Source organism: Erpetoichthys calabaricus, chromosome 9, assembly GCF_900747795.2.
Source record: "Erpetoichthys calabaricus chromosome 9, fErpCal1.3, whole genome shotgun sequence".
Taxonomy (NCBI): domain Eukaryota; kingdom Metazoa; phylum Chordata; class Cladistia; order Polypteriformes; family Polypteridae; genus Erpetoichthys; species Erpetoichthys calabaricus.
Genome location: NC_041402.2, coordinates 47,728,491 through 47,800,579, shown reverse-complemented (window position 1 = coordinate 47,800,579; position 72,089 = coordinate 47,728,491). Strand labels below are relative to the sequence as shown.

Sequence of the window (72,089 nt, the reverse complement as noted above, 5' to 3'; positions counted from 1 at the left end):
CCGGCCTACCCTGATGGCCAGAAAGGCCACCACTGGACTCCCTCACGTCCACACTCAGCGAAATTAGAGTGGGCGATAAACCCAGGAGGACAGCTCTGGACTGTGGAAGGGAACAGGAAGGCTGAGGATGAGCGGGAACAAATGGAGAACATGCAAAGTCGACACAGGAGGCCGCACCACCAGGAAGCATAGCAGAGCCGCAGGAGGAGTAGCAAGATGAGCCTACCAATGTCCGCCTCATGCCCACCTTATAGCAGGATGTGACGGCATGAGAAGAAGGAGGAATTCATGTATGTGCAACACTGGGAGAAAGAAAAAGAGAGAAAAAATAGCAAAGGTGAAGAAAAAAACTAGGACCAGCCGAAGAATTAGTGGCAAGCTAGGCTGCTGAGGTGGCAAAGGGGCACCAATGGAGAGGGCAACTGCACAAATGAGCGATTCTCAGAGTAGGCAGTAGTACAGAAGTGGGCAGTAATATGGGTAAAGAAAGCGCACTGTGGGCCGAAATGTGGGTGAAGAAATGTGTCACCGTACCATCTCATGCCCAAGATGGAGTGCTGTTTCATGAGGGGCACACCACCTCCAAAGCTGGATTGCTTGTGTGGACACGTCTGCCCATTGGTGATCTCACTGCTTACTCTTACTAGCCGCTGGCATTTCTAGGTCACTCCTTGCCATCAAATGCAGACTCCCACATTGTTGGGGTGTCCAAATAGATTACTGTGGAGGCTCAGACACGGCTGCCCAAGGGGGCCCCCTGGTTGCTCTAAAGCTCAATGCAGTTCTCATATCCAGAGTTCAAGTAGGCTTTATTGTCACTTCAACCATATACAGTTAGTACACAGTGAAACGAAACAACGTTCCTCCAGGACCAAGGTGCTACATGCAACATAAATTTACAACATAAATTAACAGAAAAACTAAACTAGCTAACTAAGAGGCCTAGTTAGCTGGCTAGCAGAGACAAGACAGATTGACCTAACATGAATTACAACATAAATCAACAAAAACTAACTAACTATCTAAGGAAGACTTTTTTAACCAGACAGCAGACAACAAAGTGCACGTGCAGTGTGCAAACAAAAGCAACAAGTGACAGTGCGACAAAAACACAAACGTAACATAATAATAAGGTGTTGTGGTGATGAGTTGAGGTAGTGGAGAAACAGTAAACATTCCTTAGTGTAGCAGCAAAAAATTAGGAAGTAAAGAAGTTAGTGCAAAAAAGTAGTCCAGTAATGGAAATTGTGCAAAAAAAGAAAGCATTTACAGGTTGGTGTGTACGATAGTTTGGTAGTGTAGGTCAGTGTGTTTGCGCTTGTGTTGATTAGTCAGTCCAATCTCAATGTTTTGAGGTAGTTGAGTTAAGCTAAGTGATAATGTTTGTGTGTGTGTGTGTGTGTGTGTGTGTGCGTGCGTGTGTGTGTTTATCAGTCCAGTCCCTTTTTGTTGAGGAGACGGATGGCTTGTGGAAAAAAGCTGTTGCACAGTCTGGATGTGTGTGCCCGAATGCTTCGGTACCTTTTTCCAGATGGCAGGAGGGTGAAGTGTGTGTGAGAGGGGTGTGTCCGATCAGCCACAATGCTGGTGGCTTTGCGGATGCAGCGTGTGGTGTAGATGTCTTCAATAGAGGGGAGAGAGACCCCGATGATCTTCTCTGCTGTCCTCACTATCCGCTGTAGGGTCTTGCGGCCCGATATGGCACAATTCCCAAACCAGACAGTGATGCAGCCACTCAGGATGCTCTCGATAGTTCCTCTATAGAAGGTGGTCAGGATCGGTGGTGGGAGCTGGGCCTTTCTCAGTCTTCTCAGAAAGAAGAGACGCTGTTGGGCTTTCTTGTGTAGGGAGCTGGTGTTGAGGGACCAGCTGAGGTCCTTCTCCAGGTGGACGCCCAGGAATTTGGTGCTGTCGACGATCTCCACAGAGGAGCCGTTGATGCTCAGTGGAGAATGGTCGCCTCGTGTCCTCCTAAAGTCAACAACCATCTCCTTTGTCTTGTCAACATTCAGAGACAGGTTGTTGTCTTTACACCAGTCCGTTAGCCCCTGCACTTCCTCTCTGTACGCTGACTCGTCGTTCTTGCTAATGAGACCCACCACGGTCGTGTCATCAGCGAACTTAATGATGTGATTTGAACTGTGTGTTGCTACACAGTCGTGAGTCAGCAGTGTGAACAGCAGGGGACTGAGCACACAGCCTTGTGGGGCACCAGTGCTCAGTGTGGTGGTGCTGGAGGTGCAGTTCCAGATCCGTACTGACTGAGGCCTTCCGGTCAGAAAGTCCAGGATCCAGTTGCAGAGGGAGGTGCTCAGGCCCAACAGGCTCAGCTTCCCGATCAGTTGTTGGGGGATGATCGTGTTGAATGCTGAGCTGAAATCTATGTACAGCATTCGAACGTATGTGTCCTTCTTGTCCAAGTGTGTGAGGGCAAGATGGAGTGCAGTGGAGATGGCGTCGTCCGTTGAGCGGTTAGGACGGTACGCAAATTGCAGTGGGTCCAGTGAGGGGGGCAGCAGGGTCTTGATGTGTCTCATGACGAGCCGCTCGAAGCACTTCATGATGGTGGGTGTAAGTGCAACAGGACGGTAGTCATTGAGACAGGACACAGAAGACTTCTTGGGCACGGGTACGATGGTGGTGGCCTTGAAGCACGTGGGAACGACGGCGCTGCTCAGAGAGATGTTGAAGATGTCGGTAAGAACATCTGCCAGCTGTTCTGCACATTCTCTGAGCACTCTGCCTGGGATGTTGTCTGGTCCAGCAGCTTTACGTGGGTTGACTCTGCGTAGAGTTTTCCTCACATCCGCTGTAGTGAGACACAGCACCTGGTCGTTCAGAGGAGGGGTGGTCTTCCTCGCCGCCACGTCGTTCTGCCTGTCGAACCGAGCGTAGAAGTTGTTCAGCGCATCTGGGAGGGAGCCGTCACCGTCACAGGCAGGTGATGTCGTCCTGTAGTGTGTGATGGCTTGTAAGCCCTGCCACATGCGCCGTGTGTCGCCGCTGTCTATGAAGTGATTGTGGATTCTCTGGGCGTGTGCACGCTTCGCCTCTCTGATGGCCCGAGAGAGTTTGGCCCTTGCTCTTCTAAGGGCCACCTTGTCTCCCGCTTTGAAGGCAGAGTCTCGAGTCCTCAGAAGTGCACGCACTTCCGCAGTAATCCACGGTTGGGTCGTGAGATGATGTTCTTGGAGACAGTGACGTCATCGGTGCACTTACTGATGTAGCTGGTCACTGATGAAGTGTACTCCTCCAAGTCAGTGAAGTCGCCGTAAGTTGCAGCCTCCCTAAACATGTTCCAGTCAGTGCTCTCGAAACAATCCTGAAGAGCAGATACGGCTCCTGCTGGCCAGGTTTTCACTTGCTTCAGAACCGGTTTTGAACGCCTGACAAGTGGTCTGTATGCTGGAATTAGCATAACAGAGATGTGGTCTGAGTAGCCGAGGTGGGGGCGGGGCTCAGCCCGATATGCACCGGGGATGTTTGTGTAAACAAGATCCAGTGTGTTTTCCCCTCTCGTTGCAAAGTCCACATATTGATGGAATCTAGGAAGCACTGACTTGAGATTTGCATGGTTGAAATCTCCAGCAACAATAAACAGTCCATCCGGGTGTGTATTTTGCAGTTCACTGATCTTTGTATACAGTTCCCATAGCGCTTCCTTAGCATTAGCGCCAGGTGGAATGTACACTCCGATAATGAAAACGGTGGTGAATTCCCGTGGTAAATAAAAAGGTCTGCATCTAACAGTCACAAACTCCACTAGCGATAAGCAATAACTAGAAACTAGCACAGAGTTCTTGCACCATTTCGCGTTGATGTAAACACACAAGCTGCCACCGCGAGTCTTACCGCACAGAGCTGCATTTCTGTCGGCGCGAAACGAGGCTAGCCCATCTAGCTGAATAGCGGCGTCCGGTACTTTGTCGCTGAGCCATGTCTCCGTGAAAACAAAGACACAGCAGTCTCTAACCTCACGCTGTGTAGCCTGCTGGAGTCGGATGTAGTCCAGTTTGTTGTCCAGGGAGCAGACGTTGGATAGGATGATGGACGGGAGAGCCGGCCGGCTAGGGTTTGTTTTTAGCCTAACACAGACTCCCGCCCGCTTTCCGCGCTTCCGCTTCCTCGCGCACCGCTTCCGACATCCCCTTCTCCGGCCGCCGGCATCAGGCAACGCCGAGGCTTCGAGGCCTGGTTCGCGCAGCAAGCCGAGGTCGCGTAGCATTTCCCGCAGCTCATCATGGATGTCGTTAACCGGTTTGTTTAGGTAGAATAGTGTCTGGCGGTTGTATGTACGAACACCAGTCGCGACGATAGCCATACATAGAGTAAAATAAACACGTTACACATAAAAACTTAAACAACGTAGCACCGTTTTTGCTCCGGAGCGGCCGCTGCGTGCTACTGCCGCGCCGCCAAGGTCCTCCAATGGTAATCTCCATTGACTCTGCAGGTGCCCTCAACACCAGGATTGTGCCTCACCATCACCACACAAGCACATATAAACCTTTCCTGTGGGTGAACAGCCAATGTTGATTATGATCCCTGAGACTCGAGGGTGTCACCCACTCTTGGGACAGTCTATACCTCGTTGCAGTCTCCATGGAGCTCAAGGCAGCTTCTCACTGGCAGCCCTAACTTTGGCACAAGAAACAAACGGCAGGTCAAGCAAACTGACCCTCTCACGCTCTTCATACAATGTTGACTAACAATGAGTGAGTGACACAGTTGAAAGTGGGCAACCAACTGTGACCCACAGACTGGACCGTGCCAGCATGGCCACACATCAAACAGTTGATACTGCCCACCTAATTTACATTTACATTTACATCATTTAGCAGACGCTCTTATCCAGAGCGACTTACAACAGTGCTTAGTAATCTACGACTGTTCTTCAGTCTTTAAGGCTAGGATTAAATCTACTGTCGTTAAACAAGTTACCGCTGACCAAGTTGTACACAAAACCATGCTAGAAGAAAATAGTAAGTTGGTAGTACAAAATTTTTTTTTTTTTTTTTTTGAGAAAAGGGTAGAAAAAGTATGGGGACTTTAGTCCCCCAAGTGCTGTTTAAAGAAGTGTGTCTTCAGACGACGTTTGAAGACAGTGAGGGTCTCCGCTGTTCGTACAGCAAGAGGAAGTTCGTTCCACCACTGAGGAGCCAACACTGCAAAGAGTCTTGATGCATGTCGTCCTCTTCTTTTAAGTAAGGGTGGTTCGAGACGAGCAGTGCTTGATGTTCTGAGAGAGCGAGAAGTGACACGCTGCTTAACCAGTGCTGATATGTAAGGTGGTGCAGTTCCAGTTTTGGCCTTAAAGGCAAGTGTTAGGGTTTTGAACCGGATGCGGGCAGCCACAGGGAGCCAGTGCAGGTTCCGCAGCAGAGGTGTAGTGTGTGAGAATTTGGGAATATTAAAAATGAGTCTTGCAGCTGCATTCTGGATCAATTGAAGTGGTCGTGTTGCCTTTAGTGAAAGTCCAGACATCAGAGAGTTGCAGTAGTCCAGCTTAGAGATGACCAAGGTCTGGACGAGAAGCTGAGTAGCCTCTGTAGTGAGAAAGGGGCGGATTCTCCTGATGTTGTAAAGAAGATATCTGCAGGACCTGGAGAGGTTGCTGATGTGTGGAGAAAAAGACAATTCTTCATCTAGAGTGACACCAAGACTTCTTGTCGTTTTTGAGGGGACGATAACCGAGTTGTCAAGAGAGATTGCAAGGTCAAGATTCGGAGATGAGTTGCCTTTGATATACAAGAGTTCAGTCTTGCTGGGATTCAACTTGAGGTGGTGGGAAGTCATCCAAGAGGAGATATCAGCAAGGCAGTTTGAGATGCGGGTTGAGACCTGCTGGTCATCTGGTGGAAAGGAGAGAATGAGTTGAGTGTCATCCACATAGCAGTGGTAAGAGAATCCATGTCCAGCTATTACCCTACCAAGAGAACCTGTATATACCTGTATACACCTAATGATGTTGGATTTGTGACCAAATGTGAAGTTTCAACGTGGGTACAGTTCCACTAGTCAAGTAGATTTGCAGAGGCCCAACCTCCTCTGCCAGCCTGTGGCTATCAACCTCCTGGCAGCTGAATGGGCGCCAACTCAGCAGCCAACATCACTGGCATCTCGCCACAGTTGCTCAGGATCATCAGAGCAGTGCAGAATGATGGATGGAGGTCTTAACTGCTTTGAATGTCAGGTTCTAGTGGACAGGTAAGAGCGGTGACAGGTGAAGCTCCTCACGTGCCAGCAGTCAATACAACTCAGCCATCATGTGGCGGCTCTTAGCCTCAATTCTGGGCACTGGTCTTCAGAAAGACACTTCAGATACAAGATGCCAATACGGATGGACAGGCAATGAGGACACGCCACATACTAAAGTGCCAACAGAGGTCAAGGTCAGCAAAGTGAAGGAAGATGGTGGGGAATGAAGACGACTGCAGATTCAACGAGCACCAGGTCACTTCTTAAGAGTCGGGCATCAAGCTCAGGTCCTGCAGGGTTGTGCCCTTAGTTAGTGACCAGTGACCACTGCTAACAGAACACACTTCTTCTGCCCCACAAACCTGAAGTGTTTCCAACAGCCAACCATTAAAAAGTCAAAACAGTGAAACAACAGATGACCGGCTGACTTCAATCTGCACACCATAAAACGCCTTTCAATAAAATATTTCAAAAGAAAAAAGTGAAGGTCTGAGAAATAACGAGCTGCTCTGGTCCATAAAACCTGTAGATTGAGCTCTTTTAGAAAACCAAAAATCGACACATTCGGAAATGTCTGATGTGGCAGAATGAGAGCATTAATAAGCCATAAAGTTAAACAAAATGTGTCATTAACAGCGGGAATGGCCTTCTAATTAAGAAACCGACTGGAGTGCAAACGCTGGTTCTCCATGAGCTAAGCTGGAGACCCCTAAGCTAGCTGGTCTCCTGCCAGCTCACCTCACTTCACTTTATTGTTGATTAAGAAACACAATGAGGGGCTTGGAACTTTAAAAAGCAAATCAAAGAAAATGAAGGCCTGCCTGGATATGAAACCTGCGGCCTCTGTGGCCCACCGGGACCTGCGTGGACACTATGGGCTTAAAGTCCATTCACATAATGTGCAACTCAATTCATTTCAGTTTTATTTTTGTTTGGTGTCCATTGTGGAGTGCTGGCTGTGACACGTTCGCCGGTAAATGTGATTAAACAGTCTGCAAGTGTCTAATTATAGAAGGGAAGATGACCTGTCAGAAAATTAACTGTTCAACTACAGCCAGTCAAAAACGAATGAAGATGCTGAAGCATTTCCAAAGAACCTGCCTCAGAAGACCCCGATATCAAATGACAACATAGAGACAGAGACACACAAATCCTGACACTCTCACGCCTGCTCAGCATTTACACCTTCCTGATGGGCCGGCCACGTACTCCGCACACCAGACCATCACCTTTCTAGAAGACCCGTTTCATGAACTTCAACACGTCACGTGTTTCCCGTGGTGGTCAAAAGAAACAACGTGAGGGCCGTTTGAAATTCTCATTGGAGGTCTTCGATTTCAGCCACAGTACTTGGGAGTCTGCTAAATGTCTCTGGGGTTAGAGAGCTGTCAAACCTCCTTCAGGACCACTGATGCAGAGCCAGCGCACTGCCAGGCTGAACTACACGAGAACATTCGGTACACAGATTGGACTGAGCTGCGGTCTGTGCACTCATAGACCCTCCCATCTCCCGCAGGGTGGTCTTCATCATATCGACGATGTGAAGTGGCCCGTTTGAATGAGTATGCCTTGTGACAGAATGGCAGCACCAACTGGAACAAATTATCAGGAGTATTGTGTGAGCAAAGAACTAAGGTGAAGGTTAAAGGTCAGCAATGATGTACGGAGCAGTAAAGGGAGTACAGGAGAAGAAGAAGTTACCGTAGATGTGGCACAAATGAGAATGTTGAGATGGAGGTCACAAAAAAGGAGAGAATAAGAAATGAGACAATCAGAAGGACCGCAAAAGTGGGAGAGAAATCTAAGAAAGTGCAGGAAAGTAGGCTGAGGTGGTATGGACACGTGGCGAGGAGACACCAGAAATACGTCGGCAAAATAGTGACGGGAATGGAAGTACAGGGGAAAGAGAAAGAGAGGGAGGCAAAGGAGGAGGTGGGTGGATTAAAGAAAAGAAGACCTGAAGGAAAAGGGTCGGACTGGCAAAGAGGTGCCGGACTGAGCAGTTTGGAGAAAGCTGATTGAGCACACAGAGAAGTAGGAAAAGATGAAGAGGAAGAAGATGATGCGTGGAAGAGTAAGGACCTAATTTGCCAAAATGGAGAGGTCAATCATTTGGACAAGTCAACGAGAAGATGGAGTGGCAGCGGTGAAGACAGAAATTGCAAAGTGGGGTGGGCCTGGAAACAACTGGGTGGACAAGCAATACGCCATTCCTTCCCCTTGAAGTTATAACAATCAACCGAAGGTCCAGGATGGGACGGGGGGGGCCTTGAGGAGGGGGCCCCTGCAGAGTGGGTCATTCAGTACGTGCGAATGGCACGGATTTGTCTCAAAAGAACAATGCCTTGTGCAGGGATTGGGGGGCACCAGAGCTGACCTCAGCTTATGCCAGCCCTGATCTGACAGGCAGGTGGAAAAAGATTAATGGATGATTAATGGATGAATTGTCATCTGCAGGATGGACAGAGAGAGCAGCGAGGCATTCATCAAGGCCACAGTAAGAGTTTCAGTTTGCCCCCAAGCTGTCACAGAGACCCCAAGACCCAGCTGTAGTGCCACACGTCCGTACCATCAACCACTTCATCCCATCTTTTTATAGTGCCTTTCACCCTGTTCTAGTCACTAAACTTGGAGTGTGATCCTGACTCTGGATATGGCCGCCTGCAGTAAGTGTCAGACTGATTCAGTCCAGACATGGGGGCTGCTAAAACACCAGGCTCAGTGCCCCTCAGTTTAGGGGTCACCACATCTACAAATTGGACATTAGTCTTTTATTTTGGTCAAGCACAACTTGAGAGGTGCGGTGGGCTGGCGCCCTGCCCGGGGTTTGTTTCCTGCCTTGCGCCCTGTGTTGGCTGGGATTGGCTCCAGCAGACCCCCGTGACCCTGTAGCTAGGATATAGCGGGTTGGATAATGGATGGAAAACTTGAGAAGATGGCACCGTGATTAGCAATGCTGCCTCCCAGCACCAGAGCCCTGGGTTCAAATCCCACCCAGTTCACTCTGCATGTCCACAGCATGGCTTTTTGTCAGGATTCTCCAGTTTTTCACCCACAACCCAAAGACACCAATGCTGGCTGAATCTGTGGTGAGTGTGCCCCGTATGAGAAGCTGGCACTCCATCCACTGCCGAGATGGGCTCTAGTCCCCCAACTCAAGAAACACTAACAGATCAGCCATTGCATTGCTCATCTCGAAGACGCTGACCACAGCAGCGGTGATTCAAGGGATGTGAAGCAACATAAAACAGCAGCGGTCGGGGCGCAGCGGCTACTCGAACATGCTGAGTGAGCACAGGCGGGCGCTGACAGCGAGGAATTACGGCCCTCATAAAGCCACGCTGGCTTTTAAGGCTCCTGTTAATTGAACTACCATCCCCGGCATAGTAATGGGCTTATCGATGAGACGTGGCCGACCACACGGTGGTCTTGAGGCTTTAGCAGCAGGCTACTTTGTTTGATGAGCTGCAAAGGCTCATCAGAAGGGAGGGTGTGGAGAGGCGGTTGAATACCGGGCGTGCCCAGATGTTTGGGCACTGTTTAGTTAATCCACGGAGGACCCTGTGAGACCGCCAACTAGGGCAGCGTCTCCCTGGTGTCTCGGGCTGCCTTGCTGACCACTTGGAGTGGTCTGAACAACTGCCTCTACAGTGAAGTCCAGAGGGGCACCAAGCAGGGTCGCCATCCTTCAGTGCCTGCTACAGGGTAGCAAAGTGTTCTGGCATTGAAGCTGAAAAGGAGCACAAATGCATCAGAGAGCCATCTTAAAGGCACTCTCAGGTTCACAACAGCCAAGCAGAGACGCCCATGGATTGGATTACAACGAGCATCGAGTGGAGTCGTCAGGACCGGCAGCTTGCTTTCTACTGCTAAGAGGTGTGAAGATGAGAAATGGCAGGAGGAGGACAAACCGGCAAAAACAGGAGGAATCTGAATTGGAAAAGGTCAAGAAGCAAAACTCAAAAGGTCAAGTCAAAGTCAAAAAACAGAGCTAGGGGCGCACACACCTGACAAAGTGTAAAAGAAGGGAAATAGCTAAGCACAGTTTAACGTTTATGTAGAAAAACCGTAGACGTGGGGTATGTGGAAAACTGTGATGCCATCTTAAATACCGAGCAGCCGATGACGTCACGTGTCATGAGGCCGGGGAGCACATGACTGGTAACAGGTGACCCTGCAAAAAACATCAGGGCAGCAGTCATGAAAATTGACCGCAATCACAAAAACATGCAAAATGGCACGGCAATGATGTCCCAAAATAACAATAAAAGTAGTAATAAGCCAGAAACATGCAATAAAAGCGTAAAAAATTAGCAAAAATAAATTAGAGAGCAAATACACCCAAAATCACGACACCTGATCATGCAACAGGCAGCCATTGTGTCTCTTTGAGATGAACTTAATGGCATCTTCTCGTGGAACACATTCTTTGTGTAGGTTTTATGGTGGGCTCTTAATCCTAATGTTTTTACCAAACAAATCGGATCCATTATTGGTATTGTAACAACCGCTGTGGCCAATGGAGCGGCCCACAGCTGGACCGGTCAGCCCATCGTCAATTATTTTCTTTCATCAGTTAAAATTGCAGGGATTTCACAATTGTGGGGATTTAATTCACCCCACGTCCAGGTCTTGGTGGGCTAAAGTCTATCCCAGCAGCATCAGGGTCAACGCAGGGAACCACCCTGGACGGGGAACAAGGCCATCTGACACAAACAGGTTAGTTGTGTTCATTTAACTTACTGCAGACCCTCAAAGGTGTAGCTCCCCTCTGGTCATCACGTGGGTGTGAGTCCGGCCAATAAAAGACGAGCGCAACTGGACCTAAATGGCAAGACCGGAGGGGAGGGGGCCACATTACTACAAAAATGGATATAAAGTTTAGAAGAAAGTTAGATACATTATTAAACACATGATATGACATACACTCTGAAAGGCACTAAATGAGATAGAAGGATAAGGAAAGGCGCTACAGTAATCCCTCGCTATATCGCGCTTTGCCTTTCGCGGCTTCACTCCATCGCGGATTTTATATGTAAGCATATTTAAATATATATCGCGGATTTTTTGCTGGTTCGCGGATTTCTCCAGACAATGGGTCTTTTTATTTCTGGTACATGCTTCCTCAGTTGGTTTGCCCAGTTGATTTCATACAAGGGACGCTATTGGCAGATGGCTGAGAAGCTACCCAGCTTACTTTTCTCTCTCTCTCTCTCTCTCTCTCTCTCTCTTGCGCTGACGTAGGGGGATTGAGCAGGGGGGCTGTTTGCACACCTAGACGATACGGACGCTCGTCTAAAAATGCTGAAAGATTATCTTCACGTTGGCTACCTTCTGTGTGCAGCTGCTTTGTGAAGTGACATGCTGCCTGGTGCTTCGCATACTTAAAAGCACGAAGGGCACGTATTGATTTTTTTACCTGTCTCTGTCTCTCTCTCTTTCTCTGCTCCTGACGGAGGGGGTGTGAGCTGTCGCCTTCAACAGCTTTGTGCCGCAGTGCTTCGCATACTTACAAGCCAAACAGCCATATTGATTTGTTTGCTTTTCTCTCTCTCTGACTTTCTGTGCTCCTGACGCGCACTCCTTTGAAGAGGAAGATATGTTTGCATTCTTTTAATTGTGAGACTGAACTGTCATCTCTGTCTTGTCATGGAGCACAGTTTAAACTTTTGAAAAAGAGACAAATGTTTGTTTGCAGTGTTTGAATAACGTTCCTGTCTCTCTACATCCTCCTGTGTTTCTGCGCAAATCTGTGACCCAAGCATGACAATATAAAAATAACCATATAAACACATGGTTTCTACTTCGTGGATTTTCACCTTTCGCGGGGGGGTTCTGGAACGCAACCCCCGCGATGGAGGAGGGATTACTGTATATGAGATAGATAGATAGATAGATAGATAGATAGATAGATAGATAGATAGATAGATAGATATGTAGCAACTTTGTTGGTGTAAACCTTTTAAATAATATCCAAGATTCAGAATTGTTACACCCTGTGTGGCCAGTGCCACATGGATTACAAATCATAAGGATACGCAGTTTATGCCTTGTCACATCTTGTCACACACGTGCGCATGAGAGGCAGCTAAAGGGCTTGAGTAGGGACAGTTCCGAGACATACCAGGATGTGGCAGAGTGCACGGACTCTTTTTCTCTCTTGCCTGCAGACCATTCATGGGAGATTCCACCTGGTCCTCTTGACGTCACTTCTGGGACTGAGCCAATGGAAGGAGACCTTGCTGGCTCCGGCCCCTGTGATGTCACGTCTGGGCTCGCACCAATGGCAGAAGACCTACATGAGCCCGACCCCTTTGACTTTACTTCCTGTCTTCCCCTTTAAAAGCCTCCACCTTCTCCCTATTCCCTCAGCTTGGTATTGGACTCAGTTTTGTGCACAGCAGTGCTATCAACTTAAACACGATTTGCAGCCAGGATACCATATTATACGGGTGGCTGCCCCAAACCTTGCTATGTCTCATTGTGAGTTTTGTGACAGCCTTTGAATATTTTCTTGCTTATCCTGGTTGGTCCAGTTGACATGCAGTAAGAATGTCACTTCACTCTTCACAATTGCCAGTGCAGCTCCTTCTGCTATTTACAGTAATAAAAGCTTGTCTATCGTGCTGTCACTTTTGGTGGTATTCCATGAAAGGTTGCCCACTCTGTTCTCCAGTCCTGGGTTAAACTTTAGTAATGACAGCCCTACTGCTAAATGTTGCTCGTCCTGTGCCATGCTGATCTAACCCTAGCCCATGGGTGGCCCACCCTCCTGGACTTCACTCCCAGCTCTGCTCAATCACCTGACACTGTGAGGCAACCCAGACTCCACTCCAAGTGCTGACCCCTGAAGAAGACTGGACACAATGCCAACGGTGAGGTACAAGTCAATGCCAACAACTGCCTCACCCATTCTTCTAATTTGTGCCCCTCAGTAGTGACCTTGAGACTGTGAGAACAGGGAGACCCTGTGCTCACACAAATCACTTGGTGGCTATCCATGGATCACCACATCTCTCACACAGGCCAACCTTTCAATGTGCTTGACTACCTCTGCTTCTAATAATAATAGTAAGGGTGCATAGGATCTTTAATAATTATTATTGGGGTATTATGGTGGTACATTGGGTAGCACCACTGCTTCGTGGATCTCCCGTCATGTGCGCTCATTGTCTCTCGTGTGCACTTTGCATGTTCTCCTTGTGCCCGTTTGTGGGTTGCCCTCCCTCATCCCCAGAGACATGCAGGTCAGGTAACAGGGAGACCTCAAACTGGCACTAAGTGAGGGAGTCTGCGCGTCAGCAAGCGCAGGGTTATTGCCTGCCTTGCCCCAAGTGCTGCCAGGACAGACTAAAGCCCTCTGTGGCTCTTAACATTCTTAAATCTGCTTATCCAGTTATGTTTTGATGATAACAACAATAAATGATTTTCATGCATTACTATTGACTATATTGGCATTCACCTGTACGTTAGGCCACACCAGTCTACTATTTCTTTAATAGGTCCAACAAGTGGTCACTACTGTTCCCTCACAGCCCCACAATCCCAGCTGGTCACTCTCAATATGGCATGTTCACAGGGTTATTGCTTCTCAGTTTTACTCACACATTCCAAAAACTGCAGATTGGCCAAATTTCTTACTTTTAAGTGGCACAGCATAAGTTGGCTCCAGCCTTGCACACAGTGGGACCTGGTTGGGCTCCACACCAATACAACTGTCTAAATGAATTAAACATTTTTCAAAGTGCATGGAGAAACCTTTCAAAGGTTGTCATCAAGAAGGGCATCTAGCTGTAAAATTCCTCCTACCATACCACCAAGGTTTGGAGGCCTGGGTTAATGGCTAAACTGGCAGACAGAGAGCACGACTTGGTGGTCACAATCCTGGGCTTAATTTGAGCAGTCTGTGCATTCACCTTAAGTTCTTAGCTGCCTAATCAGAGGGGCAGTCAGGGGCACTCAACCTGTGCTAAGCTTGTCTGTAAGGTGCCATGGAGACCAACTGATGCCAGTGAGAACGAGCCTGAAGCACCACACCAGTCTGGCACAGCTAATTAAAGAAGCAAATCAAAGTTAAATAAAGATTCTTACAGACCACTAGGATATGAAACAATTCAAATACATTTCAGGTCCATCACAACTTCTCTGTAGCCTCTGGAGTCGGTGATTGGATTTCTGGACAGAATCTTTAAGTGAACGATTTTTTTTTTTTTTTTTGAAGACACTTCAAGTGTGGCAGGAAACGAACTGGAGAGCCACACAAAGGAAAAGTGACAGAAGACAACGGCAAGGCTGATAGAGCCAAGAGATCAGAGGAGCCCAAAGCCCTGAAATGGGCCTTCAGTTAAACTGGACTGGGACGCGCCGGCGGCCCCGCGTCTGATAAAAACTATGCGGAGATCACCGGACTTAACAAAGCCGGCCATGGAAAACGACACGTGCGACCACAGCGCCCCCTGCTGGCGACTCCCTGAAAGGCAAGCCGAAGGATTTTAGCGGGGCGCTGCAGCCCAAGCAGTCCCAACAGAGCCTGGTGTCCCGTCACGCGATGCTATATAACGCCGGTCATGTCCAGCTACGTGACAGATAAAGGCGATGCTGGACGGCAGCTCAGTAAGGGCATTCCGGTGGGTTGTCGGCTACAGAAGCGCATAGCGAGGTCGGCCGGGGTAAGCACGCACACTCGCTCGCTCAAACAAATCTGGAATTTTACGGGTAATTTTCATCGTACAAATTCCGTTACGGTAACTTATCGTTAAACGCAATGCATTCTCGAAAACAACAGGGCAAAGCTTCTTTGCAGTAAATTAATATGATTATAATGCATTTTGCCGAAAATAAACGACTTTGGAACGAAAAATGTGGCACTCCTGACATCACAAAGGCGGCTCATCTTCTCGAGACGACACGGTTTTTGTTTTTAACCACTCAATAAGAACTGACCGTTTCCCCAAAGCTCGGCTCTATTAAATTGAACTTAAAATGAAAACTGCCACTTTCACCCCATGCTGACACACTAATAAGCCCCCTGTTGAAATATACAGTGTTTGCGCATGTCCAGGACATTTGTTCTTGTAGCCCAGGTTCCTAAACTCAGTCCTGGGGACCCAATCTGGCTGCAGGTTTTTGTTCCAAACAACTCCTAGCCCAATTTAGTGAGCTGTTATTTCCCAGTTTCTGTGTTTTGGAGTGTATGGAGAACAAAACTAAGTTTGGTCATTTTTTATTAAAATGTACCAAGCATTTATAAAGGGATTTTTATTTTCTTTTTAACAGTTTTCAGACTTATTTTCATTCTGCTTTTGCAGGTGTTCTGATTGTTTAATTTATTATCTATTAACTACTGAGTCTGATGCTGAAGTTACTGCAGCCTTTCATCATTCTGTGTTGTTTACCTGGCTGTCAGCTCTGTTTGTTTTTAATTATTATTATGATACAATGAAAAGTACAAACTGCACAAAAAAAATAGGACAACAAAAGAGAGGTAAGCGTTTAAAGCAAAAGCAGAAATATTTCTAAATGCCTTATAAATGTAAACAACATACTGCTGTGCTTTTCTAAAGGCGGAATGTGAGAAGTAGAAAAAAAGACCATCTAAATAAACGAGATCGGTCATCACCAATTGTGAATTTGGCTGGAATAAAAACCTGCAGCCACAGTGTTTGGGAACCACGGTTATTTTTCTTGGCAGAGAGTTCTGTATCGGCATATGGAAGCGCCCACTTTCGGTAAAAGGTGCAAATGGTCCCCGGTTAGCCCCTGGTCTGTGGGAATCAAAGTTAAAGGTAGTTCATTAAATTTTCTCCGAGTGCTGCAGGTTTTGTGTGGTCGAATAAGATGATTTCTGGCGAGTTGTTTTCGGTAAACTGACGCAAGCCCTTCATCACACGCGTCCTCCTCACACAACATACAAGCGCTTACAGATGAACTCCTCCAAGCGTCTGAAAAGAGTAAACTAATGATTCTCCTGAAGAAGTGTCTTTTTTGTTTTATATTAATAGTTAAGATCGAAATACAGTAAATAGACAATTACGTATTTAACAGATTAACCTAATTAGGATTTTACATTTGTATTGCATGGAGCATTCTGGAATGAAAACTGCTAAATAAGTTAGGTATTTTTCAAGTCTAACTTATTTCTTCACAAACATGGCACATGTATTTGCCACGTGAAATCGTACTATAAAAATAAACTTTCTGTATTTTTTGCCGTAGTAGGAGCTTTACAATAGTGGCTAATGGGGCACCACCGCAAAATAAAAGCTTAAAAACTTAAACACGTTCAAGGCATTTGTCGAGTATTGATCCGCGTCTTGCGATTACACTCACATTATAAAAGTTTATACGTGTCACTTTTGAACAAAGGACATCAACATTATGAGACTCAACCATTTCAAAAGAAGTCCCAAATGTAGCGTTTGTCTTCTACCGCAAACATCTTTCTCCTCCCTCTTGGGGCGTGACTTCCTTTTGAATCACCAAATCGCAGGAAGCTTTTTGTGCCACGTGGTGGCGTTTGTTTTCATTTGCTTCCGTATTCATGTGCGCGCTCACAGACAAGATAGAAAATGTATGCTTACCAGGAGAGAAGTAGCACCAAGAATATTGTCTGACATCAAAACGCCAGGTTTTCAGGATTTTATTGTCCGGTGGTACGTTTCTCATTAGCCTCAAATGTAAAGCGCCAGCGAGGGCATGATATATATATATATATATAAATTTATAGAAAACGCTTTTCTTTGGACCATAATTTCGCGTGACAAATACATATATAACATGTTTGTGAAGAAATAACTTCTACCTGAAATATCTACAACTTATCTTTTAATGTAACTTTTTTTGTACACTGGAAGTGATTTGTGTTTATTTTACAGTAAATTACGGGTCTGGTGGTGGTGTTTACAGTAGCCAACTTAAGGTGATTACGCTAAGTTTAATTGTATAGCTTTTTACTTTAATATTTACAATATATGCTGTCAACTCTACTGCCAACATTTTTACTGTAAAATCTACAGTGAACGTGTTTACGGTGTATGGAAGCGCTCTTTCCATTTGAACGTTTTTGGGGCTATTTTGCGTTTTCGTTTCTTTTTTGGCCTTCCATAAATTTTGATCACAATTTAAAAAAAAAAAACTCATCAAACATGGTGTTTGCCTCGCGGTCTTTGTTGGTCTTACACAAATCCAATTCCAAATTCCTAGCTCAACCACGTACCTTCTGTCAATTGCAAATCCATTCGTGGTCCTTTATGGTGTCTCTCCTCAGAGGTCCTGACGTTCTTTTCTTTTTCTCCCCTACTTCCTTTACGAATTTCTGCAGGATGCCATCCTCGGAACACCAGTTTGATCTCCACGTAGCTCTGCTCCTCTCCTCTGAATATTTCTTGTTCTGTAGGTTTGCGCCTTGTTTTGTAGTTTTATAGCAGAGCTGAGTGGTGCCAAAGCACTAGTAAAGTGCATGTGCACAAACTGCCCGAATCCTGTGTCCCCACTTGTGTGATTCGTGAACGGCTCGCTACCCGAGAACCGGTCTAACGATTCTCCATTAGATTTGCAAACGAATCAACACGAGTGGCACAATTCCCATTCATTTGTGATTGTGAAATGAAACGTCTTATTTTAATTATTTATCTTTAAATGTGGCATGTGTATTCTCTCTATATAATCTAAGTACTGTATATATAAAATATACAAAGCTATGTATATACACATGCATATCAAAATATTGTACAAATTATTAAACACATTCACACATCTTGGGGGACTTGAGATGGACTTTACACGCACAAGCACCATCACATCCTGGTATGGCAGGTGCTCAGCACAAGACCATAAAGCCCTGCAGAGAATGATTAAAGCAGCGAAGTGTCTCACCAGTTGTGCTCTGGCTTCCCTACAGGACATTTATAATTGGAGATGTAGAACCAGAGCAATCAAAATGATTACAGATCCTTCATACTCCATGAACTGCCTGTTCTGCCTACTGCAATTCAGCAGACATTTCTGTAGTTTATGGCCAAAAACTGAGACACACAAATGAACCTCCAACCTCGGGCCATAACATTTCTTAATCAGAACATGCCAGTGCTGCTCAACCCTTATTTATCGAAGTAATTTTTAAAAATTTACTTCATACCCGTTATCATATTATGTATCTACATTTTCTATTACTTTTTATTTCTGTAATGCACAGTCTGTTGATCTAATCAGGCTTACATTTCACTGCACATTGTACATGTATAATAGTGTATGTGATTAATAAACATGAATCTTAAATAATATACTGTATTTGTTATGCGATGTGGGGACATCCCATGTACGACCAGACGCGGTTTACTTGGGCCATGTTGGGTTAAAGTGCACCTAAGGAGCTTTTGTGGGTTTGACAAATTGATCGTCAGAGGGGTAAAACAAATTCACAGCTTTTTGTGGAAACATAGAAGCTATGACAAGAGTGTTGAGTTTACTTGTCACATCAGTACACAGAGGGAGGCACGATAAGATACAAATGTAGACAGAACTAACTTTTTATGTCCCCAGGGTGAATATTGGTATTTTATAGCAGCTCATTAAATAAATAAATGTGTAGGTTGTATTTATATGTGCGCGCACACACATCTATTATATAATTGAACACTAAGGTCTGTGTCTGGGGTCAGTTGGGCTTTGGTGACAACGGTTAAAAATGCCTTCTCCTTAAAATGTTAGGTAGGCTTCAGCTTACACGGGCACAAAATGAGAAACCCAACTTCAAAACTGTCATTAATAATCTGAAGCAAAAATGAACAAAGAGGGAGAGAAAAAAAGCAAAAACACTCCGGCTCTTTGAAAAGAAGATAAGTATTAAAAAGTAAACAACGAGCAAAAGTGCAAACAAAAAACTGTGCAAGAATCAAAAACCAGAAAATTCACAAAGGTTCTGACTAAAGGAAGTTTCCAGCACAATTGTCAATGCCTATCTGGAGCAGTCCGCTCTCTGCCATGAATATATAGACAGGGGTGGTGCTTCAACTAACGTGGAATTGGTGGTCCTGCCACCCACAAAACACAAGGTATACAACTGAAAACGCTAAACTATAAATAGTCAAACACTGAATAATTAACCAAAACTCAATGACAGAACATTAACAAAAAAAAAATTAAATATTATATAAAAGAATTTACATGAGCCAGGGACAAAAACCTGGGTAAAGCATAAGAGTGTCACTATTGTGAGTGTCATGAGGATGAACAGACTGAAACAAGGGATTAAGACGATGGTGATATGTATGTGGTTGGATTTAGATTTGGTACAATAAATCCAGAGCTTATTAGAATTGTAGTTCTCGAGACTGCTTGACCTCATTTCAGTCTCACCTCGGTCTTGAGGCCATTTTGTCTTGATCTTGGCCATAAATCTTGAAATATTACAAAACATTGTCTGAATTGATATGCAGATAATTTCTTTCTCCTACTCATTTTCCTGTGCTTAAGGAGTGAAAAAAATCAGGGAAGTGAAGATACGGCAGTTAGGTAAAGTTAGCAAGGTGGATAACGGCTGGAAAACAGAGAAATGGTAGCAATGTTGACTTTGTCTGCTGTCATCCAATTTGATGTACAAAGCAAAGAATTTTCTAGTGGAACAAAAAAAAAAAAAAAAAAGGAATATAGGAGTGTGTGCCAACTCAGTGATAAGGCAATGACAGAGACTGCTGGAATAACGTCAGGTTTCTACAGGCACCTCAAAAGGAGCCACAGAGACTGTTGATATAAATCTTTTATGAAATACATATGCTAAAATTCGGCTGCTTAGTAAGTCAATGCTAGCTTTTTATTTTTTCCCATCTTGTGTAAAATAAGATTGGCTTCTAGAACATATTTGTTAATTTCTGTGCACGGTAGCTGTTAGCATGCTGTCATCCCAACTTCACTACAGGCTAGTTACATAACTCCCGCGCACTGTTTAGTTTGTCATGGCACATTAACTTTAGTCAACTTGCCCTTTCATCTGAATTGACAGGGCAATCTAAAATTATGTCAATTATTTCTTTGTTACATCTCATAAGTTCAGGGAGTATAAGGCTAAAAAAATGGTAACGTCTGACATATCTCAACCATGGGTCTCCTTGTATGTCCAGCCACAAGTGCAAAAGTACAAACAAGGCTCATCAAGGCAGAGAGGGACCAGCAACGTTACAATATGTGATTGAATTAAAGGTTGCAGTCTTCTGTCACTCTTAGAAAGTGACAGCTTTAGAAACTTTTTAAAGTTATGGTTGAGCATTACACTCCCATCTCAAGAAACTACAACTGAAAAATCATTTATTAATGAAGTGAGAGAAAAAAATGAGATGCTGCAGCAACATCATGCAGGTGTTCCAACTGATATTTGGTCAGACTGTACACCATGCATGATGAGCAGTCGTGTCAAGATTTGGACAGCGGCGTGGAGCTCACAAAGACAAAAAAGCAGCGCCTTTCCTGCTTTGCCCATACCTTGGAGCTTGTGATAGTTTTCTTCTGCATACCAGCACAACCTTCAAGGACAGATTTGAAGACATGTTTGGCAGTGGCCACTCATACCTGCTGGAGGTCAGGCTTCAGATACACAGATTATGGCTATCACAATTTTGGAACACAACACGATCACAAGCGTTTTCTACTGATTTTTCCCTCTTTTGAATGGGCACAACGGGATGTTGTACTATTTTTGAGCCATTTGCAGGGGCTGCAGATGTCATATCAGGAAAAGAACAAGTTACAAGCTGCCTTGTGGTCCCCACAGTGCTGAATCTTGACAGTCGCCTTGGGAGAATGGCAGAAAAGTGATGTCCTTGCCAACCCCTGGTAAAAGCACTCTGAATCTTGGCATCAGAGGTTTTCTGGAGTATTTGTTCAAACAAGAATGGATCAGAGTAGGCAGCAAGTTGAGCCATCTGGAGAAGATGTGTACTTCCTTTCTGCCATTTTGAACCCACAGTTTGGGCTAAGCTGGATAGACCTGGATGCTCGGCAGCCCAGTGGAGGTCTGATATCTTCTTATGCTGGAGAAGAACTGAAAAGACCACTCCGAGGTTAGTACAGCGTGCATACACGTGTACACATATACAGAGTTATCAATGAACCCCTTATAAAATATTTAAAAAACAACTGTTTATTAACTGTGTTTTGGAGACTCGGATTACTGAAGCTGTGGCCATTGGACAGGATTTTCACAAGAAAACCAATTGGAGCAATGGCTGTAAGAAATGTCACCTCCACCCAACTACCCAAGACTGCTGGCTTGATATCAAAGCCATAAAAGGAGGCCCACAAACGATCGAGAATCCTCTGGAGCATCGCAAGTACAGTAATACTTTTAGAGAAAAGTGAAAAAACATTGTGATGAAGATGCTCTCACCTTTTGGGCAAAAGAATTAGGATACTCTCCAAGTATTGTCTGTTCTTGCAGCCTAAGCTTCTTTTGAATGTACAGTTAGGTCCATAAATATTTGGACAGAGACAACTTTTTTCTAATTTTGGTTCTGTACATTACCACAATGAATTTTAAATAAAACAACTCAGATGCAGTTGAAGTGCAGACTTTCAGCTTTAATTCAGTGGGGTGAACAAAACAATTGCATAAAAATGTGAGGCAACTAAAGCATTTTTTTTAACACAATCCCTTCATTTCAGGGGCTCAAAAGTAATTGGACAAATTAAATAACTGGAAATAAAATGTTCACTTCTAATACTTGGTTGAAAACCCTTTGCTGGCAATGACAGCCTGAAGTCTTGAACTCCTGGACATCACCAGATGCTGGGTTTCCTCCTTTTTAATGCTCTGCCAGGCCTTTACTGCAGCGGCTTTCAGTTGCTGTTTGTTTGTGGGCCTTTCTGTCTGAAGTTTAGTCTTCAACAAGTGAAATGCATGCTCAATTGGGTTAAGATCAGGTGACTGACTTGGCCATTCAAGAATTTTCCACTTCTTTGCTTTAATAAACTCCTGGGTTGCTTTGGCTGTATGTTTTGGGTCATTGTCCATCTGTATCATGAAATGCCGCCCAATCAATTTGACTGCATTTAGCTGGATTTGAGCAGACAGTATGTCTCTGAACATCTCAGAATTCATTCGGCTGCTTCTGTCCTGTGTCACATCATCAATTAACACTAGTGTCCCACTGCCACTGGCAGCCATGCACGCGCAAGCCATCACACTGCCCCCACCGTGTTTTACAGATGATGTGGTATGCTTTGGATAATGAGCCTTCTCCATACTTTTTTCTTGCCATCATTCTGGTAGAGGTTGATCTTGGTTTCATCTGTCCAAAGAATGTTTTTCCAGAACTGTGCTGGCTTTTTTAGATGTTCTTTAGCAAAGTCTAATCTAGCCTTTCTGTTCTTGAGGCTTAGGAGTGGCTTGCACCTTGCAGTGCACCCTCTGTATTTACTTTCATGCAGTCTTCTCTTTATGGTAGACTTGGATATCAATACGCCTACCCCCTGGAGAGTGTTGTTCACTTGGTTGGCTGTTGTGAAGGGGTTTCTCTTCACCATGGAAATGATTCTGCGATCATCCACCACTGTTGTCTTCCGTGGACGTCCAGGTCTTTTTGCGTTGCTGAGTTCAACAGTGCTTGCTTTCTTTCTCAGGATGTACCAAACTGTAGATTTTGCCACTCGTAATATTGGAGCAATTTCTCGGATGGGTTTTTTCTGTTTTTGCAGCTTAAGGATGGCTTCTTTCACCTGCATGGAGAGCTCCTTTGACCGCATGTTGTCTGTTCACAGCAAAATCTTCCACATGCAAGCATCACACCTCAAATCAACTGCAGGCCTTTTATCTGCTTAATTGATAATGACATAACGACGGACTTGCCCACACCTGCCCATGAAATAGCCTTTGAGTCAATTGTCCAATTACTTTTGAGCCCCTGAAATGAAGGGATTGTGTTAAAAATATGCTTTAGTTGCCTCACATTTTTATGCAATCGTTTTGTTCACACCACTGAATTAATGCTGAAAGTCTGCACTTCAACTGCATCTGAGTTGTTCCATTTAAAATTCATTGTGGTAATGTACAGAACCAAAATTAGAAAAAAGTTGTGTCTGTCCAAATATTTATGGACCTAACTGTATGTTCAGCAGAGGGGGTCTTATCTTGAGCCCACACTGTGTCCGAATGTTGATGGGTTTAATGTTCCTTAAGAGCAGTTATGCACTGCTGGATACGTCTTAGTGCTTTTTAAAAACGCATTGCTACTTAGATGTAGGCTGACAGAATTTAAAAGCATTCAGAAGACTTTTTTTTTTTTTTTTTATAAATGCAAATATACTTAAATGTTGAGAATCTGAAAAACATATTATACAGTACATGCAAAAGTATAATAAAAATTAATCAGTAAAGAAAATTGTTTTATTTCATATAAATATTTGCATTATTGTTTATAATATGTGAACATTTAAAGCTTTTTAATCATTTGGTCTTTTGGAATCACATACAGGAAAATGTGTGCAGTCTACCAGAAAAAAAAATCTAAATTTTGATTGTGAATTTTCAAGTCTTGGTATTGATTAAAAGTTTTGGTCTGGTGTTGCTCTTGAATACATCATTGGAGCATACTCTGCATGCAGTAAGAGTGCCAACATGTTGCATGCTGTCAGAATTTCAGTGGACTATGTACATGGGATAATCACGACCATATAAACCCTGAACTGGCTGTGGACTCGGAGTTTGGCTAGAACGACGTGTGAAAACTCCTGACTATGGCAGTTAAGAATTGAGGATAAAGTCATTGAAGAAGGAACCTAAGAAATCACAAAATCACTTATGTGGAATACAATTTTAATAACTGATGATATTACACAAAAACTTAATGATGTTACCATAATTTTGGAGCTGGTTCACATGAGCCTGTGGGAAAGAGGACATACAATAGCAAAATTATTAGAAATATTAGAAAGATCATTAGATTATAGACAAAGAATAAGGTACAATCAAAATTGACAATTTTCAACAATACGCATCAAAAAGTAATAATGTGAGTGATTATCTGATATTGGAAGACATGTCTAATATCTCTCACGATCAGATATTGCACATGACTTAGAAGAGGGAAAACAAGGCAACGCCACAGAGGTGAGAACTACTCCAATAGGTACTTCGTGTGCTGTGGGATTGGAGGGTTAGCCTCACCTTCACAGCCTATATAACACAACGGATTCAGAGTAAGAACACAGGACACGTGGGAAACATGGGTCTTTCAAATAGCTGCCTGGGCACACAGGCAATGCTCTCCAGAAGGTGTTACCCTGTCATAAGTCGTGTTAACAAATGTGATGGAGTGCTAGGGCAAGAGTATCACCAGTTAAGCACCTGGTTGCCCAAAGCCCCACAAAACAACTCCAAAGTATAGATGACACAAGTCATACTAGCAGCAGGAAAGGTCCTACAACTCCTAGTGTGGAATCGCGAAGACCGCTTGTGGCTGGCTGTGTGTGCTGGGTACCCAATACGGGCAAAAGTGTGCCAACACTAGTAGGAAAGTGACTGAGAGGAAGAATTAAATGTGCCCTGATGATCCTAGGGGGCAGGTGGTCAGGCAGTTGCTAGGTATGCCTGGATTCCCTGATCATGAAGGTCAAGGAGGGACCTCATGCGCAACAGGTGGTAAGGAACCGGGGCCAGACTGCCTAATCCAGGGTGATCTTAAAAAGAACAGACAGGAGACCCTCATCAATGTACAGTTTCCAACTTGAAGGAGATGAACTACACCACTACCTTAGTGAATGGATGGTCAACTGGCCCTTTAAGGACAACTAAAAGTTCAGGGACACCTGAGGCTGCTAAAAAGAAGTTCAGGTAGGATGTCCCTGCAGTCCCACATGTTCCTTGAAGTGATTTCAGGATCTAAAGTGACCTCATGTTGTGACTTAAAGCCACATAAGGTTAGGAGTTGGAAAGAGAATTTGGAGCAAAGGCTTAACTGACAGGTGGAGAAGAGGACAGAGGTGAGAGGAAGTTGCCTGGTTGTGTCTTAAAGTGGACGAGCCACTGCACTGGGAAGGGGTTTGAGCACCATATAGATAGACCTGGGGCAGCAAAGCAGTTTTGCCTTCAGTTGTATTTTGGTAGTCTTTATGTGGTGTTTGATATTCTTGTGTTCAGCCCTATGTTGTGCAATATTTTTGTTCTCTTTTAGCCTCTATCGCATTATTTTGGTTGTAAAGCGCCGATATCTCGCCCTTCCGTAACTTCTCTTAACCCCTTATAACATCAGTTTTCCTTTTTGGTTGTGCGCTATGCAGAGCTCAGATAATTTTCACCATAGCTATAGTATATAAAGGTAAACACCTCTTTCAGTAAATATATTTTCTAAAGATAAAGCTTACTTTTCAGGCCCAGACGATTTGTGGGCATTTAAATGGTAATATATTTCCACCTACTCGGGCCCCTTTGGTTTTAGCAGTAAAGAGTCACGTACATAATAATTATGCTCATGGTCCAGATGGCATTCCACACAATGCTGGTTCTTCTTTCACAAAGTGGCTTGAGGCACATGCAGGCCCTCACTATGTAAGGGTGTGGCCACCACTGGAAAGTTCCCAAGCCACAGAAAGCTTGTGGTGCTCTGCAGCCCTGAGAAAGTGGTGGGCACCAAAGCTCTGTCCCAGCTCTCAGAAGGACACTAGTCGGGTACTGTGCTGCACCCATCTGCACCATTTGATATCCAACTTGTTCAGGCAGGCAGGCTGGAACAGGAACTGCATTACACAATAGCCATTCTAATTTTACTTAAAAGGTTCTCATGGTGGTCTTCATCAAACTGGTTCCAAACTTGGCTGGTTGCTCTCTTTCTGCTGCTCACCATTGTGAATGTCCTCAAAATCCTGAATTGAGTTCTCAAGCTCCTTCTGTGCATGCCGTACCATGAAGAACATGACAAAGATGCTGATGCAGATCTGTAAAGGCAGGGAGGAAGACAAAAAAAAATGAATGCAGGGGGGATCTGGCTTGGTTTTCTCCCTTCCCATGCAGTATAGTGAGCAGCAAGCTGGACTGGCTGGAAATTGTCTATGTCAAAGACTGTTGGGAAGAGAGTTTTCAATATGTGTTTTGGTATTAGAATGGCACAATTAAACAGAGTAAAAAGAAATGCCAGGAACACCCAAATGGCACCCTCTACTCATTGGAGGCTGATCTTTTTCCTGGTGAATAAGTCAACTTACAGAAATCAATTATAGCATTGTTACACCTACTTAATCCAAGTCACGGTCATGGTGTGCTACTGCCTATCCCAAAACCACAAGGCCACTGCCAGGCAGGCTCAACGTGGATGAGCCAATCAACCCACAATAGAGTGTCACAAACATGAACATCTATAGGGCTTTAATAAAGTAGACCACCTGTCCACAGTGCATGAGGAAAGATTGCCATTAACACCATCTTCCATTTTCCCCACAGACAGGAGGACAATTCTCAAGACAGACAGTGATGACACTTCCAGTTTTGCCTGCCCTTTACGCTCTCTGGGGACTTTTTCAAGAATAATGACACTGGAAGTTGGAATTCACTTGGGAACCTGCTTCTGAAGAGTATGGAACTCCGAGGAAGAGAATTATTTGCTGACTGAGTTTGATTGATTGGTGAACTGGCAAGCCTTTTCTGCCCCAGCCACAAGCCTTCACCAATTTTCCATTTAACTTTTTTCTTGTTTTGTCTTTTCTTATTGTGCCCAACCCTTTGCACTCCCTCTTTCTCCCGATTCCTCTCTTCACGAGAGTCAGGCTGCAGGCCTCCAGTGGACTCTGTGACGTCATTAAGGGGCCTGAAGCATTTTGAAAATGTGTAACTCAGTGGGGTCTGCAGGACTAAAACATTGGTCTAGTGCAGGGGTCCCCCAACTCCGGTCCTGGAGGGCACCAGTGGCTGCAGGCTTTTATTCTAACCCTTTTCATTATTACTGCACTATTTTTGGTACTAATTAACTTCTTTTGCATTAGGTTTAACTGACTTGTTTCTAAGATTTGTTCCCCTGAATTTCTTCACCGTTCCTCTGATTGCTTTATTTCTTTCCTTAAATGGCACCCAAACAGAAATGAAATGTGAAATGAGTGAGCCAACAGAAGACCAACTAAGTCAAGGCCTCTACCTCCAACCAATTTCACTCCAACCAGTTGCTTAATTAGACACTGAGTCTTGTTGTTAATTAAACTCGTTCTTTAATTTAATGGCTTGTTGCTGCTCTCATTGTGCAATAGCAGACATTTCTGAAATTGTTGGTTTGCTCTGAGCAGATCAGCATTCCTTAGACCTTCACCTTTCTTTATTTTCAGATTTTGTGTGATGGTCACAGTTTGCTGGTCCTGTTTTAGCTCATTTTGTATCTCATTATTGTTTGTCAACTAATTAAGGAAAAAAACAAATTAAGGGGGCCGAGTCTTAAAGAGCAAGTCAAATAAAATGAATTCAACAGAAGTTAATTAGCAGCAAAAATGGGTCACTAATTAAGAAAAGGGTGAGAATGAAAACCTGTAGCCATTGGGCCCTCCAGGACCGGAGTTGGGATCCCTGATTCAGTGGATAAATGTATGTGGGCATGAAAAGGTATGTGATGACATTAAGCATAAAAAAAGTGTAGCTGCATTTTTATAATAAAGTTTAATATGACAAATTAATTTGAGTGCAGGGTACAACTCCAACAATAAAAAAAAATTGTTCAGTATTTCTACATTTCTGCCATAGCGAAAATCTCCTTAAAATTTGTAACATTATGTGGGCGTTAAACTAATATTCAATAGCATTCTCACGTTAAATAAAATGTAACAAATGCCAACATGGAAAGACTGAGGCACACACCGACTAAAAATGAAGCCCAACAAATGGTGAGTTAACAGCGTCAAACCGTCTTTTCATCCCTCAGGAAGCCTAATGTACCTAGCCATACTTTCCTACTGTTATGCGACACAGGCGATGTGCTACTAAAAAACACATGTGCACTTGACACAGATACGCTTGCGTTGCACCCGGTCATCCTTTTCCCTGTGATTTACTAAAGACTATCATGTTCTGGTATCTTCCTGGGCCTGGAGTACAAACCTTGAGGAAAATTGTGGAATGCCGTGCTCCAAAACCCTGTGTGACAAATTGTTGTCAATGAGGCATCCAACCCTGCCCATCTTCAGCACAATCTGCTGGCTACTACAATTCTATATTGCTGTGACATGATCTCACAATTTAATATCCAAAATACTCAAGGGTAAATAAACTGGGATTACTTTCATGAAAACGCGACTGGTGTAGCCACAGAGGGGTCTACCGTGGAGTCTATGGATTTTTTGTTCTTGCATTGTTACTGAGGTCTGTTGCAGCGTTGGTCAATATTTTTGTGAGTGTGTGTCACAAGCATATTAAGTTGCCAAATTTAACAAGGCAAGTTTCAGACTTACTGGAAAATCTGCTCAGATATGATGGGATGTGTTATCCCCACACGGACAATGACCAGGTGAAGGACTCACAGCCAGGGCGCTGCATCAGTGAGGCAGCAGTGCTAGCCACTGTGCTGCAAAAATAAAACTTAAGGAGGAGTGCTAAAGACAATACGGAACATTCCAATACAGTGTGACTTTTAGAATCGGCAAGATATCCTGCAAAAGAGACACAGGAGGCAATGGCAGGGAGCCCTTCTTAATGTGTCTCGCCAGGAGCATAAGCAGGGCACATACTGCTGTACAGCAGGTGCCGAATTAAATTCAGTTTACTTTTATATAGCACTCACCACTGTGTGCCAGCCTAATGTATGTGTCAGGTCTTTATTACTTTGCCCACTGTTATGTCCCTGCCTTTCTTCTAGATGCGACCTGCCAGCCACTTACACCTTTTTGTCCCTTCTTCACTGTACCTGCAATGCTAAAGTAAGGTATCCTTCCAGGCCCTGGTGATTGGTCACATCCTCCATGGTCCGCAGTGTGGTGCCCACATAGGAGTTGAGGATCTGTGTGGGCAGCAATCCAGCAGAAGAGGCAGTTAGATAACTCTGAGTGTCCAGTTTGCTGATCTGAAAAATGTAAAATGCAATTCAACTCACTTTAGAACCTGGTGCTCTGGACATCCCAGTGTGTCAGGTCACTGACACACAGCTAACAGTGAAGGCTTGAGCGGTCATGGCTCCTTTCTGGCCACTGGCCTGCTGACTGACAAGTTGGGAAGTCATTTTGTGTTATTCATGATAATGTTCAAGAAGCTGAAAATGGTAATAAGGTTTAAATCAAATCACCTTCTAAATGTAAAAATGAGAAGTAAAGAGATGTGTAAGGCAAGTTACTACTGCATGCTGGGATGAAAGAAAGAAAAAAAAAAAACACAGGAGAATGGAGGCAAGCAGTCTCTGGAGGAAACTCTGCTGATCTCATTTCTGAGAATCTCAAGAATAAAATGTCACCTTTCCATGACTGGAAGCTCTTATTCTCACTGTGAGCCTCTCACGAGGATGCTGCCAGCTTAACAAAGTATTAGAGTGAGGCAGGAGAAAAAATAATCTCCTGCATATTAGCTTGTCTTAGAAAATTCACAGTCAGGCTCGGAGTCCAGCAGACATAATGTGTAAGGCCCTCATAGCAGTCATCTTCTCATAAAACAGCTGAAGGGTGAAGAAGGTTAGAGTGGATGAGTGCCACATTTGGGGTTCTCTTAAAGGGATTGTACTAATGAAAGACTTACAATGTGGCTTAGTGATCAATATGATCCAAAAGACTCAGACAAGCTTTGTAAAACAGCTTCTGTGCTTCTTACTAAAGCCTGCTGGAAACAGTCGAACGGGAACAATGCAGGGAAAGTCAACAATCCTGCAAACCCTGGACTAGGCAAGTAAGTAACATGAACAGCACAGCTCATATAATAGAAGGGCAGCTGTAGAATGGCATTGGTACCCTTGGACAAGAGAATACTGGGACTCTCCTTTGGAAAATGGCGGGAAGAAACAGGAGACTGGCAGGTGCTGAAAATGAGGCAGGGGTTTATTTTCTGGAGTGCTGTATCAGAGAATAAAAACCAGACACTGAACGGAGCCCCTTATGGCCCACCAAGGGTGATGGCACCTGAAGATGGCAGTGTGCCCTGTTCATGTTGTAAATGTTATATGTTGTGTCACAGCACTGTTGCAAAACAGTGGATGGCAGTTTTAACGCACACAGTGATGACTGTGGTGAGTAGTGCAGGTGAGGCAAGGACTGGGGGACGAGCTTGTATGGTGTGGGGAATTGGCGGAGTAAGTATGAGCGTGTGTTAGGAGATCAGCACAGCCATCCCTGATTAGCTGCACAGAAGCTGATAAAGTCAGTGCCTAGATCACCACATAAAAGGGCTGAGTAAAGGGGGAATCAGGGTGGAAAGGCAAAAAAAAGTCAAAGTGAACCACAGAGAAACAGAGAGAGACAAAGAAAACGCACTCTGAGGTGTGGACTAGTTCAGAGAAAGTAATCGAGGAAGAGGATGATGGTGTGTTCCAAGGAGAGGGGTCAAGCCTGCTGAGCAGCAGTACGGAACAAGAGAGGTCGATGGCTTGCCTGGACTCACTGCAGTGACCAACAGAGGTGGCAGGGACAGAAAGCTGGGCTTGTAAGGCCTCTCAGCAAGTACCAATGGGTGGGAGAGAGCTGAGGAGACCAAGTCCAGTGGTGTTTCTGCTGTTCACCAGAGAGAAGACATTATGGATTTTAATGGTTTACAAGATTTACCCACAAGCATGATTTTATGGATTTAATTACTGAAGACTGTTTCTTTAATGAAGGTTTTTTTTTTAACTGCACATTGACAATTTTGATTACTTACTAAACATGCACTTTTTTGCACGAAAAACTTGTTGTCGTCTCCTCACTTGTCCTGGTCTTTCTCAGTTTATGACAACTAGATGTGCTGATAGAGGTTGGTGCCCATCAGATTTGGGCATTGGGCATCACAATGTTAAGAATGTGCAACACACAAATTGTTAAAAAGGGCTGACAGGTCCAATAAAACAGGTCAGGACCTTCACTAGTCTGCCTAAAAACACGGTAGCCTAACCCCAAACTCAACTGGAAAGGCTAATCAGGCCCAAAATGGGCCACAAGCTTTACATATTCCAAAATACTTTAAAATGTCCAAATTACACAAGAATATAGTGCAAGTGACAGGATAACAACAAACCTCTGGCTTTTAGGACAACACAAAACAAAGCATCTTTACAAATAAAGAATTTATTTCTATGAATGCAAAGAACCACAAAAAATCAAAACGCACAGGAAATAAAGGAAAATGAAGCAAAAAAAGGTTTGCCCAAAAGGCAAGCAAAAGGCTAACAAATCCAAATTATAATCTAGAGAGCAGTAATGTAAAAATGAAGCAATGATCGACAATAAACACAAAATCCAACAACACTCCTCACAGTGGAAATGCAAAGCCACAATAATCTTGAACTTTTGCAGGAACCGTCAAATCTCAATATAAAGGCTGGAGGCGGTCCTGCAGTAGTGACATCACGGTGGCCCCGCCTCTTTGGGAATCCACCAACAAAACCCAAGGAATAAATGCAGCAATACAGAAGAATTAAACAACACATAATAACTAAAATTAAATTAAAACAAAATCACAGGAAAAAAAACAAAACAATAAAACGGAAAATATATTGAAACCAGGAATAATTCCTGGCTGAAACATAAGAGTAAAGTGCAAACATTTAAGTCTGAGGTTAACAAAAATAAGGAAAAGGGAGGGCTACATGGGTCTATAGGTTTAAAAGGTCATTGCTGTCTTGTCTAGAGTACAGTGAAAATCAGCAAACATGTAGTACCATAATATTGCATTAAAACTACTAATAAACACTAATTGTGGTCCTTAGTAGTTACCTTACTGAATTTGGGGGCAGCTGGGCACAACGGTGACTTGTTTTACACAATTTTTTTTACAATTTTTTGGTGTTTATGTTGTCACATGGTTACAGTCATCTGGCAAACTACAGATCAGGTGCCTTAAGAATTCATTTACACACATGATGCATGACATCACAGGCACCATCTTTAATGAGCATGTGGAGTGCAAAATATACTTTTGCTTTTGAAAAGGATAACACTGGTAGTGTGAGCAACGTACGTTTGGTTTTCAGATAAGTAGCAACTAGTTGAGGATTAGCAGCATTATGGGAGCAGCCGAAAGACGAAGAAGAAGAATGTGGTACACACCTCAGTGGCACACAATGTCAGCACAGTTGCACTCTAACAGGGAGGTAGTGAAGCAACCAGGAATTGTCCAGACTTTGAGACCTACGTATTGTAATGGACTTGTTAAAATCATAAAAATTACTTCTGGGCATACTTTAGCTTAAGAAATTTGGTTTTCGTTATGATTTTGAATTCTGTTTGTCATTTTGAACACTGAACAATTTTTTTACTTCACAAGAGACACATCTTGCTTGAGATTTTCTTTTTTCCAAAAAGACATTTCAGCTCTTCCGTGCTTAAATTAAAAACAAAACAACAAACAAAAATAGCCCATTTGGATGACTGCATCATAACTTTGGCTTATCCAGATCAGCACCTCAATAGAAATTTGCTTTGCTAGCCATACTTTACAGAGGGGTGCTGTGCTACAGGTTGGTTGTGTAGCTTTTCCTGCCGGCAGGCTGCACCTGGCACATTCCTGCTTCTGTCAGTAAATCAAGTATGATAAAAGGGGCATACTTAAAATGATAAAACAGGTCAAACAAAACTCAGTGTCATTTATTAATATAATTTACGATCCATGATCCAGAAGAGTAGTCAAAGATAATCAGACAGAAGGTCAAAAAGGATATACGAGTACATGAAAAAAAGACAAAAGCTGGCAAACACCCTAAGAAAACACAAAAATTTGAATGTTATGAGCACTAGCAAACATCCTGGAGGACAAGAAAATGGATTGTTGGACAAAAATGAATCCTACAACTGGCAAAACAATGGAATAGTCAAAAGATATGAACAAAGCCACGAGCACACAAACCAAACCAAAAAAAAAAAAAAAAAAAACAAAAACCAAGAAAAAGTAACATGTTACAGACTGCTTTTAAAGCCTTTTGTTAAATAACTAAGGCAGAAATCTGCATTTTAATTTGTTTTTATCCATAATCTTGAATAGAAAGAACACCCTGGATATGCCTTAAATTATTCTGTTTCAATCTCTGCCATTGTCCATCAAATTACTGACAATGAGCGACACTGCCAATAAAGGGAAAAGTGGAGAATATGGAAACACAAAGTGACACTGTGACGAAACCACCTACAAGGCAAAAAAACACCATAACATTTTAATTACTAACAAAAATAATGCACCAGAATTATTCCTTGCATCCATAATCAATAATCATAGCAGTCAAAACATTGTTAAGAGTGTCGTTTGTTTTGGTATCTTTTGACATTTTGTAAACCTTGCAGTTTTCGTCACTCCCTTGTTTGTTGATGTTTTTTTTCTAGTAATCCTAATTTTGCACCAGAATCGTGTACCTGTGTAAAGCACTTGTAATGGCACAGCCTGACTGCCTTGGCACTATGTCCCTACTACTGCTGTGCAAGTCTAATTTTGTAAATCTTTTGACAATTTTTGTTTTACTCTTTTTTCTTTGCACATTTCACATTTTTGGAAGCTTTTTAGGTTGTTTTTTGAACTTTTCCTTTATTGCATACATTATACTTAAAATGTGAGGTTTTGATTATTTGGGCCAGGGTTTTGATGGTCCCTCTTCTTCATATTCAAAATTTTTAGACCTTGTGGCTTTTCTTGAAATTTTAGGAATTTTCAGGATTTGTGAGGTTTAAAATCCTAACTCTGACTTCCCCCTTATTCACCAGGGGCCTCGTGAATAAACGGTGCGTACATACAGAAATGTTGTGTACGAACGTTTCCACGCTCAAATCGCGATGTATAAAACCTAAACTTGGCGTAAAGCCATGCACATTTCCACAGTACCTCATACCCTGGCGTACGCAATTTCTCCGCTCGGTTTTGCAGACTGGCGGCACCCAGCGTCAAAGCACTGTTCCTGTGTGGTTACCCTTTCTTTCTTAGACCCACACTCCTGACGCGGCTTTATAAATACACTGAAATTAACTGCATATTGTTTATTAGTGTAATGCATCGGATTGTAATTAACCTGTAGCAATATAATGGTCCAGGGAATAGCCATAGTATTCCAAATACCAGAACCGCTTTAGCGTTGTTACTCTCACTGCATCATCTTCTTCTTTCAGCTGCTCCCGTTAAGGGTTGCCACAGCGGATCATCTTTTTCCATATTACTCTCACTGCACCACTCTGAGTATTTATATCACTGTATCTGAGTGGGGAATCACAGCAGCAGCTGATCGGAAAGAGAATTATTGGTATACAGTATCAAGCACACACTACCTCAGCCACGGAAAAACGCGTCAAAGCCTTTCCTGTACGGACCTCGCGTTTCAGAAACAGTTTCATCCCAAGAGCTATAAACGCACTCAATCAGTCCATCAAGTGCTCCTTGTAGAACTGTTTGTAATTATAAGTACAATTACCTCACTGTAAACTTACACTAGTTATAATATTGCACAACCTGCGCCACTTTATAAAGCGCGTATGATGACGATATCATTTTTAAGATGAAATGCAGCAAAATATGTTGCTTATAGTATACAGATAAAACTTTAACTTCATTTAAATAATCTGTATTGTTAATAATTAAACATGTGAGGACACGGTGCTGCAGCGCTAGCTAGTTCACGGATAGCTCCTGCCTTGTGCTGTATTATTGCTGGTGCTGACGCGACAATGGAAGGATAGATGGATAGAATAATTAAACATGTACTACGAAGATATTTCAATGTTCCTTAAAAGTTTTGAAGAACTGGCGTTCTAAGCTTACAGATGGCTTAACGTTTATTACGGAGCTGATTGTGTGGCGATTGGGTATTTGGAGAAAGAAAAGTAAGGACAGGAATTAGAGGTTAGTACGTTTGAAAGAGACAGTACTTCTGTAATAAATTATTTCATCGAAGGTCGTGCATGGCGCAGCAAGCCTCTTGCGTGAGATATGAACAATCACTGCGCCACCATGTTCCCATGTTTAATAACATGCTTTCATTCCTATCATCATGAAAAAGATATCACGTATACATCTCAGTATTTTAATTATTCAGAGAGCTGTAATATCACGAATGTAATGGATTCTGTGTCCTGTCGGAGAAAGAGAAAGAACGGAAGCACTTAGTGATTCACACGCATAGAGCACATAGAAGATCAAACACAGAACAAAGCATTTAACGTCCTACTTTAGTTACGATGGGATTTGAGAAACTAGTAAAATAAACGATTTTAAGATGAAGTTTATGATATTCTACTTTAATGACAAAATAAACTACGTGATTAAAGTGGAAATTTCGAGATTAAAGTTGACATTTTGTGCTTTTTTCCCCACTGTGTGCCTATTTTTTTTCTCTGTACCCTAAAGCTTTCATATGACACTAAGACGGTCCGCTACAAGTCACCTTTTCATGCCGACTTTGATATGTGACAACTTTTTTTTTTATTTCGTGCACTGTGCGACTTTGTGAACTTGATCTTTCGAGTTTCTCCGACACTCTGTCACTCAATCAACTTTCTTTTGTTGATTATATCACTGTTTAAACCAACAAATAGTACGTTTTTCCTTTGCCTCCACTTGGTATTCGCTGAAATTGTTATATTTTCCTCCGTGCTTTTCCCAATGTCTTTTCACAGAAGGCTATTTATATCGATTTGCATATTCAAAGAGGCATAATTCTGGGAGGAGCTGGGGTGGGACAGAAGGCGCGTGCACGTGCATTACTTTTCACACTGATCGGGATTTATATAGTGGAAGAACGTGAAAGTTTGCGTACGCACAGATTCCTGCATCTGGATTTTTCTGTGCATACGCACATTCCCGCTTTTGTGCTTACGCCATGTTATTGTGTGAGTTCTACGCACAGAGTTATACATGAGGCCCCAGATGATTTTCACCTGGTTACTGTTGCACTAAAACAGACCAATTTGCCATTTACAACAGACCAGTTTGACAGAGTACAAGTCACATTGTGTTTACACATTTTAATTTTTCATAAACATATCCTCACTTGCTCCTTTGGACAAAACCTGTTCATGAATCCCTTACCTGCTAATGGCTTAGTTTCCTCCAGTAGCCTGCCTCACATTATTGACTTTGCATTTAAACAATCTCATTTCTCTGGGCTGACACAGGACCATTGCTACCACCCAAACCCAACACGTACAACCAAATGGTAAATGCAGGGGGGTAAGGACCCAAAAAGAACAACACCTCTGCATAACCTGATGTTAAAAAAATAACCAAATGAAAGGCTAAAAACAACATGTCTCTGGGGCGTGAGCACTTTGCTTTGTGCACCATTATGTAGAGCATGGCTAAGGCCGGTGAATATGCATGTCAGTCACTTTTCCAAGCGATGATGTCGGTCTGAACAGTGGTGCCCACGGTCCTCATATGCAGACATTTCAATGTCCAGATATTCACGTTAGTGTAGTGGAATAAGTGGCTCAGGACTGAAGGTCCCTACAAATTCTGGGCAGTGTCTCCAAGTGGTATATGTTTCTGTCCTCGTCATCTATCATCCCTTTTTCAGAAATTCTCTTAAATACTGCATATCCCATGTGAGACCACAATGCTCATGGCCAAACTTAAAAAAGGCAGCAATGACTGCTAAATAAGGAGAGAAAAAAAAACACATTATAGGGAAGGCAGGTTAGCCCAATTCCTGACACTAGATGGATAGCTATGTGAGCTTTGGTTGTTGCTGTTGGTGTGGATTAGCCGTCTGGGGAATACAGTAGTTGGATAATGCGAGTGCTGGGAAGACTTTTTATCAGCTTGGTGCTCCCCTCATGTTAGCCACAACAACAAAAACTTATTCTTAGCATGCATAAGCCCTGACAGCGGAGGCCAATCTGCTAGGCTGCTTCTTTGAAACAGGCAATCATCTCATTACCCACAAACCACAGCTCACTCTTCCATCTCAGCCACTCCAAAACATGCTGCAGCCTCAGTGACGCATTTATCTCCTAGAACCTTGCCATTTTCAAGGCAGCATGCAATCTGGGAAACCAATGGGATATTCTCCAAAGCTGGGAAATGTTAAAAGTATGGATCAGCAGGCCTCAGTTGTGGCTTTGTAATATTAAAACAAGGATGCAGTTTCACCCTCCATGGAATGGCATGGAAAGGAGGCACCATGGGATTTGAAATGGAAGCTGCCTGTCCTCTTGTGTGCCTTTTATTCTTTACAGGAGACCACGCAGTCAGCATACTGTTTCACACATTACTCCTAAGAACTGCACTAAACATTGAGAGTAAGACATGAAAAGTTATGAAACGGCCTACAGTCACTCCCAGCAAGAAGTAGGGCATGTTTGAGAATGAATGACACCACAATTTTACAAACTGGAACTCGTGTTGTCATTTTGTAGTTTTCTGATACTGATGCTAAGGCTTCACCACAGAGATAAATAATAATAATATTCAAAGTACTAGGAGATGTAGAAGAAGATGGAAAGATCAAGACACACACAAAAAATGAGAGTAAAGCCTGATTATGGACACATTTTTATAACAATGAATGATCGACAGGGGCAGCACGGTGGCGCAGTGGGTAGTGCTGCTGCCTCGCAGTTAGGAGACCCGGGTTCACTCTGTGTAGAGTTTGCATGTTCTCCCTGTGTCAGCGTGGGTTTTCCGCCGGGTACTCCAGTTTCCTCCCACAGTCCAAAGACTTGCAGGTTAGGTGGATTGGAGATTCCAAATTGTCCCTAGTGTGTGCTTTGTGTGTGTGTGTGTGTGTGTGTGCACCCCCTGCAGTGGGCTGGCGCCATGCCCGGGGTTTGTTTCCTGCCTTGCGCCCTGTGTTGGCTGGGACTGGCTCCAGCAGACCCCTGTGACCCTGTAGTTAGGATATAGCGGGTAGGATAATGGATGGATGGATGATTGACAGCCTCACTTTCAGAAGAACTACCTTCCTCGATGTTTCAGCCATGGGAACTGCCTTGTAAAGTAACAGTTAAAGTGAAACTGGGCATAGTAAGAATTCATGTTCACTCTCCCAGTGTTTTGGATTGTTTTCCAGAGTTGCATGTCATGTCCCTCTCCATGATCCCCCCCTATATTCTGCAAGGCTCTAGTTATAGCACGCCCAGGAGTATCTGCTGCCTTCTTGAACCTTCCTGGGCTTGTAAACTACAAAGTAAATGTTCCTGGGGATTGTGGAATGCAGAGCTCAGCATCCCAGGGTGACATTTTGCGGTCAATCACCCACGTAGCTCCACTTATTTTCAGAGCAATATGTTGGCTACAATACAGCTTACAACCAAGACCACCTGTGTGTTGATACTGTGATATCACTTGTGATTCACATATGTGTTGTCAGTGCTGCATGGGTTGGACGGGCATCCCAATGAGAGGAGGGGAGGATTCCTTACCTGGATGGGAGGCTCTGAGCAGGCAAATAGACATCCCGGCCAGGAGAAAGGAAGGAGCCAGGCCCAGAAGAGATGGTCAGGAAGAATGGCTGGACAGCCCATCCAACGCCACAGGGGATATGTTATGCCTCCAGAAAATGAGATGGCAGCAACCCTCTGTATTGAAGCCCACTTCGGAACCAGTGGGGAATGCTGGCAGATATAGCCCTGCTGGGGACCATGGGTGCCACAAAGGGGTGCTGTCGGGAGATGCGCTTCCCAATTTATGGGACTTCCGTATGATCTGGAAGTACTTCCATTGGGCAGTGGCCCTGGCACCAGAAGTACTCCTAGGTCCTTAATAAAAAGGACCACAATCCCTTATTCAGGGGAGTCAGAGCTGGGAGGATGCAAAGCAACACTCGACTGGAGGAGGGCAGTGAGGTGGTGAGAGGAATTGTGGAGCGAGAAAGATTATTTGTACTTGTGTTAACTTTTTTGAGGAATTATGTGTGATAAAGACACCATTATTTGAACCCGGGAACTCTGTGTGTTCTTGTTGGGGTCTAGGGCCTGCTGATGCTTAGATCCATCACAGCATGATCATCCAGACTTGGGGCAATGATTTTTATGTTCATGCCGATTTGCAAGAATGCCGCTTGCTTTAACATTACCTCAAGTAGAGTTTGGGGGAAATGTATAAATCTGTGTGTTAGCTCACGTGTTGTAAGATTTTGGAGAAAAATTCGAGAAATACCCAAATCATTAGTATTGCAAAACTTTAGTCTTCCTTGTGGCCAAAAGAGTAATGTCACCAACACTTTAATTTCATCTGACAGCACAGTACCTTTCTGCATTGATGGATGTATCTCGTAACATTAGAAATTTGTTATATTATTCCATCTCTGTCAAACATATCTCTTATTTTACAAGTTCACTGGTGTCCAGCATTTCTAAAATATTAAGCCTTTCCCAGAATGTGCACACTGATCTCTGCCTGAACACCATCTTCTGGTGGCTCTCAGCGAGACAGGGGAGCTCATGAGCTCTACTAAATCCAGGTGATGTTAGTAGTAATTTCCTAAATTAGGAAAATTGATAAAATACTTTTACTTCTACTCTTAAGAATAAGACCAAAGTTATGTCACTCTGAGATTTTTTAGCCAGTTAAGACCGTTTTCCACAGGATTTTAAATTTCAGCCCTGTTCCTTCCTGTGAGGATTCTCTTGCACTTTCCCTGTTTCTTTGAACATCCCAATGGCATCTGTTTAGAGAAGACATGCAAGTTAGAACTTTCAATGAACTATTTACATATGTCCATAAACTTCATTTGACTTGATATACTGTACATGTTAGGTGAAGTTTTGATTCTAAGCTGGCCCAAGTTGAGCCAGTGAGTGGACCCTGCTTGTACCTTTAACATGTAATTGGCCAAATCAGCAAATGTAGATGAAAGGGCATGTACTCTGTGATGCTTGGAGCTTAATTCTGAGATCTGCTCTAGTTTGGAGTACCTTAAGAGGTAAGTGTAAGGACCAAGTCCTCCCTACAGACAACCACACACTGCATTCCTCATCTAACACTCATTTGAAGGCTGCTACAAGACCAGCCCACGCCTATAGTATAGTATAGTGTTACAACATCACATGAATGCAGACGTGAAGTTTGGCAAACGAGATTTAATATGGTTGCCTTGTGTGCACCACCTTGGGGTTAGGGCTTTCACGCAGTGGAAGGCCCATGGCATAAGCACTTTAGAAGACCATTCTGATGATTAGTTGAGGAGAGTATGACCCCAGACACCAAAAGGATGGAGCAGTAAGTGGTTAGTAAAGTAAAAAAAATTTAAGACCAACTTGACACCAAAATGCTGAGAGGGACGATCTGCGAGCCCAAGTCTAAAATGTGACAGGAGTTAATAAACTCAAGTTCAAGTGTTTAAGTACTGGCAGGGAATCTCCCAGGGTATGTGATAACCATACTGGAGCCATCCTTGGCCTAGTGATGGTACCGACTGTGTCTGTTGGGTCCCATGCCATATGGTGTTAACATAACTCCTCCACACACCTACCCTTGGCAACTGAACTGGCACTCCTAAAATGTGCAGTCTGTGTAGACAAGATAACAGCAAACAGGCTGTTCCAACTCTGGCATCTGCTATGCTTTGTATTAAAAAACACCAACAAAATGGCACCAACCACTCTGCCCCCAATGCTGCCTGGCCTGTCTCAGAGTAACATATGTTTGTACACGTAGAATGTCCATTAATCACCATATCTTCATGCTCTCTGGCAGGGTCCTGTATGTAACCTGTCACCTTTTCCTTCTGAATCCAACATAATTAGAAAATCAGGCAGGTCTAAAGCACTAATTTGCCTAGACATTTGTGAACCAGAACAAGTTTAGGGTTGTGAACATGAATCTGCATTTAAATGCAGCACCAATGACCCCAGTAGAGAGTAAATTTGGAAACAGGATGGCTGTCTGATCACACATTTTACAGCCTACAGACTAACATGCATACATTACGGAGAACTCAGAAGGGTTAACCACTTAGAAACCATAAAGCCTCTCCTGATACATCTCTGACAGCCTGGTGTGTAAGGGGGCAGTGGGTGGGCCCAAAGACAAGGACCGTCTCTACCTGCCACAGCTGCCTCTGATCTTTTATTGATTTGTGCTGAACGGACGCACCTTCAAGTCTGTCAATGTGTGTACAGTATGTAGGCTTTATGAGATTGTTTGGCTGGGAAGAAAGCACAACTTTGGAACAGAAAGTGTGCCAAATACAAAAGTAGGTAACTTCATGAAAATCAGGGAGAAGGTTAACAAAAAAAACAAAACAAAAAAAAAAAGACACTTTATGTACCATCCTCCACACTCTCAACTTTAACAAATTAATGGCAGAAATAACCCATGCCTTATAACCTGGTAAGAATATCAGTGTCACAATCTATTTAATATTCACAGCCTCATCCCCAGTAAACTAAGCAAGTTATCACACATCATGTAAGCTGATCTGTGCTTTCTATTAAATTAAATGAAGTTCTGTATTTAATACATTATTCTTTATCAGTGTAGCAGAAAGTGGCAAAACGTTGCATGTTAGTTGAACTTGCAAGTAAGAATGTCGCTGTACTCTGTACATGTAACAATAATACTAATACACTACTACTAGTGGTGAAGGGATTGTGTCCAGAAGCTACTGTAGGTAACTGAGGGCCACTAGAGGGTGGTAAAATATTTACATTTAACTGATAACCCAGAGAGAAATTCTCAAAAGGCACCAGAAGCCAATCATAATAATATAGTAATGCAACAAATGGCATATATTAGATACTGTATATAATTTAGGTCAATCTGTGTATGCACAAACAGACTAAAAAACAGCTTTTTCCGATCTGCCATAAACCTTCTGAACTTTGAATCTCCTCAGTCTGAGATCATTTTTAATTGAACATGTGCAATAAGCTATATTGGTAATGTGCAATATACTAATGTAATACAATATAGAATATGTAATGTACTATTCATTAACAGGTGCAATAACAATTTATGCTGCTGTACTTTGAGCAATAATTTTTTGCTCTGGTTACTTGATCACTTAACACTGTATATGACATATTTGGAATTATTTGACTTTTCTTTAAATACACCTTGGGGCTGTCACAAAAAATAATTTCCTTGTGTTACACAATGACAAAGTGCTTGAACAGGAATATAAAAAACACAAGTGCATATATACTGTATATTGTATATAATTGTCTAAATATGTAGGTTTTATATGATGATGGCAGGGATGAGCTGGTGTCCTGACTGGGAAGAAGGATCCCTTATCGAGCCAGGAGGACGTTATCACTTCCGACATAATGGAAGGGCGAAGGAAAACTGCCTGTCGAGGCTGTGGCCCCTTCCCTATGCTAGGTGGTGATATTCCTCTGTCGAGATTTCCTTGGGTTGTTACACATGATCAGTATTTCATAAACTGGGATTTTCACGCCTAACCATCTGTAGGGTTTACAGAGAGCAGTGCTAAAAAAAGGGAAACTTCCACTGAGTGTCAGTTTTCTGGGCGAAATGCCTTGTTGACTTCTGAAGTCAGAGGAGAATGGGTAGACTGATTCGAGCTGATAGAAAGGCAAAAGTAACTTAAATAACCACTCATTAAAACTGATGTATGCAGAACAGCATCTCTAAATGCACAACACATCAAACCTTGAAGCAGGTGGGCTACAGCAGCAGGAGACCACACCGAGTGCCACTCCTGTCAGCCAAGAACAGGCAACTGAGACTAAAATTCACACCGGCTCACCAAAATTGAACAACAGAAGATTGGAAAATGTTGCCTGATTGTGGTATAGTGGGTCTGCATCTCTAAACTGATGGCCAGTTTTTAAATAATCGCCGCACTTGCGGCTTTAAGGAGGGGGTGTGGTAGTGTGGCAGAAGCGGTTCCTGGGCACGATGCTGGCATGGGCATTTCCGCACTGAAGTGCAAAGTTGCGGGATCGCCCGTGTCCGTAATTGATGCCAAGAGCTGCTAATCACCACACCTGTGCCATGTCCCCATTATAAAAAGAAGAAGTGTGGGTGTGGAGGGGAGAAAAAAAAAAATCGAAGAACAGAGAACGGAGGTTAGTAGAGAAGAGGAGGGTGGGAAGAGAAAAAAGCCTGTGTGTGTGTGTGTGTGTGTGTGTCTTTTTTGGTATCGCATTATTATGACTGTTCTAAGAAGACACACAAGTAAGAATTTCATTGTACGAAGTATACGTGCCAATAAACTGGAACTGGACATAGGCCAGACTGAAGGAGGAGAAAGACATGTTGGAATCACTGCAGTCACAGAAGGGCCTGTCCAGGGGCCTCATGTATAAACGGTGCGTACGCACAGAAATGTTGTGTAAGAACATTTCCACGTTCAAATCGCGATGTATAAAACCTACACTTGGCATAAAGCCACACACTTTTCCACGGTACCTCATACCCTGTCGTACGCAAGTTCTCCGTTAGGTTTTGCAGACTGGCGGCACCCAGCGTCAAAGCAGTGCTACTGTTCCTGTGTGGTTACCCTTTCTTTTTTAGATCCACATCCACGACGGTGGCTCAAGTGCTCCTTGTAGAACTGTTTGTACTTGCAAGTTACCGTGAGGTAATTGTGCTTATGATACAGTTATAATATTGCACAACCTGAGCCACTTTATAAACTGCGTATTTACATATGATGACAATATCATTTTTAAGATGAAATGCAGCAAAATATGTTGATTATATTATACAGATAAAACTTTACACGGTGTCGCAGCGCTAGCGAGCTTGAGCTTTGTTCACGGTTTGTTCCTGCCTCGCGCTGTTTCATGCTGTGGCTGGCGCGACACTGGAAGGATAGATGGATAGAATAATTAAACATTACGAAGATATTTCGATGTTCCTTAAAAGTTTTGAAGAATAGGCGTTCTAAGCTTACAGATGGCTTAACGTCTACTACAGAGCTGATTGTGTGGCGATTGGGTATTTGGAGAAAGAAAAGTAAGGACAGGAATTGGGGGTTAGTACGTTTGAAAAAGACAGTACTTCTGTAATAAAGCATTTCATTGAAGGTCGCACATGGCGCAGCAAGCATCTTGCTGTAAGACATGAACAATCACTGCGCCACCGTGTCCCCATGTTTAATAACATGCTTTAACTCCTATCATCATGAAAATGATATCACGTATACTTCTCAGTATTTTAATTATTCAGAGAGCTGTAATATTACGAACGTAATGGATTCTGTGTCCTTTCGGAGGAAGAGCACATAGTGATTCACACACATAGAGCACATAGTAGATCAAATACAAAACAAAGCATTTAACATGCTACTTTAGTTACGATGGGATTTCAGAAACTAGTAAATTAAACGATTTTAAGATGAAGTTTATGATGTTCTACTTTAATGACAAAATAAACTATGTGATTAAAGTGGAAATTTCGAGATTAAAGTTGACATTTCGTGCTTTTTCCCCACTGTGTACCTTTTTTTTTTCCACTGTACCCTAATAAGCTTTCATATGACACTCAGATGGTGGGCTACGAGTCGCCTTTTCACGCCGACTTTGATATGTGACAACTTCTTTTTTATTTCTGGCACTGTACGACTTTGTGAACTTGAGCTTTCGAGTTTCTCCGACACGCTATGTCACTCGATCAGCTTCCTTTTGTTGCTTATATAACTGTTTAAACCAACAAATAGTACGTTTTTCTTTGCCTCCATTTGGTATTTGCTGAATTTGTTCTATTTTTCCTCGTACTTTTGCCATTGCCTTTTCACAGAACGCTGGACTTAAGGGCTATTTATATTGATTTGCATATTCAAAGAGGCGTAATTCTGGGAGGAGTTGGGGCGGGACAGCAGGCGCGTGCACGTGCGTTTATTTCCACGCTAAGCAGGATTTATGTAGCGGAAATACGCGCAAGTTGGAGAACGCACAGATTCCTACATCTGGATTTTTCTGTGCGTAAGCACATTTTGGCTTTTGTGCTTACGTCATGTTATAGTGCGAATTCTACGCACGGCTTTATGCATGAGGCCCCAGGTCTGGCTATGGATGCCCAATATTACACGAGCAAAAAAAAAAAAAAAAAGTGTATGAGTGCTATGGAACTAAGGTGATGATAGATGGCTATAAGGCCTTTTGGAACCATACATTTACAGAAGCAACTGTCATCCTGGGCAGTCTACATAATTATTTACAGCATTTGGCATCACAAGGTCGACTGGGGCTTTAGACTGCTTGCAATTAAGTAGTGACCCTGACCCTTAGAAAGACCAGAGTGGAGTTAAGAGGGTATACGGCTGCCCTTATGTTTCACTAAGAGTGTAAAAAGGAGACACCTTGACTTTTGTATCCCAGCCTTTGCTGATTCCAGCTGCAGCTATAAATTCTAAGGTTGGATCCTGTGTCTGGTCATTGTGTTGACTTTTCACACACAGTTAATTTTCTCCAGTTATTCTGTTTTTTCTTTAACATCTCAAAAGACCTGCACTTGACCCTAAGTGCGTGTGCCTTACAGTGGACTGGCATCCCATCTGCCTATTCCAGAAATACCACTGAAGACCGAAACCTCACTTTGGAAGTGAAACTTGCAACAATATATGGGAGATCGGCTGCACCAAAAGTAAGCTAAGCCCTTCACAGAACAAGTAAAAGAAGTGTCTCCGTTCAAGAGTTATAACCACTATCTTTTATAAATAACCATGGACCTGAAAAATGTGACGACTTAGTTGCTGATTCAGTTGTTTTGGCGTTTGCACTGTATATACAGTGTTGGTAAGTTCTGTTACCAATAAATTCTTCTAAGGAGCTCATCCACAAAAACACAAAAAACAGATTTAGTAAAATAATAATATGAATAATTATAATTAATAATTCGTTACTTAACACCCAAGAACTCTGCACAATTTAACATTTTAAAGACAAATAATTAAAATAAATGTACTAATCCACTTTCATGCCATATGCGGTGTGTTGCTCTTAAACATTTACTTGGGTAGTTTTTTTTCTGGGGGGAAAAAAAAAAGAGAGAGAAAAAAAACATTTCTATGGGAAAGGCTTTAGTGTGGAATAGTTTAAATTCTATCAAAAAATAAAAATGCCTTGCTGCCATGACCACCCCTTTAAATTCAGGGACGATCTCATTTTCACAGTTGGTATCATTATCCTATAAAACTCTTTCTCTTGAATATAACATGCACAGTTGATCATGGCAGAATTAAAACTGATAAAGCTGTGAACACTGTGTAGTTAAAGTGCTGCACAGTGTCTTTAATAAGCCTATCTGGCAGTCTTCTATTGCACATTCATATCTACTGTGCCCCTCCATCACTTCCACCAGGAGGGACACTCATTTCCATAGCTGTGCTTTGGCTGTAGAAATGTGTGCCCCGGCACACTACTTGGAAAATGAACACTGCATACCTAAAATTGTTCAAGATGTATTCTAAAAGACTATAGACAGTATTGTACAACATTTTTATATTTACTGTGCCTCCCCGTCCACTTTAGGGAACACTTCTTTTCCACAGGTGAGCCTTTGTTATTGAAATGTTGATCTGTTTACAAAATGAACACTGGCAGCACTGGGCAGCTAAAATTGAGGTAAATCTACTTAATAGAATCTAGGAAGTCTTTTGTCACTTTTTTCTCTACTGTGCCCTTCTGTCCTACTACTGGAAGGGACACTTATTCCCCCAGATGGTGCAGAGTTCTAGCAGCTATTGACAGTTGTGTTCTCACAATCAAGGGCATATTAGAGAGACCATTAAGGAATTAAACGTTGCAGGAGTTTCTGCAACACACTGGACTAGAATCACTCACTCAGGATAAAAAGGGGTGCCCCTGGTTAACACACAGATCCCAGATAGACTGAAAACTAAAAATTAGGGAATACATTGATACCCCTGCCTATTGTGGAAGTTACGTTCCAGACCCATCAGCGATAGGTGAAAATCCACAATATAGAAAGACCATATAAATAAACATTTTTTTATAGTTTAAGCCTTAAAATACCCCCCACATGCTTTAAACACATGTAAACTTATTAAAACACACTTTGTAAACACATATGATATGTGGATGTCGGGCTAAGGATATTAGTAACAATAATAATAATAATATAATAATAATGTAACGTACTGTGTCAATTCATTCAAGTCGTAATGGAGAGCGATATCCGCGTAACGCTTTCCTTTCCTTCTTACAAGATGCAGGACAACTGGGAGCCATTGTAGGGCTTAAAACAAAATGAAAAGTTCACAAAAAGTTTGCTCACAACAATCGGACCACAAGCAAGGTACGCGATATGCAGAGAACTGAGATGCGTTGGGGACCCACGCTCGCTGTTCTTGTGAGATTACACCATGTTAGCAGTAGCCAATCAGAGCACAACAGAATGAAAATCCCGCTCCGATTGGTTGAGTCTCCTCTTTCAGTCAATAATGGGCCTTGTAAGAAATCATCTGGGTACTGTAACGCGAAACTCTTCGTCTGCCGTAGTGTACAATGTACGTATATTTCATGATTTAATGTATTGCTTAAATGTTAGATATGTTCCACAGAAAAATCCACAATATAGCAGGGGCGCGATAGCTGAACTGCGATATAACAGGGGATCACTGTATTAGTAAGTAGTACCGTAATGTAGCAGGGAGATCACTGTATTTGTAAGTACAGTGATCCCTCGCTATATCACGCTTCGCCTTTCGCGGCTTCACTCTATCGCGGATTTTATATGTAAGCATATTTAAATATATATCGCGGATTTTTTGCTGGTTCGCGGATTTCTGAGGACAATGGGTCTTTTAATTTCTGGTACATGCTTCCTCAGTTGGTTTGCCCAGTTGATTTCATACAAGGGATGCTATTGGCAGATGGCTGAGAAGCTACCCAACTTACTTTCTCTCTCTCTCTCTCTCTTGCGCTGACTTTCTCTGATCCTGACGTAGGGGGTGTGAGCAGGGGGGCTGTTCGCACACCTAAACGCTACAGACACTCTTCTAAAAATGCTGAAAGATTATCTTCACGTTGCTACCTTGTGTGTGCAGCTGCTTCCTGAAGTGACATGCTGCACGGCGCTTCGCATACTTAAAAGCTCAAAGGGAACGTATTGATTTTTCACTGTTTGTTTTCCTCTGTCTCTCTCTCTCTCTGCTCCTGACGGAGGGGGTGTGAGCTGCCGCCTTCAACAGCTTTGTGCCGCGGTACTTCGCATACTTAAGAGCCAAACAGCCCTATTGATTTGTTTGCTTTCCTCTCTGTTTCCTTTGAAGAGGAAGATATGTTTGCATTCTTTTAATTGTGAGACAGAACTGTCATCTCTGTCTTGTCAAGGAGCACAGTTTAAACTTTTGAAAAAGAGACAAATGTTTGTTTGCAGTGTTTGAATAACGTTCCTGTCTCTCTACAACCTCCTGTGTTTTTCTGCGCAAATCTGTGACCCAAGCATGACGATATAAAAATAACCATATAAACATATGGTTTCTACTTCTCGGATTTTCTTATTTTGCGGGTGGCTCTGGAACGCAACCCCCGCGATGGAGGAGGGATTACTGTAGTACCAATACATGCAATGCATTGCCTTTCAGAATATCCAATAGTCAAGGAAATGCAAATCCAGTTTGAAAATATGAGGGGAAGCTCACATGGGTCGTGATTCATGGCCAGATGATTTAACCACGTTTGGAGAAAATAGGATTGACACTTTAAATGGTATCAAGACGTCCTGCTGTAGAATGAATGAGATGTCAAAGCTGTAAAAACGGAATGGAGATTTCTAAAAATTCTGTTTAAAGGTCAATTTTCAGACAAATCTTACAACAGTTTGTGGGAAGTCTTACTGACAAAAGAGCCTTATTGTACAGATTTCCACAAAATTCTGCATCTTGTTGAGATCATGCTTGTTCTGCCTATTTCAGCAACTCAGTGTGAACATGGCCTTTCAGTACAGAACAGAATAAAATCAAAATTGCGAAACTCACTCAATGTCTCAACCTTAGAGGATTTAGTCACAATCAGTAGAGAAGGCCCTGAGCAGTTTCCCCAGCCCTGTGTCAAACACTCCCTCATTTCAATCAACAAGAAAAGAAGACCAAATTACACTGGATGGCCCTCTGACACTGACATTCTGATGGTCAGTGACACAGATTCAGAGCCTACTGAGCTCCAATTGTGCACCCGAGTTATTGTCGAACACTAGATGCTGACGGGTACTACAGTCACTAGTGCATGTTACTGGGACTTGCTGGAGGCCAATGTGAAGCCCGCTATTCGATTCAAGCGGCAGCGACTGCTGTCTCAAGGAGTCCTTTTGCTGTAAGACAATGTCTGTCCACCCACATACTGCAAAGAACAGCAAGGCTTTTCTGGAGAAACGGAAGTTTGAGGTATTGCTACATCCTCCTTATTGGCCAGATTTGGCACGGTGTGACTTCCACCTTTTTGGACCCCTAAAAAACATCTGGTTGGTTGTCAATTCAAGACAGAGGACGATGTGAAGAAAGTGGTGCACAAGTGGTTGCGAGGACAAGACAAAACCTTTCATTCTGCTGGAATCCAGGGACTTAGAGGCCGGTGGCGCAAGTGCATTGAGTAGGGTGGAGACTACAATGAGAAATGACATTATCAGTACTGTTAAGGTTCATTCCATTTTCTGATAAATCCCATTGTCTAATTTCCGCTTGACTCCCCCTTATATGTATAATATACACACAGTACAGAGAGAAACTGCTAAGGTCTGTCCATCTGTCACACGATTACTAGTGAACTACTTGGGATGGAGTTTTGCTCATGGTCTTGATCAAAAGCCCGAAACATCTGGAAATTCAAAAAATTTGAGGCAGCAGCAACTCTGCAAACTAACCTTTATTTGTGGCTTTAATACGGCAAAGTGATCGCTGAACAAAGTGACGGGGTGGAAGGAAAAAAAACAGTGACATTTGCTGAGTGACAAGCAAATCACAGAGGCTAACGATGTGACGAAGAACACCACAATAGGAAAAAGAAGAGCAGAGTCTTCTGCTGAACATTAAGTGGGGGATAAAGAATGCAGGAATGACAAAGATACGTTCAGAGCTTATAGTGAAGTGAAAGTGCTTATATGTGTAAACAACTGGTGGAAAGTTTACTAAAATACTTTGTGGTGACTTTAGACAAGCCTTACCTGCTGTTCACTATGCAAATAACAAAAATCCTATTTGGAATTAAGTTGTCAAGTTTAAATTAACTACAAACATGAGAGCAGATCCCGAAAAGCTGACTTTTTGCTGAAACTGTGTAATGGTGAATGAAACACAAATCTGCAAATAAATGACACTGCTGTGGTCATTGCATCTGCATCCTTGAAGATGCTAAAGATGATAATCATTTGCATTTAATGAAGACCACTTTTGGGTCGTCTATTAGCACTGAATTAATACATGAAATAAAAAGCAACACTACTGTTTGCCCTAAAAGAAATAACTGCTTCGACATTAACATGGGCATCATAAGTGAACTGATCGAAGGTGAAGAAAAGACAAACTTCAGTAAAGTTTGCAATAATTCAGAAGATGAAAATGATCAACTTCATTGTTGAATTCATTGTCTGTTTGACACCTTCAGGACTGCCACCCGACAAGCTTACTCTTAAAAAAGGAACAATTGCCATGGCTCTTAGAAACCTTAACACTAGAATTCCTGAAGCCTACAAAAAACTCGTAATCCCAGCCCACTTTAAATCCCTTTGCACCTCGCCGTCAGCGTCTTTTGTTTTGTAAATGTGTCGATCAGCACAAGCAGCCTGCTGTACCACCCTCAAACACGCATTCCCAGCTCAAGCCTTCTTTATCTGCGTGTGAGCTCCTTGAGTTGCATAGGGTAAATAATATATCATTATTTGGAACACACGCATTTCATGTATGTTCTGTTTCTACAACGATCTATGTAAGTGTAGGATGACAAGAAATGCAAGAAATGTTGAACAAGTACCTAAAATAGTACTATAACATGAAAAAAGTTTCTAACAACAAAATTTTGACATGGAGTTTATAATGTGTGAAGACTGAAGTCCAAATATCAAATAAACACTTTCACAAAAGGTACACATATAACAAAACAAGTGAGCTTTTATTCAAGACTATAACTAAGAAAAAGAATCGGGTTAAGGAACAACACAGACACGACCTCCCAGGTGGCACAGCGATAAGAACTGCTGACTCATAATCAAGAGGTTGTTGGTCTGAATCCGGGCGCCCTCCAGAATTACCATTTTGAGTAGGAGCTGCTCTTATTGTTACTACTGTACAATAAAAACAGACTCAAGTTAAATATATGTAACAGCTGGTGTAAATTTATGGTGCTTGTTATTGTCTCTGTCACATTCATGCTCAATCCCCCCTGCCCCCCATCTTAAACTGCGGTTTTCAAATAAAGACGTGCTATAACAGAGGTGAACTCATATGAGGATTCTACATCGGAGAAAGCGAACAGAAGAAACGTCCACTCACATACAAGAACAACGCAGCTGCACCTTCGTAAAGGTGAAAGATGGCACCGTTTGGACGCTGCAAGAGGTCGGGAGTCATCCTGCCAGTCAGTCTGCCACACGTGTAGCAAAGTGTAAAATGTTATTTATAATTTTATTTTACTTTTTTTTGTTATGAACTTCCCCAAAAGAGTTGATCCCTGTAAATAGTTAATAGTATACCAACAATATAATCTGTTGTAGTACGAGCGTTAATTAGCATTTCACCTCACAACCTGCATGCACCACGTTTTTGGCTCTAATGCCAGAAGCGCGGTGGACGCTGTAGGGGTAGGTTGTGGTTTCAGTTTCTTTCCCGATTTTTTTACTTCATTTACTTTGTGTTAATAATTTATAATCGATTTAATATATTATTTAATAGGCAGAAGGGAGAAGACGTAACCCAACGTGCCAATCATTTACACAACGCAGGGAAAGGTGGATTGCAGTCGGTTACACACGCATGTCCTTCAATGAAAAAGCAGGGCTTACAGAGCTCACCAACGTATCGGGCAAAGTCCTGTTTGTGATTATGTTTTATAATGGTCTTTATATAAAAACATTTTTATGTGTTACTTATATAAAAGCCAGATCAAATGTTATTTACCTTAATTTATTTACTTATCTTCCTAAGTCACAAGTAAACTGCAGAGCTTCCTGTGCTTGATCGACACAGGCATGCTGACAGTACATGTGTACTGAAGTGACTTTAGCTTCAGGTGGAAGCTCCATGCAACGGTTATGATTCTGCCTTTGTCCAGAAACGGGTTCATAAGCTTTATGACCTTAGTCTTGGAAAGTCTCTCTCCCGTGGGGCGACTGGGATCTTTTCCTGAATAAGATCAAACACAGTTATATGGGTGCAACAGGTTACTGTTGAGAGGAGACATACCAGTAAGAGTTTCACTGTACTTGACCTCAACAAGCTCAGGGTTCAAAGCCATTAAGTACCACAGGACTCAAGAGCGTCGCCTTGCCTTCGGTTTACACTTTAGAAGTGACTTTATGAAGCACCCCAATTAAACTTGTGAGATGACTGGTTGCAAGTCTGCAGTGCACGTCTGTAATTCTACATTTGCTCGTCTAAACGCCCCTACCTGGGTATGTTCCTGCCTTGTATCTGATGCTGCTCAGATGGGCTGCGGCTCCCTTGTAAGTGGGTGTGTGTGTAATCTAGACAACTTCTTACAAATTAGCTTAACGTCGGTCTTTTTCTCAAGTACGTTTCCGAGAGCTTCGGTAAATATAATGTTCTTTTAATAGTCAAGTGAAGGGAGATGAGCCCACATCAATGACTACAGCATGTAGTAAGGTTGCCCACTTTGAACACCCACCCACACGCCGCCCTTTCTCAAATGTTTCAAACGGCTCCTTCCCCGAGTTGGGCTGCTCTGTCCACTTCGCACATTTCCTCCGGGCCTCGGGCGGGCTTTCTCCTCACACCCCAAAGAAGCGCGAGTTCGGCGGACTGGCGCCTCTAATCTGGCCCTGTGTGGCCCGAACGAGTGATGTGGTGTGTCGTCTGCTCCGTCCAGGCCGGGGTTTGGTCCTGTGTTACATCCAATTCTGCACGAGTGCAGCACGGCGATAATAAAGCAGAAAATGGATGGACAGTTTCTCAGTTTACCTCACTTCTTAAAAGTGTTCAAAGTTCGGCGAACTCCCAGTTTGTTTTCAGCTGCGGAGCCCCCTTCTCTAGACGACACCCCCCGTACACGGGATACTTACCGCAAACACGGCGTTCTGCAGCCCGAAGGGAATGGGGGTCAGTCGCGCCAAAAACACCACTTTCAGCCCGCCGCTGCCTTCCAGGACGCGCACGATGGGACGCAGGCGCGCACTGCCTTGCACCGCAGCCCCCACGCAGCTTCGCAGGTAGCGCTTGGACGCGACGTGCGCCACCCAAGTACCGATGACCACTCCCAGCATCACCAGCGCCAGCCCCCGTAGGAAACCAAAGAGGTAACCGGCGGCCACCGTTAGCGGCGTGTAACCCCAACTCCAGGGGAAGGAGACCACCGTAAAACCTGCGACCAGTAACAGACCTCCCGCAGTGCTGTCCAACCTCTCCAGCCACAACAGGCAATCGGTCAGGTGTCTCCGCAGGAGAAGGTAGACGAGGAGACAGACGGCGACGAAAAGAGGGGCACCCAGAAGGTTCCGATGTAGCCGGGCTCCCTTCGGAAACGATATGCAGCCCAGCGCTGCCGTCTCGCTTAACTCTGCGGAGTCCTGGACGACAACGCCTGCCATGGTGCTTCCGTAGTGCACGGCTGACTCTCTAGCTGCGCCACCCGGTCCGTTCTCCTCGCGTGTGCTCATCATGCACGTACCGTTGTAACTTTTTGAGACCACGGGACAGACACCCGAGCAGCTCAGCCAACCCCGGTGCCCCAGGGCGCCGCCTCCTCTCGGTTATTTCAGACGGCCCTCAGAATGACAGCCCTTGCAAATTACGACACGCAGATTTTTCCATTGGGGACGTTGCCCCCAAAGCTGCAAAGACTCTCACGCACAGAGCTGGAGACAGTGAAGGAAATGAAATCCAGTGGCCGGACTCGTCACGGAAGGGTTAACACGATTCAAAAAAACAGGGTCGAGATAAAAAGTGCAATTCATTTCAAAGTTGTAACGCAAGCTCGACAGATCTGAATGACCTTACATTCATAAATGTTAGTCATTTGCAGTTTGCTCTCTTGTGACAGGAATTCAGCATACTGTAAAAGAAAGTACACCGAGTTTCAGAGAAAAGTGCAACTTAACAAGATCGTATACCGTGAACGAATTATTATAGAAAAATGTATTGGTAACGGTTCGGCCGTGTCACCTGTAAGCCGATCGCGAGGCTCGCAAGTTCTCAGCGCCTATTAAAGTATTTTGTTTTAGCCTCGCGGTGCTTCACCTTTTCGCACGGAACTCCCCAGTGTCCTCCGTTCTCCTGTCGAGGATGTTTTTGTGAACCCAGTGACGTTCTAATGTCGCCATAGCAGGGCGATATTGAAATGAAGAGAAAATCTCCCCAAAGGCTTGGTTGGTGAGGCGCAGTGAGCTCAGCCAGGGAGAGCAGCTAAGGACTCAGTTTAATGAGAAGCTACGTTCAATGTTATCGCAAGTTACTGAAAGAAACCGGAATGCTCCTACTTTCAAAAGGAAGATTACTGTGTTGAGAAGATTTAAGTTTGCTTATAAATACCAAGACACTAATACAGTATGAGCTTAAATACGAGTTGGTTGAACGCTTAAATGAGGGGTGATGAACCCACGCCCATAAAGAAGGCCCATGCCCTGCACACAAGTCCATCCTTTTTCTAAACTCAATTTATATGCAGGACTGTAGAAGTTGTCCTGTACTCAGGACAACACTAGGTGGGGCTGCAGTACCTCACATGGCATACCCACATCTTCATCTAGTGGGCTATTTAACATGCCAGTCATCCTAACTTAGAAGTTTCTGGAATGTGAAGAAACCAGTGCATCCACTCAGACCTGGGCAGAGCATGCAAAATTCAAAAGACCAAAGACTGTGGAGCTATGAGGTAAGGGTGAAAAGCAGGGTAACAGCATGACCCGCCTGGCACCCATAACCATCTAGTAAAACCATGGACGGAGTTTAAGGGGTACCCCCCGCTGCCCCAATTTCATTATGCATAAGTCTCAAACAGTATTTTTTCCAAGTTGATGTAAATATGTTAATAATCAACAAGTAGATGGCAGTGGTGCTGCTGCTGTGTCGTATTACGCTGTCTGGGGTTCACGTCCTGGCTACTCCCTGTTTGGAGTGTGCATGCTGGTCCACATGGGTTTGCTGATTTTTCCTCCCATAATCCAAAGCCATTCTGGTTAGATGAACTGGCGAGTAGCTCCTGCCATGTACGCCAAAAAAAAAAGTGTGATCTGGTTATTTTATGGTAGTGGGAAGTTCAGATGAGTAGGGTCACCACACCTTAAGTCACATATCATTAGCACAGCTATCAGGACTTCCCTTGAAAACCTCAGTCTCAACATATGCTGCTCTATAGCCAATAATTCTTGAAACAATTAACAATCCATACCACCACTCACACGCCACGCTGAGTCTCCATGTGGCAATCCTGGTGATCAGGATAATATGACAATCACAACTGAACATATGCATTCTCAGTACTCCCATGTCTGTGCGTCAGCACCACACATTTTGTAAGCATGTATTAAGCTGATGTCATATTACGTGACTTTTTGTTGTGGGGTATGTCAGATTTTCTGATTGCAGTAACTTATCTTGTTGCTGCACCATATCAGAGTCACAACCCGTGTCACATTTACCATCTGAGCACTGATCTTCCAGCACCGTCGTACTTGCTCCTTTTTCTGGTGGCCTACAGTGTGCTGCCTGATGAGGCCAGCGAGGTGTTAATAGCCGCAGTGAGTTCAGCCCTTTTTTCTTGTACATAAAACATGAGACATCAGACAGACAAGCTCCTCTTCTATTTGTAAGTTTCTTATTCCTTGTTGTTATGCATTGTACTGCCGACTGAATGCTCATTGGCTGTCAGCTCTTGCATACAAATAACCCGCCCCTTCAACCAATAAAAAAAGTCAAACCTGTTTGATTCTACCGTAGCCAGTCGCCAAGGAGTTGGCCTTAGTCATTGGGCATGTGACACTAGACAATCATGTTCACGCTGGCTAAGATTACGTAAATGAAGGCTACAAATGAAAGTCACTGGAAAAGTTCTCCATTATGTCATGTCCTTTACATTTTCACTGTGAACGATCCGTTTTACAAGCATTTTGTAGTCACCTAATATTTGACAGCATAGTGCTACTACCATAAGTACCGCATATACTTGCGTATAAGTTGAGTCTTGAAACCTGAAAAATCGATCATAAAATCAGACCCCGACTTATACGCCCGTTCAAAAACGCAACTTATTTTTTTTTTTTTTACATTTTCTTGCCTCCTTCAATCTCGCATCAGTTGCTCAGGCGGATCGAATTTTGTTGCAGCAGCGCAGTTACCAATTTCTTTTGCTACTTCAACGGCATTTAATTTAAAACCAGCTTCATATTTTCTTCTGATTGAACACTCCATCGTAGATAAGGGATGCTCTTACGATAAAGGTGTATGAAGGTGTGAGGTACAAAAAACATAAATCAGTGCAAATGTCACTTCGGAATAGTTCGGGCATTACCTTGTGGTCACTGTACAAGGGATTATGAAATGCTAATTGTGCTCCATGGTTACTCTCTCAGGTGGGTGTTAGCATTTCATAATCCCTTGTACAAATAGCGTGAGTTTTCCGCATTCGACTTATACTGTATGACCGACCTTATAAAATACCAGAAATTATACAGTAAAATCAAGTCCAAGGTATCCGTGGGGGAACTTATCCTCGAGTATATACGGTACGTTAGCAAGCACAATGGATTCTGTAAGCACAAGTTATATTTTCAGTGTGCACAGTACAGTTTGCGATCATGTGTAGCAAGGCGTTTTGGTCATGTGAATCTTGGCAGCATTCCTGCACAGCATTACTGCCAAAATAATCTTTAGAAGAGAAGGCTGGGGCTTTGTTCTTCTAGCCAATGCAATACAACTTATTTTTTGTATAGCACTCATCACTGAGTGCAAGTGCAGAGCACTGTGAACAAGTTTCAGTTAAAATATAAATAGATTATACTAATTACTAAATATAGAACTGGTACACATATGAATACAGATTTGTTAAAACACACCGATGACAAGGCAGAAAATTATTAAACCATAAATGGCAACCAACAATACTTGTCCATTAATTAATTGATGAACTATGGTCACTTTACAACAGTGGAGATTAAAATTATAAAAAAGAATCAAAAATAAAGTCATAATCCTGGAGACACTGTCCAAATAGCCACCTACCTGTCCAGTCTGGAAACGGCAGTCCTTGTTAACCAGCCAACTGTGAGACACACCTCTCTCCCCACTTCCAAATGGAACTGTGTATGTTTTACTGATATACTCTTAATATTTACAGCATGTTAAGAACAAGGATCTGGGTGATTAAGAATTATGGGGGAAAAAAAGCAAGTGGGTCTATGGAGCTGCTTCAGCATGTCTCTCCACTTGAGGTAGCATGGTCTCCCATGGGTGGTGATTTATTCAAGAACATAAGTAATCAATGTAGACCTCCACATTAACATTTGCTGGACACCATGCAATGCATGAGTCTCTGTTATATGCCATTTGGTATGGGATTTGTGACAGCAGTGTTATTGTGATGTGTCATCTGTTGTAATGAGAAATACAAAGCATTTTCAAACTAAAATGTTTGTAACATGTCATCCCTTGGAATGACAGCGACACAGCAACCAGACAGACATACACAGACACGTATCCTATTATTATGGTGGATGTGTCTTATAAGAATGTATCAACTCAGAACTGGCCTCTTTCAAAACCTCCTAAAAGTTTGTCATTCCTGATGGAGAACTGACAGCTCCAATCAGTCAAAGTTGAAGGCCATAAGGAGCCCCAGGATGGGGCTTTTGGGGGGTCCCTCTCTGTGTCCAGTGTGCGCTCCCCTTGGATTAGGTGACCACCTATGTTGCCTAAAGGGTTGATCAGCTCTAACTCCAACTTTACCTCAGAATTACATTGTATTCTGCCAAATTGTCAAATGTTTGTCTAGATGTTGTGGAGTTGGCAGAAAGACACTGTGCAGAATGCAATTAATTTTTTTTACATCTGTTGCTTGAAATTGATATACAGGTGCTTAAAACCTTTGATTAAAGAAGTCAGGATTATACTTCTTTTTGCATGCTGAATTGTGTTTAGTTTAAATGTATTTTATAAAGGTATATAATATTAATTTAATATTGTTTTTATCAGTATGCTGCTGCTGGAGTATGTGAATTTCCCCTTGGGATTAATAATCTATCCATCTATCTAATACCTTGCACTTGTAATTGGGAAGTGTACTTGTTGTGATGTGAGATTTTACATATTATTTGATGAATATTTTTGTATGTCTTTATTTGATTTTTAGGCAAAGCAATGTAATTTAGTGTTACTTTGGTGAGAGGCATTCGTGTTTGCCCCCCTTTTACGGCTGAGCCTCTTTGAATTTTACAACAGGATTTGGGGGATGTGTGTTTTAAACCAGTTTGGCAAGTGTTTCTTTGCTAAAGTCATTTCTACCCCCGCAAATGGGCTAAGGTGTACTTTAACATATGGTTTGGGGGCAGGTGTTAAGATGTTCTATTTCCCCCATTGGTCTGAAGTATGGCTGTTTGGAATTGGCTTGTCTTAGAGGCCTTTAAGTACCATGATGTCCTATTGGCTCGAGGGGTTGGACAGAACATCTATAAATGTATGTGTTTAACCTCACACTCTCTCTCTTACCAACCAACATATGATGAAGAAGTATCTCTCTTGCTAACCTGAAGAGAACACAATGAAGAGCACAGCTCAGCAGCCATTTTGAACAGACATGTGGCTGAAAGCTGAGCACCAATGATGCCTTAACTAGAGACATTTAAGTAACCAGAAGTCTGTGTGCCACCTGAACTACATATCATCATTTAATCAGGTTGTATGGTTGCCAATATTCAAATGTACTTTGCATTTTGTTATTATTTATGAATATTATCAATAATACTAATACATTGTTTAAACTGTAACTTAACTTCTGCTTGTCTTTTACTATTTCTAATTGCCTAAGGTTATAGATATAGAAGGGAAGGTGGGGATAAGTTATATACAATAGTACCTTATAAACAGTGGTAAGTCTGTGAGATTAGGCATTCTAAGGCTACATATTAATAATACAATAGGGGAAAGTAGAGCAATATATATATTACTCTACCAAGACAAAACAGTACTATATACAAATAAACTGAAATGAACTTGATATGTAACTGAAGATTTCACCCAGTTAGAAGAAAGATGTGGCAGTGGACAACCCCTTGATTAATGGCATGGATTATAAGAGTGAAATGGAGCTTGGGTATCACATCAGCAAGCATGGAGCACCGGGACGTGCAACTTACAGCGCAAACAAAAGGCAAAGGGGAAGTCAATCTGGCGTTAGCAGGCACGCTTTCAAAATGCTATGAAATATCAGTAACATTATTCTTAGTTTTTGTTACAAGCATAGTGTAAAATTCTATAAAGAAGCAGTAGTCCATACTACCTCCATAACTGTCTACACTACACTTTGTCACTAAAAGACATGTTGGAACTTCATTGCTTATATTTCAAGTAACAGTGAAATTACTAATAGTGTGTTTGCTGACCAACAAGAATATCAAACAGTGTATTTTGCTATTAATTTTTGTATAAACTTCACAAAAGTCTAATGGAAACAGACAGTTGATTAAAGTATGGAGATAAGGTTTTATCCTGGGCTTGAGGCCTTCTTACTCAGAAGAGAAACAGCTGAGGATGAACACAGGCAGGAAGATGTGTCTGGGCAACAACAGATGAAAATGGGGAGGGAGTGAGGGCTCTGATCTCGACTAATGGATAAGGGACAATACGATTCTCGAGCCACTATGCTGTTCTTGTTATTTTTAAATGTACACCTGGATTTGAAAACAGTTGGCACAAAAGAAGTGCTAAAAAAGCAGAAGAAGCAGACTTTCTTGATCTTGCTGAATGTCAGCCAGAATTGTTTCAACGAATGACAACAGGTGATGAGTCCTGTGGTTTAGATTATGATCATGAGAGAAAATGATACAAGTGAATCAAACATAAAATCACTCCATGCTGATCGTAAACACAAAAAAGCAGGATTCACAAGGAGCTTTTGCCTTGAGGTCAAACTTTGAATCAAACATTCTATCAAGAAGTTGGCGAGGGGCTCAACAAAAGGGCGCGTGCCTTCACTCTGCCACAAATGGAATTCTCCACTATGACAATGCAGCCAGTCACTGAGTGGGGTCTGTTAGGAGTTTCCTACACGTGCCATTTATTTACCACATCTGTCACCATGTGACATTTTTTTTACTTCACTAATTTGAAGCATCATCTAACAGGATGCTGTTTTTAAAAGACTGGAATCATGTTATGGGATGTACAGGAGGACTAACAGAAGAACATTTCCAGGAATGCAAGATGTGAAGGAGGTACAGTGTTGCTTTGGAGATGAGCCGTGTTGAAGGAGGCAGGGTTAACGTGATCATTTTACAATGCCATTCTCTTTACTGTCTCATTAATTTCAGGGCATACCTCATATAAATAACTCCGTTAAAGCTGCAATTTTTCTTCATCCTCACCTTTAACCCAAAATCATTCACTATTTAAGGGAAACTCAAAGCCTAATTGTATTGTATATGACCATCATAGAAAATGCGCGATTTATATCTGTGGTCACATCAGTATCCAAACACAGCTTTGGTTTTCAGAGCACTTGATTATGCATGCATGGATGTTGGGGAACCAGCAGGGCAACTGCACTAAAATGTATGCAAAACATACCTTAAATTTATGTTAACAGTAATTCAATGGAGCATAAGTTGAAAACAACACTGCAAAATTATGAAAGCAGAAAAAAAACAGCTTCAGCTAATTTTGTTGTTTTTGAAATATATCTTTTGTGGCCCACCGCCAAAACAGTTCATTTCAATTTTTACACACAGCAAACTTGTGCCTGCAAGCTCTTTATTTGAAAATTTCATAAGTCAATCACTCGAAACTTTACATGAGCTCATCTTAGCTCCAGATGATGATACTGTATGCAGCACTTGTGATAAATAAAGCTTGGCTTGCTGCAAACATGTCTTTTTTTTGCTTGATCTTTCATTTATGCCGTGCTGTAAGTGTACATGTAATGGATAAGGTTGACCTTTAGAGTCACAACAAGCTGCTCAATGGGTAACGCTATGACACGAGTCCACTATACGAAGTGGCAAGTTGTAATTCTGCTAGATCTGCATTTTCTTTTTGGCTACAAATCAGATTCACTGTCATTCAAACCATTCAAAGAAGAATATAAGCAACAGCAAAAGCTACTATCATCTTGCTCTTCAAAAGATATAGGGGCTGCCATCCATCCACTTTCTGAACTTGACGTCGGCTTATTGCAAGGCACATTCACCCACACTGTCTCATACTGGGCCAGCAGCACCAGGTAACTTGGACCCTGACATTCTAAAATGAGACAGGCGTCTGTCCTTCCTTTGAGGAAAACACAAGATCTATTTGCATAACACATACAACATTCAAGAAGACTCACAGCATGGAAGTCATTCAAATTAAACTGGCTCCAGGTAAATTCATGTATTTGAAGGCCGGGTTATGCATCTGACCGCTGCAGACGAGAAGCGGCCCAATTGTCATCATCCATGTAATTTCATAAAGGTTAGATAGAGTACAGCCTTCAGCAGTAGTAATCATTCAGGGGAAAACTGTCCTGTAACCCCTACCATTTGCTAACCAAACTGATACACTTAGTTTAAGTGGAAAGTAAATCATCAAGGCAGGAGTCTACCATTAATTAAAAATAATAAGAAAAAATACATTTGCAGTAGTTTCAACCACAAGGTACTATTTCACTGTACTTACTTCACTGTAGAAAACATTATTATGGAACAACACAGATGCTGCCATAATAAATTATAACAGCATTACCACAGATGATGTTGGGAACTTGCACACATTTAAATGTAATACAATAACCAACATATCCAAACCTGCATTATTTCAATTGTAATAATAATGTGAAAATTTCAATTATATATATTTATAGATTAACTAATATACTAAAGTGGTTTTATACATTTATTAATAAATTCAATGTTAAATTAAGAGAGGTTTTGGCATAACAAGCGGGACTGCTCCCACACAGTGCTCAGCGTTCAGTTCCTGGATCAGGAGCCCATTGTGTGGAGCATACATAGAGTATTCTCCCCAAGTTTTTGTGGGAAATTTCTTTGGACAGTCCAGTTTTCGTCCACTTATATATAGACATGTAGTTTTTCTGGTTGGCAAAAATTGGTCAAAAGTAGGATTATGTATAAGTGTGTCCTGTTATTATCAGTTGCCCCATTGTCTATATTGCGGCCCAGATACGCTCTGTCACCTTGTGACCCTATGCTGGTTCAGTCAGATCAGGTAACAGATGGATTTTATGGATTGATTATTTAAATCTTTCTGGAAACACTCTGGGACATTAAAAAATGTGTGATGAAGCAGGCCAGTCCTTGAAGCAAGCTAACCTTGTGCTTAACACCTTACACATTATTTTGATCCATACAGACTACTAAACAAATAAAAACGTAGCAGGCCATGCCATTGCTGATTTGCTTCTAAAATAATACTGCTGGGATATTATCCACTTCCCCCAGATTTTCCCCATATGGTCTGCTTTAGGGAGTGTGGCCTTTTAGATAGTAAACCCATGATATGATTTGACCAGATCCTTCCGATCTGGGACAGCTCACAGTCATTTTACCAGGCACAGGTGCTTTTGATCCAGTGGGGTTGCTCCCAAAGAAAACACTAATATTTTTAGTTTTTTTTGAAGGAATTGTTTCAGAGGGCTTCACCGAGAAGAACGGGTTGTCCACTTGGAAAGAAAAAGTGGTATTCTGCAGGAAAACATTCTTGAAAGGAATGGAGGTATTGGATCCAGCTCGCACAATGATGGGTCCTTGTGCTTTGGGGGTTAAGGAAGTTCCAAACAATGGAAATATATAATCTCCTCCAACAGAAGAGTGAATTGTTAGAAGCCCTGGACTCTCACCCAGATGGCAAGGTTCAAAGCAAACATCCACACCAACCTCCGTTCCCACTGGTGTTCCAGGCTGTACAGAAAATGACTTTTCTACACTGAAGTCTGGGCTGTCAGACTGAAGAGATAAAAAAAAAAACAATTATTCTTCAAAACATCTGTTATTCAATGAAACAAAGTAAAAAAAAACTCTGCATACAGTTATTAAGACTATATACTCAAGAGCTAACCACAATGCTTATAAGAGATTGAGAGCAACAGTTAAAAAGGATATTGGGAAAGCTAAAAGGCAGTTGGGGAGAAAGAGTGCACAAAATGTGAAAGAGGACCCAATGAGATTATTTCAATATTTTTTGTAGTAACAGAGCAACCAAGGAAAAGGTGAGGTGAAGTGTATTAGGAATGGTAAGGTTGAGTTAAACAGTAACATAGTGAATGCTCTGAACTGGCATTTTCCTGAAGTTTACATGTGTGAAGAGGGTGATAACTTCATAACAGTAACAGGGACTTGCAAGGAGTTACTTGATTAAGATGAAGTGCTGTGTAGATTAAATAGCTTGAAATTATGGCTAAGATATCACCAACACCTAGTAACATTTCATTCCAGACTGCTTACGAAGGTTGTTGACTACATACATACTTCTACCATTTCTGTACAATGGGTAAATGAGAACTGATAGTTTGCAAATATTAGTCTATTGTATGAAAAGGGTGATCAGGATAATCCAAGTAATAATCTCCCAATAAATGTAATCTGCATCATGGGTGAGTTAATGGAAGCAATGTTTATGGCAAGAAAAGGTTTATTGGTTAAACATCAGCATGTGTTCAGAAGAGGGAGGCCATGCAACTTCTAATTACTAATGTGCAGCAATTCTTTCAGGAAACAACAAAACCATATGGCTGGAGAAGTGTAGATGGCATTATTTATCTTGATTTGTAGAAGGATTTTGGTAAACTACCACATGAGAGCCTATTAATTACAGTAAAAGAACTGGAAATTAGATGCTGTTTGTAGGTGGGAATAACACTGGATGAACACCAGGAATCAAGTGTTCTTGTGATAGGAACCTTTCAAGACTTAGGTGATGTTACAAGTGGTGTCACTCAGGGATCAGTGCTAATGCTGATGCTCTTATTAATGTTCATAAATGATATAAACAATGAGCTGGTCAAGTTTGTAGATAATTCTAAACTAGGAGGAAGGGCAGATAATGCAGAATTAGGTGAATCGTAACAGAGGGATCTGGACAGCATTTAGGCATAGGCAGATTTGTGGCAAATAGAACTGAATCAAAATAAATGTAAGGTACATTATTACACTTAGGGACTAAAATATTACACTGGAATTCCCAATAGGGAGTCTAAAACATGAAAACACACCTTATGAGAAAGTCCTAGACGTCATTGTAGACTCATTACTATCAACATCAAGACAGTGCACAGAAGCGATCAAGACAGCTAATAAGATATGAGGTTATACAGCACTATGTGTAGAATACCAGTCACAGGAGGTTAGGCTTAAGCTATACTAGTGAGGCCTCACATATTACAAAACAGATATAGGAGTGTTACAGAATGTCCAGAGGAGAGCAAATTAGCTTACTCTGAAACCGGGAGGAATGAGCTATGAGGAAAGACTGAAAGAATTTAATCTTTTCACTTTAAGCAAAGAGAGATTAGGATGTGACATGACTGAACTGTTTAAAGTTATAAAGGGAATTCATACAGTGGATCCTTGCTACATTGCTTTAAAATAAATTCTTCAACAAGAACACAGGGACACATCTGGAAACTTGTTAAGGCTTACTTTCACACAAATAGTAGACAGTTTTTTTTCACTCATAGAACCATACGTTATAAACTACTGAGCAGTGTGATTGAGACATTAGGGAACTTCAAATCAAGACTTGATTTAATTTTGGAGAACTGAAGTGAATAGGGCGAGTGAGCTTGTTGGGCTGAATGGCATGTTCTTATCAAACTGGATCTAATCATAAATAGAGTTATAGACAGCAGTTATAGCAAGTGAAGCCACAGAATTATTGGAACATTAAACAAGAGTTGTGTGTCAAAGCTTTAGAACCCATAGGCACATGGTATAAATGACCCAATAGCATGACTTTAAATTTTGACTTCATGCTATCTTGGAGAATTTAGGTAAGCAGAATGAGTGAGCTTGTTGGGATGGATGGCCTATTGTTGTCAAAAATGCTCCAATCACAAATAGTTGTTGAAAGTAGTTACAAGAGGTGAAGCAATAAAGCTGAACATTAAGTAAGAGTTGTATGGCAAAGCTTTAGAGAGACAGAGAGAGGTTAGGAGCACACACTGATACAGCGCATTGCTGCACCCACCACATGACAAACCAACTCAGGATCCCCAGATTAGGACCCGAGTGCAGCCATGCAATGGGTGACACCTCAGCACCACACTAGATCAGATGGAATGGAACCAGTGTGAGGTTTTTAGGGTGGGTGGAGTGCCAATTCTGCCACCAACCCCCACAGTTTTTCCCAGCAGGAGCAATTGCAGGTGAAGGGCCTTGCTCAAGGGCCCAATGAAGTAGAATCAATTTTGGCATTTATGGAACTAAAAAAAAAAAAAATTAACAAATAATAATAATACATTTTATTTATATAGAGAGGACCAGTAACTGAAAATCAATAGCATAGGTCTTTTGAAGATGGTAGTCGCTTACCTTACAGATAAACTCCACTTTTGGCTTACAATAGTTTATAAACCTGGCCACTTGCAATTGGCTGCTTCCTAGCATGGCACGAAAATAGAGGGGCTTCTCTGGTGAGGCAGGCAAGGCTTTCAGAATTAGGTCATAGTGAAATGCGCCAAGGTCACTGTTTAACAGGGTTAGACGCCCTGTGAAATCTCCTGCTTTTAGAGGCTGGTATTCGAACATCAGGGCACCCTGAAAAACAAAACGTTTTAGACACCTTAGGTCTGTGCTCAGCAACACTCAATTAAACAGGTTCAGAGTTCCAAACTGTATGTTCTTGTGAACTATTATGGTTTAACAACAATCAAAAATGACAGACATAAATGATAAAATATCTTTTAAAAATGTTTTAATGATTTATAGAAAATATGCAGCTAAAGGTTATGACCAAAGAAAATGTACCTTTTACAACTAAAATGTGGATACAAACAAACAATGTTTAGTGAAGAGTAAATTCTTGAAAAATATAAACTATTTTTGATAGCCTTGGCAAAATTAAGTGATCAAACCTCAAGCAGGATTTCAATCCTCCATTCACTCTAAAATAAGGAAGTGTGTACTGGTTAACAAAGTAGTGCAGACATTAAACTTTCTGCTTCCCAGCTTTGAGGGTCCTGAATTCAATTTCCCACCTGGATTACTCCGCAAACCAAAAATCTACACACATCTTTAAAGGGGCACCTACACTATTCAAGTGGCATGGCTGGGATTAGCTCAAAATACTAAAATGTGCAATGGAACGAGACAGTAACGTATGAACCTCTGAATAAAAAGGAGAACAAGGTTTTATAATGGAAAAATCTCAATTTTTAGTATATTTGGTACATTTTATAAAAACGTTTTGAAATCTTGTTAAGCAGTTTTAATTATGTGGGCTTTTTCAATAAAAGTATATTGCAATAAAGTGTGCCCACAGCCATAGAGTACCTTACCCTTACCTCTGACTCCGGTGGTATGTTCAGCTGAGCTGGAAAGGTGATATCTGATTGTTTGCAATCAACAATGAAACTTGTAGAAAAGGGTAGGGGGTTCTCCACTTTCACGGTGGCCGAAGTGCTCTGCCGCACCACAGTCACCATCTCAATGCTGCTGATAGCACTTGGGGGTGTAGCTTTGAAGTTTAAAATATAGTACAGGTATTCCTGATTAGTTTCATTTTGAAAAATAACCTTTATGGAAAAGTAAAGAGACAAATAAAAGAAGCAAGAATATTTAATTATTAATTGACATCTGTTTCTATTCTAAAGCAAAGAAAAGGCAGTGGCATTGCAAATGTGGGTCAGCAAATAATAATAATAAGAATATACAACCAAAGGAAAGATAAGATCTGATTAGTTAATCACATCAAAGTGGAGGATGACACAGCAACACAACATTTTCACAGGATTTACTAGAAAAAGAATAACACTGAATTCAGAGAGGCAAACCTAGGAACCTGACAAAATAGCAATACATGCTCCTTCTGCCCGACCTTTAAATGTTATTAGGGGAGACAGCCCTGGTGGTGATTTTTAAAATTTTACACTAATTTGCACAGTAATATTTTGAACAAAACAAAACAAAACAAAACTGGGTAACACTTTGGTTTAGGCATTGCAAAAATGCATCTATCATTTACTCTTATCTAATAAGACCTTAACAAAGCCTTCTTTTGGTGTTTAACATATATAAAACATCAGTAGATATATTATTCATCTCTGTGCAGTGTGGCATATTGAAATGACGGTAAATTTGCTTGTTAATATGAAGGATTCACAAATCTTATACTAAATATGTAACATCAAAAGAGAAGAGAGAGAAGAAATATGTCCCATTTAAGCCACCTCAGACCCCTCCAAAGTGAACTTCTGGTAGTAGGTCACATTGCAGAGATGGATACACATTTTACTGATGCTTTGTAAGTGTCATGAAAACCCAAAGGAGTGTTTGCTAAGGTCTTGTTACATTAACAGTAAATGAGTAATAATTGCATTTTACAGTATCTCAACTAAAATGTTACACAAAAACTGCTGTTTTAATGTGCTTTTTGAAAATTTAAGCAGGAAAGTTAACACAGCTCTTATTTTAATTAACAAAGTAATTTAAATGACTCTTCTGAAAAAGTGGTGGGGATAGGTCTGCACCAAAATCCTTCAAGGATATAACTGTAGCTACTACAGGAGACCATATTTAATTGCTCGGCTATGGGTGCTTCCTCAGAGCTCTCACCTTTGCCTGGACAACTCCCTCCTTGTAGGAAAAGAAAGTAAGTTTGTAATCTCTCTTAGCTGAGGCGGGGACATCAACATAGTCCAGACCCTTCAGTTCTGTAGTAATGTCAATCTTTTCCGGCTTCATAATTTCTATGCAAACACGGAATCTGAAAATAAGAGACATTTAACAACTAACCAGATTGGTTGAGCTGCTATGTATATGATACGCTTATTAAGTTTAAAACAGATGCTACACAGTAGAGACGTACAGTAAAGGCTGAGAAAAGCCGACAAGCCTGTCTGAGACACTCTTTAGCCACTAAAGTTCGCTAAATAATTGCGGAACCATCCAAGAAATATTACTGTGTTATAAAGGGACCAGTCACCGTGCACTGCACAAATACACTTGACTTGAGCATTCCCAGTTTTCATACTCTTTCTCTGTATGTTTAGCATTCATTTGCATAGACATTGATGCGCTTGCTGCTTCCTGAGCAGCTCTTCTTTTCTACAGGGCCCGCTTCTTCTCTTCTTCCGTCGGTATCTTTTCAAGTTAAAACTGATTTAGTCAGTGTTTGTGTTGCAATTACTTAGTATTTTTCCTTAATTTTTCACTTAAGCTGCCACTTAGGTCTTCAATCTGCCTCAAGAATGATTTAAGATATGAAGAGGTAGGGAAAGTGACAGCGAAGGTGGTAGGGATGAGAACGGCGCCCATATGCATGCGCCACACGGCCGCCCTGCTGCCGAGAGTTGATTCTACAATAAAATAAAATAAAAATAAAAAGAGGAATAACCTTGGAGGTCAATCATCACCCTGAAAGCGGATAGTAGATGTCACGTAGCATATGTGTACCAAATTTCAGGTCAATAGTTCAAACGGTTTGCGAACTACAGGTGATTTAAAACCCAGGACGGACAAACGGACAGCCACGGTAGCGTATTATATAAGAAGAATACCTGACATAATAAAATGATTATTGAAATAGTAATTAAAACAGAATAGGGCAACTGCTACGTTTTAACGACTGGAGACTCTGCTCAGTGAATCCACTTCTGTATTCCTGTTTACTGGTGAATGCAACAGTGTGGTATTGCTTTGAGCAGCTGGCACCAATTTATTGCATTCATGTTTCACTCTTAAAATCTGGGGAAACTACAGTCTGGTAAGTGTTGCTGTGGTGTTTACCATTGTCAAACACATAATTTAGACATATGAAAAGACATTATGGTCACTGTATGGCAAAAAAGCAGAACCCTTTGGCATGCATAATCCCAAACTATAAGTCAGACACTTGTTGTGATAACAGGAAGAGGCACTGCCACCCTAGAGGCTGAGCACTTATGACAAATAGCATGTCTTGCTAAGCTGGCTGAAAGAACGACATGTAAACCAAAACAATTTCAAGTTTTCTGCTCATAGTCATATTTATACTTATTAATAATCAGAAAAAAGTAAGACGGCCAAAGATGTTTTATGCAATCACTAACCTACATTTTTAAAAAGATACACAAAACTTCCCCATTTTTTCATTTGCTAAGGACATCCTAATTTTAAGCAAATTTATTGTCAGTAACCTAAATATATTTACATCTGTCAAAGTCAATATACATTTTATTCATAGCTTCTTACCTCTGTGGTTTTGCAAGCCAGTTGCTGACAGAAAGCATCTCCGAGTAGGATGTCTTGCAGGGCACCTCCCTTGAGATGGTGCTTACTGGTTTTGGAGGATCAGCAGTACCTTGTAGCATGTGCAGCTGTCCTGTACCATCAGGAAATGGGAAGAAAACAGAACCCTATTGGGAGCCAGTTAAAAAAAAAAATATAAAGTGTCATTTAACACCCTAGAGCAGGGGTAGGCAACGTCGGTCCTGGAGTGCCACAGTATGTGCAGGTTTTTGTTCCAACCCAGTTCCTTAACGAGAACTCAATTATTGCTGATGAAGCACATATTGCTTAAGTGACATTTTAATGCTTCATTTTAGTGGTCTCGCTTGTTAAGGTTCTCCAACCTTAATTACTTATTTCAATCTTAAACTGCTGCATTCAGTGTTTTAATTGCTCCTTATTAGCAATAAGATGTAAAACAGGGGTAGGCAATGTCGGTCCTGGTGAGCCGCAGTGGCTACAGGTTTTCATTCAACCCAATTGCTTAATTAGAAACCAATCATTGCCAATCTCAAACCTTATTTAATTTTATGGCTGGTTAGTCTGTGCAATGTAAGGCTTTTATATCGTAGATTTTTTTCCTTTCCAAGGATATCATCCAAATGATTTGAAGCCTAAAACAGATCATTTTCAGTCTGTCACATTTTTCTATTAAGTGTTTTATTAAATCAAACCGTGCATGATGAACACACACAGATGTAATTGGAAAAAAGCTAGCTGGAGAACTGCTGGCTGCTTTGTCTTTTACATCTTATTGCTAATAAGGAGCAATTAAAACACTGAATGCAGCAGTTTAAGATTGAAATAAGAAATTAAGGTTGGAGAACCTTAACAAGCGAGACCACTAAAATGAAGCATTAAAATGTCACTTAAGCAATATGTGCTTCATCAGCAATAATTGAGTTCTCGTTAAGGAACTGGGTTGGAACAAAAACCTGCACATACTGTGGCACTCCAGGACCGACGTTGCCTACCCCTGCCCTAGAGCATGTGAACTATCTCTTCTCTTCTACCTCAATTCAGTAGGTTCAACAGAGCATGCAAAATACCAGGTGGATAAAGTTCATTCACCAGCCTAATTAAGGTGTATTTATTTTATCATTATTATCTATCTAGAGTAACTTTTTAATGTGTATCTTTTGTCACTGACATATTCAGCTTGGGGGAATGTCCATGTCTACAATGCCTAGATAAAGGATTCACCCCCTTTGATGTTTTCAGATTTTATTGTTATACAACATTAAATCAGTAGATTGTGACCTTGGTCAACAGAAAACTCTCCTAAATACCAAAGTGAAAACAGATCACTGCAAAGTAGTCTAAATAAATTACATATATACAACACAGAATAATTGATCATGTATTTACCCCTTAAATATGGCACACCTAAATCATCAGTGGTGTAGTCAGTTGGTTTTAGAAGTCACTTAACTGGTTAATTCATGATCACCTGTCTGTATTGCACCTGTCAGTATAAATGCACTGTGATGGAACCGAGCCATCAGTGAGCCCCAAACACGAACACACCAGCACAGTCCTGGGTTCAAATAATGGATACTTCCAAAAGTAGCACAAGCACAAATCACAGGTTCTCTCTTTCCACAATACTCTCTCCTCTCACCACCACACTGCCCTCCTCCAGTCGAGTGTTGCTCCACGTCCTCCCAGTTCCGACTCGCCTGGATAAGGGTGACCCGGGAGTTCTTTCAGTGCCAGGCCAACTGCCCGATGGAAGTTCTTCCAGGTTATACGGAAGTCCCATAGATTGGGGAACACATCTCCCCAGCTGGGCTGTGTTGTTGGACTACATCTCCCAGCATTCCCTGTGCTCCCAAACAGGCACAGATACATAGGGCTACTGCCATCTAGTGTCTGGGGGGGAATAAAAAGAGTCCCTAGCAACATCTTCTTCCAGTGGGTTGTCTGTCCATCCTTTCTGTCTATCTCTTCAGGGTCTGGCTCCTTCCTCTCTCCTTGCTGGGATGCCTACCTGCCTACTCGGAGCCTCAGAGAAAAATGGCAGTGTCCAGATGTGCTGACAAAGAGACACATGTGTACACAAACTCAAGTTTTTCATGGTTGCCAGTGGTACATCTACTAAATACTTAATTGAAGGGGGTGAATATTTAGG

The 72,089-nt window shown here is 42.2% G+C and overlaps 2 protein-coding genes across 4 annotated transcripts in view; both read right to left on the bottom strand.

Moving 5' to 3' along the window:
* Positions 1–23,963: 23,963 nt before the first annotated feature.
* On the bottom strand, positions 23,964–54,172 carry LOC114657730 (transmembrane protein 64-like). 3 transcript variants are annotated; one of them, XM_051931625.1, is made up of 4 exons: positions 53,399–54,170; positions 29,058–29,213; positions 26,025–26,118; positions 23,964–24,070 (listed from the first exon to the last, which is right to left on the bottom strand). In XM_051931625.1, the coding sequence occupies exons 1-4, from the start codon at positions 53,993–53,995 to the stop codon at positions 24,039–24,041; spliced, it is 879 nt and encodes a 292-aa protein (XP_051787585.1). In that variant the 5' UTR covers positions 53,996–54,170; the 3' UTR covers positions 23,964–24,038. The 3 variants fall into 3 exon arrangements, with proteins under 3 accessions (XP_051787585.1, XP_028665443.1, XP_028665444.1); XM_028809610.2 differs by lacking the exon at positions 23,964–24,070 and having other exon boundaries at positions 25,834–26,118; positions 53,399–54,167; XM_028809611.2 differs by lacking the exons at positions 23,964–24,070; positions 29,058–29,213 and having other exon boundaries at positions 25,834–26,118; positions 53,399–54,172.
* An 8,503-nt stretch (positions 54,173–62,675) lies between these two features.
* Positions 62,676–72,089, bottom strand: part of hydin (HYDIN axonemal central pair apparatus protein) — a 365,478-nt gene continuing 356,064 nt past the window's right edge. Inside the window, exons 57-61 of the mRNA XM_051931627.1 lie at positions 69,923–70,086; positions 68,306–68,456; positions 67,036–67,266; positions 66,065–66,289; positions 62,676–63,481 (exon numbers count right to left, since the gene is read on the bottom strand). Of these exons, the coding sequence (XP_051787587.1) occupies positions 62,999–63,481; positions 66,065–66,289; positions 67,036–67,266; positions 68,306–68,456; positions 69,923–70,086 (1,254 nt within the window). The 3' untranslated portion in view covers positions 62,676–62,998. The remainder of the gene's footprint in view (positions 63,482–66,064; positions 66,290–67,035; positions 67,267–68,305; positions 68,457–69,922; positions 70,087–72,089) is intronic.

Coding starts and splice junctions, on each gene's coding strand:
- LOC114657730 (XM_028809610.2), bottom strand. CDS start 53,995: ATGATGAGCACACGCGAGGAGAACGGACCGGGTGGCGCAGCTAGAGAG. Junction 29,214..53,398: donor TGCAGAACGCCGTGTTTGCG/GTAAGTATCCCG, acceptor TACATTTTTCAG/ATCAGCAAACTGGACACTCA. Junction 26,119..29,057: donor ACCTTACTTTAGCATTGCAG/GTACAGTGAAGA, acceptor CTGCCTTTACAG/ATCTGCATCAGCATCTTTGT.